The sequence below is a fragment of the Heloderma suspectum genome, chromosome 1, assembly GCF_057233095.1.
Source record: "Heloderma suspectum isolate Gila_16-S chromosome 1, 16-S_ref, whole genome shotgun sequence".
Lineage (NCBI taxonomy): Eukaryota > Metazoa > Chordata > Lepidosauria > Squamata > Helodermatidae > Heloderma > Heloderma suspectum.
In genome coordinates this window covers 392276428-392348516 of record NC_139458.1, presented here as the reverse complement: position 1 = coordinate 392348516, position 72089 = coordinate 392276428, and the positions used below count along the sequence as shown (strand labels likewise).

At 44.6% G+C, this 72089-nt stretch overlaps 1 long non-coding RNA gene across 1 annotated transcript; it reads right to left on the bottom strand.

Annotated features, from left to right (window-relative positions):
- Window positions 1-36068: 36068 nt before the first annotated feature.
- Window positions 36069-62604, bottom strand: LOC146360015 (uncharacterized). The gene is made up of 4 exons (XR_014787453.1): window positions 62460-62604; window positions 46118-46228; window positions 43360-43874; window positions 36069-36962 (listed from the first exon to the last, which is right to left on the bottom strand). It is a non-coding gene; the product is annotated as an uncharacterized LOC146360015 (long non-coding RNA).
- Between the last annotated feature and the right edge of the window lie 9485 nt (window positions 62605-72089).

Here is a 72089-nt window from a genome sequence, read left to right as displayed (position 1 = left end):
CAGTCTAAACCAAGGGACTAAAGCAGCCTTCCCCAACCTGATGCCCTCCTGACATTTCAGACTACAATTCCCATCATCCCTGAGCATTGGCCATGCTGAATAGGGCTGATGGGAGTTGGAGTCCAAAGCATTTGGAAGCCACCAGGTTGAGGAAGGCTGGGCTAAAATCACTGCATCCTCATGAGTCCATAGCTATTCTATGGGGAGGGGCAGTGGTAGAGCATATGCGTGTTATACAGAAAGTCCCACATTCACTACCGTGCATCTCCAGTAGCCAGGGATGTGAAAGACCTCTGCTGGAGACCTTGGCGAGCCATTGCCAGGCAGAGAAGACCCTCCTGAGCTAGACTGACAAATAGCATGATCCAGTGGAGGCTGGTGGGTCCAATTTCGATGAGGCTGTGAATCCATTCTGGGTTTTAGTCAGAATGAGCCACAACCCTAAAGCAGCTGAGCCAATTTTGGGGATAGGATTCAGCACTTTGGACAGCTCCTTTTGAGTTCTGGCTGGTTCTGACTAAAGCCCAGAATGGATTCACAGCCCCACCGAAAACAGAGCCACCAGCCTCCACCAGCCTGATCTGGTTTGAAACAGCTTCCTATGCTCCTATTATGGAGTAATCATCTGCCGCTCACCATAAAGGGGGGGGGGGTTTACTGTGACCAGTTGATCTGGTGTGCTTACTCAGTCTGCTATCCAGGTGTGGATGATGGGCAACTTCAAGGCCCCTCCTGCTATCCCTTCTTGTGGCTCTTCCTCTTTACACTGGTCTTGGACTGGTCAGCCCCTCAAATAGAGGACCATCCGCTTTAAAGCAGGACACATGGCCACCCTAGTTCTGAAGCAAGAAACAGTGCAATAGATTAAACCGATGCTCACCCAGGGATGGTAGGATGGGTCTCCCTGGGATACAGGGCTGGCTTAAGACATTTTGCTGCCTGAGGCAAAGGACAAGGCATCCTACCATTCCATGTCCATAAGCAGGCCAAACTGACTGGTGGTTGAAACTTACTTCAACAATCGTGGCGGGTCAGGACAGCATCCTCCACTGCACCTAAGGGCAGCAGACTAGCTTAGGGGGCCCAGGGCAGCCTGAGTGGCACACACAGCTCTGTCCTCTCCACTGCTCTGTGCCATCCCCTCAGCAGCTACCGCCTGAGGTGGCTGCTTCACTCTGCCTCATTATAGGTCTGGCCCTGAAGAGATACTCTTTAAAACAGGGATGGTGAATGTGTAGCCCTCCAGATGTTGTTGGACTGTAATTCCCGTCATCCCTCACCATTGGCTATGCCGGCTAGGGCTGATGGGAGCTGCAGTCCAACAACATCTGGAGGACCACATGTTCCCCACCACTGCTTAAAACATGGGGCACTTGGAAATTCTATCCCTACTGCCCCTTAATCTCCTGCACATTCCTTTGCTGTGAGCTTTTATTATTTATAAACAGTATTTATATGCTTCCCCCCCCAATATCCATGTTCTCCAGGTGGTTTATAATATCAAATAAAAAACACATTAAAATACAGTTATAAGAACCTGAAGAACAAGACTATATCAGGCAAAATCCCTCGAGTCTTGAAAGTGAGGCAGAGCCTCCCCTTAGGAACAGCTAATGCCATCAGCACAGGCCGCTTTCCTGTGATATACTGTCTTCCACAACCAGATGCTCGGTGCTTGCTTGGTGACTCATGTGGGGCCTGGCAAGCCCGCCAGCACCATCAGGAACCTGAGCGGCTTGCTGAGCCCTGGAGGATCATGCATAGCGCGTGGGGCAGTGTGCTTGGCAGCTCTTCAGAGGCCCCTGTGCTTCTCCTCCCATTGTTTTCCCCAGCATGTTCTGTCCACTGGAGCTTCCAGGATAGCACTGTCTGCTACACACTATGAGTACTAATGCTCCAGGGCAGGGGCAGCCAGCTGGAAGCACATGGGCCAAGTCTGAGCCTCCCAGCAATTTGATCTGCTCCCCCCACCCCCATGTAGCCTAAATTTTACTGTAGCCAAAACGTTGCCCACGTTGCATAGGGAAAAGAAGATGTGTTTTCAGGCTGTAAGAGATGGAGAAAGTCCATGCTCGATGTGACGTTTCTCCTTGGATTTTTAAAAAGATGTAATGGCTGAGTGCATAGCTGGAATATACTTAGTGCTAGAAGGCACTACCTTAATTATAGAGGCTCAGAAAGGTCACAATTCTGTGGGATGTATCCTGAGTCCTCGTAAGCCCCTGAACTCGGGCTTATGAGTATCCTATGCAAAGAGGGAGGTGCCTCGTGCCTGCCTTTCTACATTTCAGCTAGACAGGTGATTTTGCCAGGCTTCGGGGAGAGGGAGGGAAGGAGGCTGAGGTGGCCATAGAAAAGATTGTAGGAATGCCGCCCCCGTCTCCTCCACTCCCTGCCCCCAAGAATGCTTCCTTCTCCCTGTCTCCGTGCTCCATTTACCAAGTGCAGAGAGGCAGCTGGTGCAGTTCGCCAGCTTGGAGCCCTGTCTTCAAGCACAGAACCAGGAAACTGAAAAATCCTTTGTCCCCCAGATGCTATCTAGGGGACATGGGATTGCTCCCAAAGTGAGTTTGTGGGCACTACATGAGGAGTATTTCCTTTCCTGCTTTTCTGCTACATAAACTGTAGGTGGCACTGTGGTATAGTGAAATACCACAAATACACAAGAGGGAAACATACTGTTTTTCACCACCAGAAATAATACCCCATTTTCCCTGCTCTAAAAAAACTTGCAGAAAGTGCTGTTTACAAACAGAAGCAAAACTGGAGCATCATGATGTTGTCTAAAGAACCTGTAAACAACTGTGAGTAGGGAATGATAAGTGTGCAAAAACGCCTCATGTAGAAAAGCTCTGTGTCCCTAAGTACATGCCTAGACCATCTTCTGGAGAATGGAGGATCTCAGCCATATTGCACCCTAAGACTAGAATACTGAAAATATTTAGTAGGAGGCAAGTCCTACAGTGTAATTTGGCAACTAAGGATGTCAAAAATAAATCCTCAAACATATCCATGTGTCGCTTTCACAAAGGGCATAACAAGGAGCTGCCTCCTTTGCTGAAGAGCATTTGTCTAAGATGAATTGCTGAGCTCCTCAAGAAGTAAGTTAATAGATGGAAGGATATTCAGAGAAGAAGGAAGCATGAAAGAACCATACCTTGCCTAACTACATCTGTTAGGTCTGATAATTCAGATTTATTTTTGGCAGATGCTGAGTGCACAATTAACACAGAGCTCCACACAGAGCCAAAACCCCAGCAGTGTCCTCTTCATTTATTGTTGAAAAGAAAACGAAAAAGTCATGCGCACTAAGGGCTCTTAATTATAATGACACAATGCAAGAACAAAAAGAGAAGTCCTGCTGTATTTGAATATTTTTCATGGACAACATAGGAACATTTTAATTTCTCTTGTGCCTGTGTATAAGATTATTGATAATTTAAGATAACAGGCAAAAGCCCATCCTTTGCTCACTGTGAAGCTTTATTGTGAGTGCATCCCCAAGTGTTCAGATTTATGGAGAACACGTGAGACCTGCAACAAAGTGTCTATCCTCACCTCCTAGCAGGAGTGCCTGTTTTCAGGGTTCCTGCCAGCCAGGATGTCCTCCTCTGGGATACTATAAACTGTGAAGAGGTTAAGCAGGGCATATCACTCTTCAACATCTCCCCCCCCCCGCCCGCTGCCCCAGTTTTCAGTTTTTCCTTTCCAGCTGATACTCAACAGAGTGTGGATACTGAGCATGGTCAGTTCTAACTGGGCTGGTGTGTGTGTGTGTGTCCTCCTTAGTTTTTCTAAATTGACTACTGCAAACCTACGAGGTTCCCCTGAGCATTCTGATACCTTTATTTTGTTTCTCGATGGCTTGGTTTTGGCTTCATTTCTGTTGGCACTCATCACCTGAGTCCGTTATGAGAGGGAGTGATGAATCGCACTCCATAGAATGACCACACAGATGTATGAACACACAAGCTTTACCATGGGAAAACACATGGCAATTTATTCTGCCATAAATGACTGCCTATTGTTTTATTTCCTGTTTTCCAGGTTACCATTGGCATAATTCAGTGTATGTTGGTGATGTAACATTGTCTCTCCACAAAGGGGGATATTTGTTCTGTCAGTGAAGTAATACATTTCCATGGGCATGGAATTCTTTTTGTGGCTGCCCCATATTGACATGGCACAGAGCAGATTTTTTAGTGTTGTTGTTTTTAATGAAGATATGCATGTTGTGTTTTGCTGTTTCTTGGACAAATCTACCAGGTATTTAGCACAAAAGGTCCTGCAGGTTTAGGAAGAACCTTGTGTGAATGGGAAACTTGCCCACAGAATGAAAAACACTCTTTTCTCACACAATCTTTTTCACAGAAGATGCCACGCTTTTTGAGCATTTCTACACCAGCCTAAAATCATGCATTTAAAACGGGGCTTTCTGCTTCCGTTTTAAATGCAGGATCACGATGGACTCTTTTACACACGCTTCTTTCCCCCCTCCCCTTTCCCCCTCCTTTCCCCCCTTATCTAAATCTCCCATGTGTTTCATTATACAGTGGCTAGACGGTGCTGTGGTCTAGCGCCTCTTAATGTGAGTTTTCCTCTTTTCACAAGGGAACTCAAGCACTGTAATTTGATAGCTCATTATCTCTGCCCTTTTAAAAATGGCATAAAGGTCATTTAGTGCTGGAAACACCCTGGAGGTTGACGACGTCATCTAAAGGACCCAAAAACTTCTGTGAGAAACCAGTCTCAATAGCAGGATAAAAGCTCCATGTGGAGAAGCCCTTTATCTCCTTCTTTGGGTCATATCAGCAATAATTATGTTTCAAGATCTCAGGTTTGCCTTTTCTCACCAGCCCATCAGCCAGCCTTTCTCCATCCCTCCTTTACTTATTATGAATATTGAAGCGTATCTAAAAGGACTGACAAGTCAGCACTCTCATGTCATCAGAAGTGAACTAGTAGCTGCATGCAAGCTGGTATTACAAACTAGATTGGGTTGTAACTTCCTAATCAGGAAAAAATGTAGCCAGCATTTGCTCCACGCTAAACTGAAACAAGTTCTCTTTAAATAAAAAATAATTCCCACAGAGCATCTGGCTAGATTAGGACTTTGTGAGTTCATCATTATTGATTTTTCTCATTTAGCAAGAATGTATTGCAGCTCAAAGCTGAACACTTTACAAAAATCCCCATTTTAAATCCTGCTCTAAATGGGATTTTAACAATGCCTCCCTCATGAACTAGCCCTTTTCATAGGGGTATGCATCATGTAACTAGCATGAATGCTTAATTAGGCATGTTGTAAAATGCTTAATTAGGCATAGAGTAAAATTTCCTTAGCAAAATAGTGTTTCCACTTTCACTAGTAGGTTGCCAACTTTTTTGCCAGCCCTTGCTCAGCGTGCCTTTAATAGCAACTTAGTTTGCATACATGACTAGGAACAAGGGATAATGTGTATATCCATGCGATAAAAAACTTCACTGAATGGGTTGCATCCAGTGTTAGTCTCTTGTTAAGCTCCATTAATTTCAATGGGTCTACTCTAAGTCGGACTAATATTGGATATAACCTATTATTTCTGCGCACCGGCTGTTTTTAATTTTTGTGAACTGCCCAGAGAGCTTCGGCTATTGGGCAGCATAGAAATGAAATAAATAAATAAATAAATAAATTTTAAAGGCGCAGGAGCATGCCAAACCATTGTTTTTTCAGTCAGTTGGAAACCCTTTTCACTGTTGATGGACCTGAACCAAAGAACTGCCTCTGAAAATTCTCCACCAACCACACGCCATAAGAAGCTATGGAACCTCTGAACAAACTTCGCAACGTGTGCCTGACTCCTCAAGATACTTTTTCATCAGTCCTCTTCTTGCTGGGTTTGAAGCTAGAGGATTGCCCCAAAGCTGCCGCTAAAATGGTTTTATATTTCATCAGGAGTCCTTGTGTGAATATTTAAGCATTTCTCACCCTTCAGTAGGAGGATGCAGCAAACAAACAAACAAACAAACCAAACAGACTTTGACTTATTCACCAAGGCTGCAATATTATGTCTGGGAGGAAGCTCCATTTAAACCAGGAATGGGGGAAGATGTGGCCCTCCAGGTGTTGGTGGACTGCAACTCCCATCATCCCTCACCATTGACTATGCTGGATAGGGTTGATGGGAGTTGAGTCCACTAACATGTGGAGGGCCACACGTTGCCCACTGCTAATTTAAATCAATGGGATTATTTTTATTTTTTAATCAAAAGATGATATCTATCCTCTTGTATAGATTGTATATAATATAATCACACACACACACACACACACGCTGTTAAACAGACACCAGAACACCTCAGTTTTTAGTTCTACATTGTACTAGTGTGATGTCTTGCGCTGGGCTGCATAAGAGTTGCATAAGAGTTAGATAGTGGGGGCTGGTGGCTCCAATTTTGGTAGGGCTGTGAATCCATTCTGGTTTTCGCTAAGAACCAGCTGAACTCTAATGGAGCAATTCAAGGCACTAAACCTTTTTTGAGGATAGAGTTCAGCACTGCTGGTAGCCCCAGTAGAGTTCTGGTTGGTTCTGACTGAAACCTGGAATGGAATCACAGCCCTGCCGGAATTGGAGTCACCAGCCTCCACTGTGGTTAGATTGTCAGGTTCCTCATCTCCTCCCTCAAGTTCACAGGGCTTGAAGTTCACATTAACCTATGGACCTGCTTTACACAAGGTGAGACCATTGGTCTGCCTAGGGTAGCCATGTGCCCCACTTTACAGATGACAGTCCTCTGTTTGAAGGGCTGCCCAGCCCAAGTGAGGTTTAAAGAGAAGGAACCCTAAGGGGGAAGAGCAGCAGGGCCCTCAGCAGTTAACCCCTGGACAGCAGACTGAGTGGTACAAAGGCCACCTGGCCATATTAACAGCCCCACCATGGTGAGATGAACTGACCTTCTATTTAAATTAGAGAACAATTCTACGGTCCCTGGCAAAGCATCCCAGAGACCATAGGATTGTTGCGGTTCCCCCTTCTGAGGGTGGAGATGGCACTCCAACCTTGGAAGGAGGAGTCAAAAATCCTCTCCCCCTCTCCTGTCCCCTCACAGCCAGTGCGGAAAGAACCGTGCCGGCTGCCCTGAGGTTGGAAAAGTGACCTTGGAGGAAGAAGAAAGGGGGCGTTCCTATGGGCAGGGGGAGGAGGAGACCTGAGGGGCCAGGATACGAGTTATCTTGAGCCTCTTCCAGCCTCCTTCCCTCCCACTCCAAAAGTGCCCTCGCTAGATGGGCTAAAAAGCCCATCTAGCAAAAATCTGCAGGGTAAGAGGATGGGGAGGTGAAGATTGCCTCTTCTGCACTGGATAATCGGAACCCTCCAAGTTCGGGGGCTTACGATCACTGACGGCGCAATCAATAGGATTGCACCCTTGTAGTCATTATTTCTAAATGTGAAACTATGCATATAAATTAGCATATGCACATGTTATGCAAATCCATAGCCTCTTTCATTGTTTTTTTTTTGGTAGTGCATATCCTACTTTTTGGTGATGTGTAAGGAGTCACCCTAACCTAGCCTATATTTACTGATTTCTCTGGCAACAGCTCTCCAAGATCTCAGGCAAAGGCCTTTTCCATCTCTTGCTACCCGATCCTTTCTTAACTGGGGATACCAGGGATTGAACCTGGGACCTTCGGCATGAAAAACGTGCTCTCCCACGGAACCATGATCCCTCAGTCTGAGGAATAACCATATGTGGTCTGATACACTGGGGACAATTTCTCCTGTCCTCCGTAAACCAGGGGTGTGGGCCCCCAGATGTTGCTGGACTGCAACTCCCATCAGCCCTACCAAGAATAACCAGCGGTGAGGGATGATGGGACTTGCAGCCCAGCAACATCTGGGGGGCCACCAATTCCCCCATCCCTGCCCTAAAAGGTACCCCTGCCAAATATAGAGTAGTGCAGCCTTCCCAAACCTGGTGCTTTCCAGATGTTTTGGGCTAGAAATCCTGAGATTCCTGACCATTGCCCATGCTGGCTAGGGCTGTTGGGAATTGTAGTCCAAAACATCTAGAGGGCACCAGGTTTGGGAAGGCTGACCTAGTGATTTAAAGACTTAACTTCAGAGACCAACATTCAAGTGTCTGCTGAGCCATGGCCTCGTTGAACGGCCCCTTGGGCCATCCCCATAGGACAGGAATCATCAGATGCCTCCCAAAATGTCTGCAAGGATGTATGAATAACATACCCCTCTGTGTCAAAAGTGGACAGGTACAGAATACCAGCAAAGTATTTTCAGCAAACCATTTCACCCTCGTTCATCACTGAGCTGATAGTTCGGCATTAATATTGGGGCAGTACTGGAAAAACGGGTTGGCCTTTTTTAATTCTTGACAGTACTTTGCAGTTGGGAAAACCTATATAAAAATGAATAACTTTAAAGTTATTATAAAGTACTCCAGAGCTAAAGTTATCAGGATTTTAGGAAGGGAGCATCCTGCTTATAGCTGAAAGCTTTATTAGACTTTATTACAGCTAAGGAGCGTGTGCAGCCTAACACTGGAGTTGTCGGGATTAAATTAAATATGGAGGGAAAGCAGCAGCAGCAATAAAACAGGAGAAGGCCCTTTGCATTTTGTTTTTAAACTGAACAGTAGAATGTCTGGCAGAAAATCAATTGTGCCCTCGGCATTCTGTTACCTGGGTGGCTTTTCTGTCATGCTGCATTGACAGGCAACATAGCTTATGTCCCATTTTGACATAAAAAAGAACAGTGTGCTGCCTCACTACTGCTAGTAATTATGAGGCTCACGGGGGGAGGGGGAGACAAATAATACTTGTGACATAAATCAAAGCAAATAAAATAATTTGCAAGGCCATTTTGTTGTCACTGTTGCGAGAAAGAGGACAAGCCTTTTTGCTAGAGCTGTGTGCAAATGGCCTCTTGAAATTCTCCACCCTATTTGTGGGTAGAGAAATGGGGGGGGGGCAATTTCACCACATTTCTCCAGCTGGAGGAACAATTCTCAACCGTTTCTCACAGGTAGGGGTCACGGTTAGCAGGGGTTGTAGCACAGCTTCTTTCTTTTTTCCTAAGGGCATTGGGAGTTTGGTGTGTGCTGCCAAAGCAAGTGGCAACAGCATCAAAGGTGTCGTCAGGCTGGCCCTCATTTTGCATCCACCACAATGCAGGCGTATGGGAGGGCAGTGTTGTGTTGAGCTCTAGGGAAGAGATGGCACTAGTGTTGAGCAAAAATCTGTCCACCAATTTCCTGAAAGTTTTCTTGCCCCATGAAAGAGGCTTCCATTATTCTGCCTCATTTTCAGGGTGTTCTATAATTTATTTTTGTGGTGCTGTTGAGCTTACTGCATCACTGGGAGGTAGCTGAGAGTGCTGTGTGCATTTTCTTTCTATTATATCTCTCTCCATTGCTCTGTGGCCTCTCAGGCTGCCTGCTTCCTTTAAAAAGTAAAAGTAAAAGCTTTGAAATAAAATATGCTGGTATATTCAGCCCTGCCCACCAGCAGAATGCAGCTCAGGTTCAACATGCCTGTGTTAGAGACAAGATGAGCCTCCTGTCTCAAGGCAAGTATCACCTTCCTTTGGTCTTCAGTGATCCGTGGGTTCCACAGACAGAACTGTGTTGTTGTTTTAATACCACACTTGAAGCAATAGTAATGTTTTCAAGTGTCCACCACGCTAAACCTTGCTTTGGGCCAACTTGCCTGGTTTTTCTTCTAACCAGAGAACTCATTCTCCTTCAGGCTCTCAGCACTCAGTTTTTGTTTACTTTCAAAGCTAAACCTTAGGCATGCCTCTTAAAAATAATTCAGGGTCCATGAGCTCAGTTTTCTATTAAATCCTTGAGATTTGCAGCCCAGTAGAGTTTTGAATTTAAACTCTTTGACTTGTTGTAATAGCATGGGGGAGGGATGCTGCAGGCCCTTTCCTGACCCCCCTGGTGCTACCACCTGCACCCATCACCTAGTCCAGTTGTGGGGAACATATGACCCTCCAGTTGCTTTTGGATTGCAACTCCCTCACCCCTCACTATTGGCTATACTGGGTAGGGCTGATGGGTATTGCTGTCCATCCCTGAAATGTACTTTTCTACAAACATTTGCAAAAACAGATTCACCCCATTTTATTTAGACATGCTGTCTTTCCCAGACTCAGCTCTGAGACAACCGGTGCTCTGTATTTATAAGCAGAAGTTGGCTGTTCACAGCACTGATTGGCTGGAAACTGTCAATGTCACTAACTCCCTCTTCCCCCAAAACAGTATTTAATATTATAACACTGGATTCTGCTTACAGGGGTGAGGCATGTAGAATCATAGAACACCAGGGTTGGAAGGGGCCTATAAGACCATCGAGTCCAACTCCCTGCTCAGTTCAGGAATCTATGTCAAAGAATCCCTGACAGATGGCTGTCCAGCTTCATCAATGTACATTTTATTCAATTAAGTATCATGCAGTGGCTTGTAATTCTTCTAAAAGATAAACAGTTTGTCCAGGGCTGGCATCAACAGTAGGCATGGTCAGGCACCTGTCAAGGACCCACACCCCAGCAGGGGCCCACTGGCAAGAGACCCCTGGACTTGCTCCTCACCACTGCAAGCTGTTTGTTCACCTGCCTCTCACTCTGGGCCAGACAATGGTACTGGCCAGGAGTACACGGCCTCCTTGCTCACTGGCTCTCTGCCTGTCAAGCAAGCAAGGGGTAGCAATGATGACAAGGAGAAGGAGGAGTAATAGTAGCTGCTGACAATGGCAGTGAGAAAGTAGACCCACTGAAAGACGGGCCCATTGAGGGGGTCTTGCCCAAGGGCCTTCAAAAACCAGGAGCCAGCACAGTTCACTTATGCAAGAGGGACAAGACAAAAGCATTGAGCATTCAATTTCCTGGGCAGTCTGTCTGTCAAGTATATATGCGGGAAAGCTGGGCTCAGGCTATGGGAGAAAAAATGGCAACATGTATGTTTGTGTGCACACTGGCTGTGTCATAGTAGCAATGGGGAACAAAGAAGGCAGAAATGTGCATATATGGAAACTGGTGTTTTATTACAGGAATGTTTCTCTCAGTCATTTTCACCATGCCTTTTATTTTATTGCTTTTACTTTCATAAAGATAAATCATAACTAAAGTCAAACACATTCAGACAATATAAGGGCTGGGTTGCAATGGATCAAAGAAATAACATTCATATTATTATAATACATCATGTCACAGCAAATAAATGCAAAGCAATACACAAGATCATGACTCATACTCCAGTCAATTACAATAAAATAAAATTAAGGATAATGGAATGAACACACTTTTAACATTTAGGTTTATTTTAACATGTATTCCTATAATGTTAAGGGCTTTAGGGAGCAATCCTATGGCCGCTAGACAGTGACTAGATGGCCATAGGATATGTTATTTTCCGGGAACCGACCTCGGAGCCCACGCTCCAAGGTCGGTTCCCAGAGAACCGACCTCCCCCGACTTCCACGCTGCCTTGGAGGCAGCGTGGAACAGCCCCTTCCTCCACGCTTGCAAGAGGAGCACGGAGCAGCTGGAAAGGGGCATGGCTGGGGGTGTTCCAGGGTGGGGAGAGCGTAACTGCCTGTACGACACATCCTATGTCATACAGCAGCCTCCTTCCCCACTCCCTCCTCCCGCGGCTAGACAGCTGCAATAGGCTGTCTAGCCATAAAAGCAGGGCAGGAAAAATGCAGAGGGAATGGTCCCCTCCATGCTTCTCCTGCCCTGCTTTGGATAGGTGGTTGCCTCCGAGTTCGGAAGCAGCCACCTATCTAGATAGGATTGCTCCCTTAGTTAAAGACGACATCACCTGGGATGCTGTGTTTTTGATCTCACTATAAAAATGAAAAGGAAAAAAATGTAATGACAGGAAATGAGTAATTAAAACCATTTCCCACCTGTAGGAACAGAAATTGACAGTGGGGCAGTTTCTTCAATAGGCAATTATTAATAGGCTATTCATCACTACTCCCCCACCCCATAATAAAACAGTCTGAACCAGTGGAAGCTGGTGGCTCTGATGTCAGTGGGGGTGTGTGTGTGAATCCACTCCAAGTATCAGTCAGAGCCAGTCAGAACTCTAAAGAAGCTATCCAAAGCACTTTGCTTTGCACGTTGGAGAGCTCCTTTAGAGTTCTGACTGAAACCCAGAGTGGATTCACTGCCCCACTGACATTTGAGCCACCAGCCTCCACTGGTCTGAACTTACAAATAGGAAGTGGTTAATTAAAGGCATAAGTCTCAATAAAAGTCTCAATACAGTTTTACCTATCAACACTAGACAGGCTGGAGAGACAATTACATTTTATTATCAAAAAATCAGCACAAACAAGGTCTGAAAAAAATTGGAGGACAACACATAAATACTATAATTCAGTGGGCTAACAATGCCATTTGGATGCTCCCTGAAAAGTGAGTGAAAAAAAGATGGCAATTCAAGAGAAAAGGGCTAGCATAGATGCAACTTTAGGCTAAGTAACCTGTAGAGCTCTTTTAAGAGCTTTGGGTTGGATCTATTATTTGTTTGTTTGTTATCTCATGTTGATCTTCCATGCATATTGAGGAAATTACAAAAGCAATTAGGAATATGAATATTGGGAGATCACATAGTCTGGGTGGATTTCCAATTGGGAGGTATATAAAACAAAATTTTAACAGTAAAAATACAGCAATTAACAAAGTTCTAAATCGAGCCTAAAAGGATAAAACAAATGCCAGCACCAGTAAAGCTGATTAATCACATAAAAGAGCTAAAACCAACTCACTGAAAATAGAAACCAGCCAGTAATTATCATCAACAGAGACTGATAATAAAATGATATTACTGTGAAAGGCCTCAAAGAATAAAGGTGTCTTAGCCTGGCGCCAAAAGGAATTTACAGTGGCTGCTTTGTTGGGAGAGCATTCAAAATAGGGGTCACTACCAAAAAACATGCCAGCAAGGTTATGCTCAAAATCCTACAAGCTAGGCTTCAGCAGTATGTGAACCGAGAACTACAGGAAGTACAAGCTGGGTTTTGAAGAGGCAGAGAAACTAGAGATCAAATCGCCAACTTTCGCTGGATCATGGAGAAAGTAAGAGAATTCCAGAAAAGCGTCTATTTCTGCTTCATTGACTACGCTAAAGCCTTTGATTGTGTGAATCACAACAAACTGTGACAAATTCTTAAAGTGATGGGAGTACCAGACCACCTTACCTGTCTCCTGAGAAACCTGTACGAGGGCCAAGAAGCAACAGTAAGAACCAGACATGGAACAACCGAGTGGTTCAAAATTGGGAAAGGAGTACGACAAGGCTGCATATTGTCACCCTGCTTATTTAACTTATATGCAGAGTACATCATGAGAAACGCCGGGTTGGATGAATCACAGGTCGGAATTAAGATTGCTGGGAGAATTATCAACAACCTCAGATACGCAGACGATACCACCATAATGGCAGAAAGCAAAGAGGATCTAAAGAGCCTCTTGTTGAGGGTGAAAGTGGAGAGTGCAAAAGCTGGTCTGAAACTCAACATTAAAAAAACGAAGATCATGGCATCTGGCCCCATCACTTCCTGGCATATAGAAGGGGAAGAAATGGAAGCAGTGACAGATTTTACTTTCTTGGGCTCCAAGATCACCGCAGACGGTGACTGTAGCCATGAAATTAAAAGACGCTTGCTCCTTGGGAGGAAAGCTATGGCAAACCTAGACAGCATAGTAAGAAGCAGAGACATCACCTTGCCGACAAAGGTCCGTCTAATCAAAGCTATGGTTTTCCCAGTAGTAATGTATGGCTGTGAGAGCTGGACTATAAGGAAGGCTGAGCGCTGAAGAATCGATGGTTTTGAACTGTGGTGCTGGAGAAGACTCTTACGAGTCCCCTGGACCACAAGGAGGTCAAATCAGTCCATCCTAAAGGAAATCAACCCTGACTGCTCATTGGAAGGACAGATACTGAAACTGAAGCTCAAATATTTTGGCCACTTAATGCGAAGAGAAAAGTCACTGGAAAAGACCCTGATGCTGGGAAAGATTGAAGACAAAAGGAGAAGGATGGCAAAGGATGAGATGGCTAGATAGCATCACCGATGCAATGAATCTGAACCTGAGCACACTCCAGGAGAGAGCGGAGGACAGGAGGGCCTGGCGTGCTGTGGTCCATGGGATCACGAAGAGTCAGACATGACTGAATGACTGAACTACAGCAACAACAACCAAAAAGGCTCTCTTCCTCGTGGCCATCCTCCAGACTTTAGATTGAGGGAGCACTAAGAGAGGGCCTCTGCTGATGTTCTTAGGGCATGGGTAGGTATGTATGAGAAGAGGTGTTCCTTTCAGACAGGAATAGGGAACCTGGGGCTGTCCAGAAGTTGTTGGGACTCCAATTCCAACTCCCATAAGCATGGCTGATAGTCTGGGATGATGGGAATTTCAGCCCAACACCATCTAGAGGGCCATAGGTTCCCCATCCCTACTTCATATACTGAAGTCCCAAGTCATGTAGGGCTTCCTAGGTGAAAACTAGCTCTTTCAGCTGGGCCCAGAAACAAATCAGGCAAGCAAGAAAGAGCAGCATAATATGTTAATAATACCTGGTCCCAGTTTACAATCTTGCTGATGTATTCTGCACCACTTGCAGTTTCTGGACCATCTTTGGAGGCAGCCCCACATACAATGCATTACAGTAATCCAGATAGGTGATTACCAGAGCATAGACCACTGAAGTCAGGTGATCCATGTCCAGATAGGGTCATGGCTGGGATGCCAACCTAAGCCTGTAAAAAGCACTCCATGCCACCAAAGCCATCTTGGCCTCTTATGATAGGAGTAGATCCAAGATTATCCCCAAGCTACGAACCAGCTCCTTTAGAGGGAGTGCAACCCCCTCCAAAGTAGGTTGAACACCACTAATCTGGACAGAGGAGCAGACTGTCTTGTCTGGATTGAACTTCAGTTTGTTAGACCTCATGCAGTCCATTACTGCATGAGAAACAGAATTGTGTGTCATCCACATAAGAACAACAACACTCTCCAAATCCCCAGTTGACCTCACTCAGCTGTTTCATGAGATATGGAAGAGCATGGGACTTTGCAGAACCTTTGCAGAAAATGGAACCTTACAGAACCCTGAAATGTAGATGCCACAGAGTTGAGCAGAAATCCCCCAGGACCACCTTCTGGAAACGGCCATTCAGGTATAAATGGAACCAGTGCAATGCTGTGCTGCTCACACCCAACTCAGCCTGCTGCTCTAGAAGGGTACCATGGTTGATGGTATCAAAAGCTCTCTTTTGCTCTTTATATTAACATGGATATTTCATGGAGGATAAGGCTGCTAGTCATGATGGCTATATCTCACATCCAGTATCAGAGGCAATATGCCTGTCTCAATACCAGTTGCTGGGGAACAGGAGTGGGAGGGTCCTATTGCATATGTCCTACTTGTGGACTTCCCATGGGCATTTGGTTGGCCACTCTGGGGACAGAATGCTGCATTAGATAGGCCTTTGGTCTGATCCAGCACAGCTGTTCTTATGGGCTTAGGTTAGCATCTGATTATTGTTCATATGGAACAGAAAGCAGAAGAGAACCATTTGTAACGCAAATGAGCATTTTGGCTAGTGAGTTTTACATTTATATTACAAGTGAATTCAAGCAAACACTGCTTCAAGCTTCATGTGTGAAAACTACATCGGACACCTGATTAAAGAAATCTTACTTAATTATATGAGCTTAAAAGGTGGAATTCAATGTCACATGAGTGGAAGTTTGCTCACACAACTGGACTTTCTTCCTTTCTCTTCTCCTGCAGCCCCCTGCATCTCCCCCAGAAACCTGCTCTGGGGTGTGTGTCTCTCAACCGCCTATAGCAGATTTTGAAGGCGGGGAGGGGCTGCAGGGGTTCCGGCTCCACTGATGGAAGCCATCCTGCCAGCAAAAGAGCATCATTGGATTCCACCCAAATCGACTAAGCAATTAAAACGGCATCAATTTGGAAACAAATCGTTTGTGACAATAACTTTGAAGGGGACCCCCCTTTTCTATATTTTTAAGAGATTCACACATTTGTCATTGCTGGAACCATCTTGCAAAGATGCATTCCCTCCTGTGTTAGAAGTAAGGGGGAACGACTCTGCAAAGATGGCACTAGCTGCCTGAATTTTTAGTATGTGCATGTATTAAAAAAATAATTGTAAATGTTTTTAAAATGTGCTGCCCAATGAAATAGAGCAGCTTTTTAATTGATCAAAAGGTTTTGAATGAATGAATCTGATTAATCAACTATATGTGGCCACCCTAATGAGAACTAGGGTACTCATGTTTCCTCTTTTACACAGGACAGTCCTCTATTTGAAGGGCTGCCAGAGGACTATCGTCTATTTTGAAAGTGTCCTCTATCTGAAGGGCTGGCCTGTCCAGATCCAGTATAAAGATAAAGAATCATCCGAAGGAAGAGCTGGGCCTTGAAGTTGCCCATCAACAGCAGACTGAGCAAGACACACAGGTCACCTGGTCACAGTCTTCCACACCATGGTGAGATATACTACTTCAGTTAGAATAATTATTTCTAAATTTGCATATACACATATACATCACCATATGCAAATTTTATGCAGATATGCACCATCTTTTTTGGTGATGCATGCTCTCTTTTTTGTTGATTGACAAGTGGCCACCCTAATGAGAACAGCCATTGATGTAACCAGCTCCATCAGCCTCCCATTCAGCAGTCACACCACTCTTCATTGCCACTGAACCTTCTGCTTCTCTTCCACTCCTCATTCTAAAGGGAGGAACATGACAAGAGAAAGTGGCAAACAGATGCTGAAATGCCACAAGACAAGGCAAGGATCACTCTTTGTTCTACTCAGCCTACAACTTTACAGTTCCATTTGGTCCAACAATCTAGAGGGGAAAGGTTGTACCACCGCGATTTCCAGAGGAAAGATGAGTTTGGAAGAGAACTAGTCAGGCGGACCGCAGAACACAGCTCTGCATCCTAATAACAAGGCACAAATAATTATCTCAGTTTCTCAGTGTCACCCCACCCCCGGCCATCCCTGAAAGAAAAGGTCGCATAGCTAGGACATAGAATTAACAGGGAGCATATTCACTTTAGGGTCACCCAATTATCCTTGCAACAAGTAATTGCCTATAAGGGTGACCACCGTTGTGTTATTTGTGCACAGCTTTGTTTGCTTCAGCTACAGTTTTATTCTTTTGAGACAGCACCTTGTCATTATTGCAATTAAATTGTTCGCACACTGGTAATGTATGGGTGGTTGCTGAAGATCGTGGTGGTAAAAGTTCTATAGGGACACTCAATGTAACAAGAGTACTTTTAGTTAATAACTATGCCTTTCCAGGAGAGGGTTGTTTTTTTAGAAATCTCCAGGAACTCATTTTACACAGTGTGTTTCCAACGCAGCTCATTTTTATCAAGTAGTTGCTAGGAGGAAGGGGGAGAAAGGGCAGTGGATATGTTAAAAATATACCCAAATGGTAACTGTGATTCTCTGCAGCATCCTTGCTGTAGGTTTTGTGTGATGCATTGGCCAAAAGCTTTATTTCTAGAATTATGGATATAAATTTCCACATTTTGGGGGGTGGGGGGAAGGCAAATCTCTCAGGAATAGCTGTGGGCATACGTAGGTAACTACTTACCTTCTCATGGTGGTGGTGCATGTGGGTTCTATAATGCAAAGTGTGAATGAGTTCTCTTCTCTCTCTCATGGATGGTGAAACCTGCTACCTAATGGATACAATGCAAGCTGATTCATAATGAATACAGTGTAATCTGATTAATGGACATTTAGCCACAACAAGTCCCTTTGTCTCAGTCTTCCTGGATTGTACTTCACCGCTGCCTGAAATGTTATCCACTTTTTTTTCCTAGCAGAGTTTCCATCTATTTAACAGCTATGCAGCAGCTATCAACAACTGATCCTTTTCTCAGCACGACTGTGCAATAATGGGAAAAGCATTTACTGCTGACTTTTTGCTTATTATGTAAGCAAAAAGGTCTAAGGCACCCTTCCCCAACCTGGTGCCCTCCAGATGTGTTGGGACTGCAACTCCCATAATTCCCAGCCAGCACTGGAATTGGCCTTGTGATTCAGGTTATTTGATAGTTCCTGCAGAATGGTGAGTATCTGTTGCTTAGTTTTGCCTTCTGACAAATGTGGGAGAATGCAATCTCATGCCAAATGCAAGGTGGCATTTCTAGCAACTGTGCCCAGTCCCTGGAGCATAAGCACATGGTCAAGACTCTGAAGAGGCTGGCTGGCACAAGCAACAAGCCGTCAGGTGAAGAAGAGGGAGAAGGCAATTCACTGAGAGTTATAAAGCAGTTTTCAGGAAAGCAGGAGAGAGCTCTGAGGACAAAAGGCTGAGCCGAGCCCTTCCAGGCTATTTCTGGGAGAGGGCTGTGGTGTGTAGTATATGGTAGCATTACCTTAAGGTCAACTTCCAGAGGACCTCAAGCAAAGGAAGCCAGTCATACAGCAAGAAACTGGGGGAGAGCTTGGGGAGCAGCATGGCTGAGGCCTGTTTACCAGTTGTTATATCTCAGGCGATAAATAGTGATTTATCAGTCATCTTGCCTCAACTGCTGTTCCCTGACATAGCTGTTTCCACACAGGTGGCTCTTGTCATGTCCAGCTCAGTTCAAGGCACCCAGAGGTGCCAAAAACAGCAAGGCAGGGTATGTGCAAGAAAGCAGAGTCAAGGCAGGTCTGTCACATCAGGTCAGGTCCAGTCACGTCAAATCAGGTCAGGTCTGCTGAATAACAAGGCAAAGTTAGACTGGGCAGGGTCATTCAGTACCTTGGACAGCTCCAAATTAGCTGCGACTCAGTCAAGAACTGTTGACTCAACAACAGTCACAGGCTTTCTGAAGACTCATAAAGGGCAGCGCTAGACCTGCAGTTAGCCCCACCCTCTCAGAGAAGCCATTTGTTTCTTAAATGGCCATTGCCTGATGTTGTAGGCACTGGTTCCTACAGTGTGGGAGTCGTGAAGGATGTAATGGGGGAGTCCCCTGCATCCAAGGAGTCATGAAGAGCCATGTCTTCCAGTCTGGAAGGCCCTGGCATAGCAGGGGTTGGGTTAACGGAGGGAGTCTCCTCTGCCCCTGAGTCCTCTTTTAAGCCAGAGGGGGGATTGAGGCTGGAGCATATGACAGCTCCTAGCGCTATCCAATAATTGCTAATCCATTGTAAGCTACGAGCAGAATTGCAATTGACTTTCCACTCTTTTAAGAGTAGGTCACTTTTTCTATGTGTACATCTCCACACCCATGGGAAGGACATAGCTGCTGTAGGTGGGGCCATTTGAAGCTCAGCACACATTCACTATAACCCTTATGGTGGCTACCATTTTATTATTTATTTATTTAGGACATACACACACCCATTTATTGTTATCAGATTATACATTATACTTAAGCATTAACTTCATCAGCAATTATATACTCCAGCTTTACAAAACCACAATTCAAAAGTGCAAGAAATATTCTTAAGATCACATTGTCGAAAAATCTATTGGTGCTAAGCCAGAAGGCCTATACCTCTTCCAGAATTGAATAAAGAGGGCCTTTTCTGTTGTGGAACCCTACTCATGGAATGAGCTTCCCAGAGAGGCTTGCCTGATGCCTAAGTTGTGCTCTTTTTGGCATCAGGAGAAGACCTTATTTTCCTAGGCATTTTAGTATTTCAGTTTCTGTTGTTTTAAATCTGTTGTTGTTGTTCAGTCGTTAAATCATGTCCGACTCTTCATGACCCCATGGACCATAGCATGCCAGGCCTTCCTGTCCTCCACTCTCTCCCATCTCTTTAAGAATTTGTAGACAGGTAAGGTGGTCTGGTACTCCCATCTCTTTCAGAATTTGCCACAGTTTGTTGTGATCTACACAATCAAAGGCTTTAGCATAGTCAATGAAGCAGAAATAGATGCTTTTCTGGAATTCTCTTGCTTTCTCCATGATCCAGTGAATGTTGGCGATTTGATCTCTAGTTCCTCTGCCTCTTCGAAACCCAGCTTGTACTTCTGGTAGTTCTTGGTTCACATGCTGCTGAAGCCTAGCTTGTAGGATTTTGAGCATCACCTTGCTGGCATGTGAAATGAGCGCAATTGTGCGGTAGTTTGAACACTCTTTGGCGTTGCCCTTCTTTGGAATTGGAATGTAAACTGACCTTTTCCAGTCTTGTGGCCACTGTTGAGTATTCCAAATGTGTTGGCATATTGAGTGCAGCACTTTAACAGCATCATCTTTTAGGATCTTAAATAGCTCAGCTGGAATACTGTCATCTCCACTAGCTTTGTTGTTAGTAATGCTTCCTAAGGCCCACTTGACTTCACTCTCCAGGATGTCCGGCTCAAGTTCAGTGAGCACACTATCATGGCTATCAGGGACATTAAGATCTTTCCTCTATAGTTCTTCTGTGTATTCTTTCCACCTCTCCTTAATCTCATCTGCTTCTGTTAGGTCCCTGCCTTCTTTGTCCTTTATCATGCCCATCTTTGCACAAAATGTTCCCTTGAGATCTCCGATTTTCACGAAAAGATCTCTAGTCTTTCCCATTCTATTGTTTTCCTCAATTTCTTTGCATTGTTCATTTAAGAAGGCCTTTTTGTCTCTCCTTGCTATTCTCTGGAACTCTGCATTCAGTTGGATATATCTTCCCCTTCCTCCCTTGCTTTTCGCTTCCCTTCTTTCCTCAGCTACTTGAAAAGCCTCCTCAGACAGCCACTTTGCTTTCTTGCATTTCTTTTTCTTTGGGATGGATTGAGTTGCTGCCTCCTGAACAATGTTATGGACCTCTATCCATAGTTCCTCAGGCAGTCTGTCTATCAGGTCTAATCCCTGAAATCTATTCCTCACCTCCACTGCATATTCATGAGGGATATGATTGAGGTCATACCTGAATGGTTTAGTGGTTTTCCCTATGTTCTTCATTTTGCAAGAAGCAGCTCATGATCTGAGCCACAGTCAGCTCCAGCTCTTGTTTTTACTGACTGTATAGAGCTTCTCCATCTTTGGCTGCAAAGGACATAATCAATCTGATTTCAATATTGACCATCTGGTGATGTCATGTGTAGAGTCACCTCTTGTGCTGTTGGAAAAGAGTGTTTGCTATGATCAGCGTGTTCTCTTGGCAAAACTCTATTAGCCTTTGTCCTGCTTCATTTTGTACACCATGGCCATGCTTGCCTGTTATCCCGGTGATTTCTTGACTTCCCGCTTTGGCATTCCAATCCCCTATGATGAAGAGGACATCTTTTTTGGGTGTTAGTTCTAGAAGTTGTTGTAGGTCTTCATAGAACCGATCAACCTCAGCTTCTTCGGCCTCAGTGGTTGGGGCATAGACTTGAATTACTGTAATGTTGAATGGTTTGCCTTGGATTCGTACTGAGATCATTCTGTTGTTTTTGAGATTGTACCCCAGTACTGCTTTTCCCACCCTTTTGTTGACTATGAGTGCTACTCCATTTCTTCTAAGGGATTCCTTCCCACAGTAGTAGATATAATGGTCACCTGAATTAAATTCGCCCATGCTTGTCCATTTTAGTTCACTGATTCCCAAGATGTCGATGTTCAATCTTGCTATCTCATGTTTGACCACCTCCAGCTTACCTTGATTCATTGATCTTACATTCCAGGTTCCTAAACAATATTGTTCTTTACAGCATCGGACTTTCTTTTCACCATCAGACACATCCACAGCTGAGTGTCCTTTCGGCTTTGGCCCAGCCACTTCACTCTTTCTGGCGTTACTTGGAAATTCCCTCTGCTCTTCCCCAGTAGTATATTGGACACCTTCTGACCTGAAGGGCTCATCTTCCAGCATCATCTCTTTTAGCCTTGTGATACGTTCCATGGGGTTTTCTTGGCAAGAATACTGGAGCGGGTTGCCATTTCCTTTTCCAGTGGACCACATTTTGCCAGAACTCTCTGCCATGACCTGTCCATCTTGGGTGGCCCTGCACGGCATAGCTTATGGCTTCACTAAGTTACGCAAGCCCCTTTGCCACAACAAGGCAGTGATCCATGAAGGAGTTTATATCTGTTACTGTATTTTAAATCTTTGCATTGCTGCTAGGTTTTATTTTTATTTTATACTGTAGTTTTAAACTTTTAATATTTTATATTGTATTTTAGCATGCTGTATTTTATAGTTTGAATTGTTGTGAACTGCCCAGAGAGCTTTGGCTATTGGGGATATAGAAATATAATAAAGAAATAAAGAAATTTCTCTTGAAATGTCTCCATTGTATTGTTCCTTCCTTCCCATAAATGTTTATGGTGGTTACCATTTTATGACCCCGTTGTTTTTTTTAAATGATATTTTAATTAGCACTAAATATATTTTTGGCTAGAGAAAGACAGGTATAGCACTATAACACCATAATGGTATAATGTTAATTTTTGTATTAGTGCTATAACACTATAATACAATAATGCTAGTTTTAAAAAATGTTTTTAAGAAATCTTTCAGGTTACCACCATTTTAGCAACATTGTTAATGGTGGTGACCTGAAAGGTTTTTTTTTTTTTTAATCTTTCTTAAAAAGTTAACACTATAGCATTATGGTGTTTTAGCACTATGCCTGTCTCGTTCATTAATGTGTGTGATACACACACACACACACACAGTAGTGTTTTCACAATAATTTAAAGAGGTCATAAAAGGGCACCCACTATAAGATTAGAATGAATGTGTGCTGAGCTGTGATAGGCTCTGTTTCCCTGATACAACACTGCCCACATCAAAACTCCATCCTTTTAAAAAGAAGGATGACCAGTGCTAAAGGAGATTGTGCTACCCTTTGGTTCTTCTGAAAAAAGTTGAACGGGCACGGTACTTCCAGATGAGGCTTTTATTGTGTAATGGCCATACCCCATTCACAGAATTCTATGGGGGGTCCAGATGTCATTGTCTTCCACCTGTACCCCTTTTGTGGATTTCTCTACCTCCCCCCAACAAAAAAATCTGTTAAAAAGGGAAAGACAGAATAGCTACAAAATGTGTTTTGACTAGTGGTGCTGAGTCCATCTGGAAGCACCCCTGCAGTCTGAGAAAAGACAGAAAAACCACAGGGAAAAGACAGGATGACAATGATTGGATATGATGGCATCATGTGGATGCCCCATAAATGGTGAGTGAATGAAACATAGCAATTGCACACTAAATGCCTATTGTGGATGCACCAAAAGAGAATGCAAGTGTTACCATATACCTGTCTCTGAGTCCAAAGTTCCACATGTCAGTAAATACATCAGGGAGAGATGCACTTTTGTCACTAATGTGCTAGTTTACAGGGAGTGGGGCCAGCCCAAGACATTTTGCTGCCTGAGGCGGAATAGCAAATGTGGCTTGGTACACATCCAAGTGAAGGTGCATAGTTCCCAGGGTTATTTTGGCACCTGAGGCAGAAAATCCCACAAGCACCTCTCCCCCTCCTAGCAGTAAAAATACGACAACAATAACAAATTAAATAACTAATGATTTCCTGCCCTTTCATGACACCCCAAATCAGCTGCCTCATTCTGCCTAAGGCTAGCCCCAATCAGGGAGTTTCTGTTGTTGCTGTTGTTGTTAATGTGGGAAGAGGAATTTTAAAAATATGCCTCCTTTCCTGCAGTCTGGAAAGTGCTACAGTCCAGAATTCCACCGCCTCACACTGAGCAATGTGTTGAACAGCTCACAGGCCCCTTTATTTGATACGGTGCCTCTTCTATTTCTTCACATTACTTTTTAAAAGAGTTTTTGCATTTCCTACTTGTCAACCAGTAAAACGTAATTGAGCTAGAAATATTCCCTTGTTAGTGCATCAGCCCAGAAAACTGTTAGCATTTGCTTTGTAAGAATCTATGCAAGCCAATCTGAGACCCATCATTGTCTATTTCTTCTGTGCTTTGATGAGATGTATTACATATTTTCCTGTTCACCACATTTATAATTTATTTTTTAATTTGAATGTAGAGTGCCATCTTGTCTGGGGAGTGTTGTATGGCTGTTCCAGCAACTGTAACACAATATTTCAACTGGATTAACATAAAGCAAGGGTTCAGAGGACATGGGTGATGGCTTTGTTACTTCTTTATTTTTCAAGCGAAATCATTTCGGAGCTCCAAAATCTATATAATAGGTTGGGTTGATTTCTTTCTTTCTTTCTTTCTTTCTTTCTTTCTTTCTTTCTTTCTTATCTCCTGACCTATGGTGGGGAGGGTGTACACTTGTGATCTGGATTTATATAGCTATTTAGCTTGCTGTAGTTAAGGGCTTTAATCACAGTGGGGAGGTAGGAAAAGTTCTTGTTTAATGGCTGTGATGTGGAAAAAATAGCACTGCTTATTTAACACAATTTTCTTAAAAAGCTTCAAAGTGCCACTGAAATGAAGTGTTGGGAAGCTGGCTGGGTTGCATTTTGAAAGCTGTGAGGGGCACAGAAAATGCAGCCTTGTTCTTTATATATGGTAGGTCGCTTTCTTGCTCTGGTTTTTGTTATGTATGCCAGGGAAACCCTGTGGTTCAATTGCTTTTGGACCTCTTGAGGTCCTGTACTTTGTTGCCATAGCTTATATCCAGAATTTATTCCAGACATGTTATGTTGCAGTGAAGGACAGTTGTGTCTGAAATAGGATGGCCACTTACACATCAGCAAAAAAGAGAAAATTAATCATCCTCAAAAAAGAGGACAAAAGAAGACAAAGATTTGCACAATATTTGAATATGCATCTCTCTCTCTCTCTGTGTGTGTGTGTGTGTGTGTGTATAAAATACACAATTTAGAAATAATGATTATAATGTAAATAGAAATACAGCGCATCACACCATAATGGAGAAGATGTGTGCCTGCTCTGTTAGCTGTCCACAGGCTAACTGTGGATGGGCAGTTTCAAGGCCCCTGCTGTTCTCCTTTCTTAGGGTTCTTTATGTAAGCAGGACTTGGACTGGACAGCCTTTCTAAGAGAGCACACCTCCAAATAGAGGATTCTCCTGTGTAAAGTAGGACACCAGGACACCCTCTTTTCTTGCTGCCCAGAGTTAGCCTAAGACATTTTGCTGTCTGAAGCAGACAAGAAAATAGCTCTCCTGCTCCCCGTGTCAAGGTGTGTAGTACCAAAGCCATCCAGTTATTTTGGCACAGGATACAAACAATCCCAAAAGCATCTCTCCCAAGCCCTGGTAGTAACCCTGCCCCCCATAACATCAAATTAAATAACTAACAATTTGCTGCCCTTTCACAACACCCCAAATCTGCTGTCTGAGGAGGCCACTTCACTCTGCCTGATGGGAGGGCTGGTACTGCTGCTCCCCCAACACACCAGTTTTATCTTGCTGTGCTGCATTAGCATTATATGTGTGTTACTGACATCTTGTTTCCGCTACTGCTTTTCAATTGCTCACCATAGGTTTGCGATGTCTTGTGCATTCATCTGGTTCAAGGGGAACATGTCAACTGCCAACAAGGGTACAGAATAGATATGGGATACATGGAATACATAGGAGGGCATAAGAAAGAGAAGAGCCTGCTGGATCAGACCAAAGACCTACCTAGTCCAGCATCGTGTTTCTCACAGTGGCCAACCAGATGCCTAGGGTAAGAGAACAATCCTCTATTTTGGAGAGCTGGCAGAGGACTGTCCCATATTTGTCAGGGTTGATTGTTTTCCCCCCCTTGCAGTCCATATAATGGAGACTCAAAGCTTCAAGCTATTATGGCTTTATTTATTATTAAGGACTAGCTTTCGACAATGCAGATTCAAGCAAGCTCTCAGGCATCCCCAGGCTCTGAACGACTAATCTGAAATCTCTATTAGGGAAGATGATCCAGAGGTTAGTGAAGTTGCCGACAGTTTGCCTGCGAACACTCACGGTGAAACTTGCCTCGCAGTGACACCCATCCCTTTGGGCAGTTCCCTTCTACATTGACTTCTAAGAGTGGCTATCCTGGTGGAGTATCTGAGCCCCTTCCCTAACTCCTCCCACTTTGAGTTGTGACACTCTCTAGCATCTCTCAAGTCATGCCCCTCTTCTTCATCTTCCTCAGAAACTTGAGTTCTCACAGTGGAGGCAGGAGGCAGCAATTCAGCCTGGGCCATCTGTTTGTCAATGTCAAGGGCTCCTTGGAGGTCTCTCTCTGTCTAAACCAGTAGCCAAGTCCAGACACAGACAAAGGAATTCCTTTCAAACCTTTATTCTTCTTTTATAACTTAACAACTATACCAATTGCAACTAGATCTGAGCAGCACAGTACCTATGCCCTAAGTTGGAACAGTTGGTCCCCGTTTGAAAGGGAATTACTGGCAGACCCCTGAACGTAAGGACTAGGGAGAGTCCCTCCCCTTTTCCCTTGGAGCCTCTGGGCGCAGCCGTTGTTTGCGCGCCAACCTGGCACTTCGCCTCCTTTCCGCGCCCTCCATCTGGCGCTGCTCTCTGTGTCTGCGTCGCGCATCCACCAAGTCTGCTATCTGTGCTTGGTCATTCCCTGGACTGCTAACTAAACTAGGAATGCTGGTGGGAGGAATCTCTGTCAGCTGTTGGTCCTGGGAAAGAGGAGCACGCTCCTCTCCCAGGAGCGACTGCTCTTCCTCAGAATCAGAACTACTCTGGGATTCTATGGGCTCAGTGTCCACCCTGACAGTCAAGGCCTTGGGAAGAATCTCTCCCAGTGCTTTGGAGCTCTAGGGAAACTTCGTCCCCCAGGTTCTGATCTAGCTGTTCCAACTGTGATTCAGAATCAGAGTCGACAGAAATCTCAAGGGGCTTCGGCTCATCCCTGACAGTGTTGTCTATTTGATAGGTTCTCCAGTCCAAATCTGGTTTAAAGTCAAAGAACTATAAGGAAGGAGAGCAGCAGGGGGCATCAAGAGTTAGCACTTGGGCAGGTCACCTGGGCAGTCTTTTCCACTATGGTGATTTAGGGTGCAATCCTAACTAGATAGGCAGGTGCCTCTGACCTTGGAGGCAACCACCTATCCAAAGCAAGGCAGGAGAGGCATGGGGGGCTCTTCCCTCTGAGCCTCTCCTGCCTTGCTATTTTTCACTAGATTCACTTGCTATTTTTCACTTTTTCACTAGCGGCAGGGGGGCTGACCAGGAGAGGAAGCTGCCGTATGACACATTGGATGTGTCGTGTGTGCAGCTCCGCTCTCCCCGCCCCGGAACTCCCCCTGGAATGCCCCTTTGCAGTTGCTCCATGCTCCTCTTCTGAGCGCGGAGGATGGGGCTTCTCCTTGGAGGCAGCATGGATGAGGGGGGCAGTCAGTTTTCCAGGAACTGACCTCGGAGCACAGGCTCTGAGGTCGGTTCCCGGAAAAGAGCATATCCTATGGCCCACTAGACAGTGTCTAGTGGCCATAGGATTGCTCCCTTAAATTATAATTATTATGTCTAAATTTGCACCTATACATCTAAATGTGTATATGCAAATGTTATGCAAATCAGTGTCCTCTTTCATCCTCTTTTTTGGTGGTGCATAAGTGGCCCACTACAGATGTCTCTGGGAATCTGGACATGAGGATAGAAAATGAAGGCAATTGCCCTCTCTAGCTGTGGTTCCCCAGGTATGATACTAAGGCATCTGCTGTCAGGGTGGAAACTGAGCCGATAGAACCCCAGAGAAGTTCTGATTCTGAGGAGGATCAGCAATCCATGGGAGAGGAGCCAGCTCATCCCTCATAGGCACAGGAGCTGGCAGAGATTCCTCCTGCCGGCATTCCTGAGATAGACAGTGACCCTGGCAGTGAGAAAGTGCGGGAGGGGGGCTTGCTAGACGCTCAACACAGATGCAGGGAGCGATGAGCGATGGAGGGCGCAAAAAGGAGGCATAATGCCCATTTGGCGTGCAAGCAACGGCCGCATCCCGTGGACCCAAGGGAAAGAGGGAGGATCTCTCCCTAGCCCATAAGTTCAGGGTCTTCAAGTGATTGCCCTTCAAATGGGGACCAATTGCCTACCCAGAGCATAGGCTACTCTGCTGTTCATTGCTTAGTCGCTGGTGATTAGCATCTGAAAGAGTCATTAAGTTGTAAAAGATTAAAGCCTTGAAAAGAATCCTTTCGTCTGTGTCTTGAGTTGGCTATTGGAGTGTACTGAAAGGGGCCGCTAGGGCGCTCCTGACAGCTGCCTCTGATGCTGAAAGTAGCACTTAGCCATCCTGACTAGTAGCCATTTATAGCCTGACCCTCCACAAATGTCACCAGACTGTTTGTGTAATAAGTTCTGGCACGCTACTGAATAAAGTTTTGTGGTTAAAGCTGAGCTGGGGGCAGCCAGTTGTTTGCACGCAGGCCTGCTGTGTCTCCGGAAACATAACACTCTGCATGCAGCTTCAGATGAGACCCAACTTTTGAGTCTGCTTAAAAATAGACTTGGAAATACACACACATTTTTCTGCTAGACCCTGCCAGCCTCTTCCCCCCCTGCTGTCTTCATTATAATAAAGAAATAACTCATAAACATTAAAACAGCAAACAAAATAGCTCTGCCTCTCTAGCCCCTGAGATCTCACCAGATCAAAAATGCCCTTTTATTCCCATTGCTGCAACTATTTTAAAACATATTTTAAAAGTTATGTTTAAAATGATGATATTGAAGAGGAGGGGCAGGGAGATGGCAGCAGAACCAGCACAGCCTCAAGGGGATCTGAGAAGACAGCAGAGACCCTAGGCTATGCAGAGGCATTTAGTTGGGGGCACTGGGCATGATTTCGAAGCTGCAACCACTTTCCCTGCCTCATTCATTCATTTTATTTTGATACCACCAAATAGCCAAAGCTCTCCAGGTGGTTCACAAAAATTTCAATCCAAAATACAACACAATATAAAATCTTTAAGATACAAAATGTCAAAAGAATAAAAAACAGCAACAAGCAGTTATAATAAAATCCCAGGACCTGATATAACAACTGACATTAAAAGCCCCATCATATGTTGTCAAATGCCTGGGAGTAGAGGAAAGTCTTAACCTGGTGCCAAAAAGATTACAATGTTGGTGCTAGGTGGACCTCAATGGGGAGAGCATTCCACAATCAGGGGGCTACCACTGAGAAGGCCCTCTCCCTTGTTGCCATCCTCCAAGCCTCCCTCAGAGAAGACGCTCAGAGGGGGGACCTCAGATGTTCATCGTAGTATATGGGTAGGTTCATATCAGGAGAGGTGCTCCATCAAGTATTGCAGTCCCAAGCAGTATCCCCCAAACATTAATTTCTCAGTCCCAAATCTGGCTCCTGCACCCCAATGCACTGTCTACTGCAGATAGCTTTATTTCAGAATAGCCTACTCATTTGCAAGGATTGACTTACAGTGATGTAGTGGAGCCAGGGCTCACAAGGATGCAACGCTGGCACTTTTTCATTAGCAGGGGCGCTGATGTCATATGCCATCCCCCTTCAGACTTCTCTGTTCCCTCTAAAGTTAGCTGTAATTGTCACAATAGCTGGGGAGAAATTCATTTTCCCAGCAACAATACACTGTTCCCTGTTCTGATGCAAGGTATTTTGGGGTGGTCTGGTCTTGAATGGGTCCATTCGCGTTACATAAGACCTGATCCTGGTGGAGATGAAAACCACTAGAACTGGTTTGTTGATACGGATCAAGACAGCTGCCCAAATTGGGGTGTGACTATGGGCACTGTCATGATGAGCTCCTGTACTTCAAAATTTACCACTACACCACTGCTGACTTCACAAACAAAAGGTCAAAGTGTAGTAACTATAGTCTCTGCAGACAGTCAAAAATGGGTACAAATGTACTCATAGAACAGAGAGCTGAGATTGTGCCAAGTGAATCCACTCTGACCTCTGTGCATTGATCAGAACTTATGCACAAGGGATCATGTACATACAGCATATATAAGCACTGCACACAATAGGTACCCTGCATTTTTGCAAGGTGCTAATCACACACTGAGAGCCAATGCATATTGGGGTATATACACATACTGCCTATGCAGATTCAGGTATATAGACATAGACCCTATGCATATTCGAGTATATGGATATATACCCTAATATTGCCCCTGCAATTTTGTTGTTCAGTCATGTCCGACTCTTCGTGACCCCATGGACCATAGCACGCCAGGCCTTCCTGTCCTCTGCTCTCTCCCGGAGACTGCTCAAGTCCATATTCATTGCATCGCTGATGCTATCTAGCCATCTCATCCTCTGCCCTCCCCTTCTCCTTTTGCCTTCAATCTTTCCCAGCATCACGGTCTTTTCCAGGGAGTTTTCTCTTTGCATTAGGTGGCCAAAATATTTGAGCTTCAGCTTCAGTATCTGTCCTTCCAATGAGCACTCAGGGTTGATTTCCTTTAGGATGGACTGATTGGACCTCCTTGCAGTCCAGGGGACTCGTAAGAGTCTTCTCCAGCACCACAGTTCGAAAGCATCGATTCTTCGGCGCTCAGCCTTCCTTATAGTCCAGCTCTCACAGCCATACGTTGCTACTGGGAAAAGTTGCCCCTGAAATATTGCCCCCTAATATTGCCCCTGCAGTATTGCCCCTGCAGTAGGCCTCTTAATTTAGAGGTGCCAAGATAGTGATAAATCAGATCCAGGTATACTTACTAGAAGTACTTTATTGAGTACCATCAGCACACAGGCATACCCAATGGTTGGATCAGACAGCTTTTGTGAACCCAGAGCCATGGGGTAAAATGGCTTTTACACCATACATGTTAGCAGTGAGGCAGTATGACAGAAGCAAGCGTTAATTAGCGTTCATTCCCAGCATAGACTAATGGTACTTGTTCAGAAGGAAAACAATCAGAACTTTCCCAGTACAGCCACCTGTAACTAGGCATAAACATAGCCTCACTTCTCAGGCACAACCTTGGCCCTGATAAGATACTAGCCTTGGTTAGCATGGAATGTGCTGAGGTTGCGCTATTGACCTTTGACTCATCTCACATGCTCAGAGGCCCACTAGCAAGGAAATTGCACTTATAATGAACCTAAGCCAAGCATTATGGATCTCTCAGCACCTCTAAAATGGCAGGTGACTTAGTTACAGGCCTGGGGCCAATATAGGTATATATTGGGGTATATGTACCTTTGCATATTGGGCTATATATACATAGACCTTGTCCATATTGGGTTATATGCATATTGGGGTATATGTACATAGACCCTTTGCAGAAATCCTGACCAGTTTGTGGAGGTTGGAGACATGGCCAGGAGCCATCACCCCAGTTTCCTACTCCACATATACATTTGTACCTGGTTTGACCATCTTCTCAGGCTATATTATTTCATAGTTTTTCTTCCCCAAGAGATTAGACATTCAGGCAGGTTCTTACCATTTCTTTTTTATAGATATGCATAAAGTAGTGTATACCTAAAAGTGAAATGCGTGCACACAGTCACATTTTAAATTGATATATACTTCACAGATACATGCTGCAGGGAACAGGGATTGGCCATAGCTCTCTGCTTTGTATACATGTATGACAAATGTGACCACAAGGCATCAAGAAAGGACTGGGTATGATTCTTGATACCTAAGGAGAAAGGAAAAGAAACATTTTTGACAGCCAAAGGACAGCTATCTGATTTGAAATTCATCATGCAGTTCCTCTAATATATTGTTGTGAGTTTGGCCATCTGATTACTGAGGATAGGTCTATGTTCACTATGGTTTCGCTTAGAAGTGTTGCCTGATTAGACACCATTAGAGTCCAAGATTTGACAAAAGAATGTTAATGTTCCTCTACTGCTGTGGAAGCTATAGATATTTCCTGAATGGGCAATTCACCTCTAAGAGTGAGGGTCTGAGAGTCGTGTGTGAAAAACAGCAATTGGCAGTGAGAATAGACTGAAAGTAAAGACATTACATCAGAGCAAAAGAGCTGAGAGTTTTTATATAGAATCAGCTAAGGCTGGGGTTCATGCAGTCAGTGCAGTGCAGTTAGGGCTGGATCTTGGGGCCAAAGCCCAGGGCCCACAGCTCAGGCGGGCCACAAATGAGCATCCTGGGAGCCACAGGTGATGGAGGCAGTGGGAACAGACCAGCATCTGAGGTGGCATATTCATGCCAGGGCCCAATGGGGGTAACGCTGCTCATAAGAACATAAGAAGAGCCCTGCTGGATCAGACCAAGGGTCCATCCAGGCCAGCATTTCCCTCACACAGGGGCCAACCAGCTGCCCATGGGAAACCCACAAGCAGGACATGAGTTCAACAGCACTTTCCCACCCATGTTCCCCAGCAACTGGTGTAGATAAGCATACTGCCTCTGATACAGGAGGTAGCATAAAGCCATCAGGACCAGTAGCCAGGGACAGCCTTCCCCTCCAGGAATTTATTTAACCCCCTTTTAAAGCCATCCAAATTGGTGGCCATCACTACATCTTGTGGGAGTGAATTCCATAGTTTTAACTATGCACTGTGTAAAACTACTTCCTTTTATCTGTCCTGAACGCATCCTTTCTTCTTACTTTTAAAAACATTTCATAGTCAGGGGTGGCCTGCCAGGCATGAACATTGTTAGAGAGGGTCATTTTATTATTTTTATTTTTAAAATATATTATTCCTTTCTCTGACAAAAGGGTGCTTATTCCCAAGGAAATGTGTTTGGCATCAGGGCAGCAGAAGCTAACTCCATTTTATTCCTGAAGTCATGATGATGCTGTGTTTTAAGGATGCAGTCCTATGGATTTTTAGACAGAAAAAGGTCCTACAACTCCCAGCATTCCTCAGCTAGCATGGCTGGCTGGGGAATACTGGGAGTAGCAGGACTTTTTTCTGTCTAAACATGCATAGGATTGCTCCCTAAGTGAATTTTAATGGTGAAATTGTGCATGCTCAAGAGTGTTTCTTTCTTTCTTTTTTAAATCGGGGTGGGCAAACCGTTTTTGCTTGTTTGGGTTTTTTGCTCCAACATACCAGGAATGTAGAAGCAACTGTAAATCATGGAATGGTGGTGGTGGAGGGGAGAAATGTTAGTTGTTTGCTTCTTACATGGCTGCCTAAAGGAGACCATTAAGTCCAAGGTCTAAAGTTACCTACCTGTACCACTTTATGCAGTCTTAGAAGGGCTAGAGATCTGCTGTCTGGGAATCCACTGCCTTCTGTAAAAATACCTCTTTGCTTACAAAAAGTCATTTGGGCTAGGATCCTGAGTATGTTCCCACTGGTGGGAACATCCCCCAAGTGGAGTGGAGCATCACTCACTGGATGCTTCTGCAGAAGGAGGTAGGGATGGCGGAGAATTCCACCACGGATTTCAGTGAGGCCGAATGCACTGGCATTCAGCCCCCCAAAACCTGTGGCGGAACAGCCTCCCCCCCGCCCCCCTGCGGAATCCCTCCCCGGGACGAAGCTTACCTTGGGCGGATGTTCCGGTGGCGGAAGTTCCGGCGGTGGCTCCGGCGACGGTAGCTGGTCTCTCGGCTAGCTGCTGCAGACTCAAATGGCGGCCGCCATAGCAGCCGCCATTTGCGTCTAGCCAGGCTGCTGTGATAGCCATTTGCATAATGGCTACGTAAATACTTACGTAAATACTTACGTAAATACTTACGTAGCCTATCACGGCAAAGGCAGCCACGCAAATGGCGGCCACCACGCCATTTGCGTAGCTGCCTTTGCCATTATAGGCTGCGTAAATACTTACGTAGCCTATCACAGCAAGCTAAAAAAAAAAAATGCATACACAAATGGTGGCGGCTACGGCGGCCGCCATTTGCATTCCCTTTTTTTTGGTGTTTTAGCCTACGTAAATATTTACATAAGCAATTACGGCAAAAAAAGGGGGAACGCAAATAGCATAGTGGGCGCTATTTGCATTCCTTTTTTTCCCCGCCGTAATAGCTTACGTAAATATTTACGTAGGCTAAAACACCGAAAAAAAGGGAACGCAAATGGCGGCCGCAGTAGCCGCCATCATTTGCCTATGCGGTTGTTGTTTTTTCCGGAAGGCTGCCCAGCGGCCGGATGTCCGGCTGCGGGCGACCCCGGCCAGCGGCTCCGCAGAATCTCCACAGAGTGGAGCCAGCCGGATTAGGATTTCGGGGGGAGGTGCGGAGCGCCTCCCCCCCACTGCAAATCACCCCGTCGAAAAGGTAAGTGACTTTCGTACATCCCTAGAAGGAGGGGACAGGGCCTGCACCAAGGGTCAGCATGGCTGGGCACCTGCCAAGGGCACATACCATGGCAGAGGGTCTGCTGACAAAAGCCCTGAACCTGCTCCTCCTCTTCACTGTGGCATCCTCCTTCTTCACTCTCCTCTCACTCTGGCCCAGACAACAGTAGTGGTGTGAAGGAGAAGCAGTAGATGCCACTGCCTGTATGCTCATTGCCTCTCTGCCCCAAATAGGAACTTTTACTGATTTCCCCCCTTCCCCCTGCAGCCCCTTGTCTCCCCTTAAAATTTGCTTTGGAGGGCTGGTGGGCCCTCCAGAACAGAGTGCGGGAAGCTACAGAGGGAGGGGGAATTGGCAACGATTGCTTCCCTCCCTTTCCCCTGGTGGAATCCTCTGCTGGACCTTGGTCCTGTCTGTGAATGGAAAGAGCCTTTCCATTCACAGAAGTCTAGTTAGGATCTGGTTACTAACGGACTGGCCAATTCGACCATGTGATGCGAGTGCTTCATCAATTGCACTGGCTTCCACTCCATTTCTGAGCCCAATTTAAAGTGTTAAAACCCTGAACAGCTTGGGACCAGAGTATGTAAAGGCAGGTCTCCTCCTGCATGTACCTGCTCAGAATCTTAGATCATTTTCAGAGGCCCTCTTCTGTGTGCTCCCACCAAAGGAAGCTTTGGCTCTGTGTCTCCACCAAAGAGTTGCTACAAGACAGAGGGCCTTCTCAGTGGTGACACCACCTTTATGGAATAAACTCCCCAAAGAGGTTCGCTTGGCACCTACGTTGTTACCTTTTCGACACCAAGCAATTACCTTTCTTTTCTCCCACGCATTTTAGAGGCCCAGTTCTAGGTTATTTTGGCTGTTTTATCGATTCTTGTGCTGTTTATTGTTCTGCGTTATATTGTATTTCGTTCTTTTAGGGTACAATTCTAACTAGATAGGTGGCCGCCTCTGAACTCGGAGGCGACCGCCTACCCAAAGCAAGGCAGGAAAGGCACGGGGAGGATTGTTCCCTCCGCTCCTCTCCTGCCTTGCTGTTTTTCGCTAGACAGCTGTTTTTGGCTGTCTAGCAGCAGGTGGACCGACTGGGAAAGGAAGCTGCCCTATGACACATTGGATGTGTCGTACGTGCAGCTCCGCTCTCCCTGCCCCAGAACGCCCCCCAGCTCTGCCCCTTTTCAGTTGCTCCATGCTCCTCTTGCGAGCGCAGAGGACAGGGCTTCTCTGCGCTGCCTCCAAGGCAGCGTGGACGAGAGGGGCAGTTGGCATCCATTTGCAGGCACCATTGGAGGTTCCTGTGGCTGCCATGGCATCTATGGGTGTTGCGTTGGGAACCCCAGCTTTAAACCAACAGTGGGACATAAACGTAGAATGGTCACAGGAAATAAGAACGTTAAACACCAGCCTTCCTCAACCTAGCCCCTTCCAGATGTGCTAGATTACAACTACCAGGTTATGGCAGGTATTATTCAACACATCTGGAGAGTGCCAGATTGAGGAAGGCCGGTCTAAACTACGGATGTATGAGAATTTCATTTTCAGTTCAAAAATCATCAGAAATTAACCTGTTTGCAACCCTGAATGTGAATACAAACAGGAGCACTTCTTAAAAAATTGCTTGCACATTCCTGAACTTTCAACTGCATTTGAAAAATTTGTATTTTTAAAATATGCACACTTTAAAATGCACATTTTCCAAAAGAAACACATTTTCATGGTTTAGTCAATGGGGGGAAAGTGTGTCTTTTTTTTTAAGTGCACAGCAATGTACACTTTTCCTATTTGAAATGTGCACTTTTCTTGTTCAGATTAAAAGAAAGATAGAATTTCAGTGAGCTCGAGCATCCCTGGTTCTCCCATTTCTAGTTTAAACTAAGCTGAATAAATAGTGTTACATATTTGTTTCTCATTACCCTGAACATCAAGAAGTTCCAATACAAGATTTAGCTTTGGTCTGATGAGAGAGAGCTAGAAACTTAAGGGCTTGGATACTGTTTTATTTATTTATTTATTTATTTAGTACATTTTAAATCCTCCCAATAACTAATGTACTCTGGGCAGATTACAACCAGTTAAAAAACTAAAATGCCATTTTAAAACAGTTAAAATATATAATACAATACAAGTAATTAAGAGAGCAATCCTGTAGCTGCTAGTCACTGTCCCTAGACAGATAGGATATGCTCATTTCTGGGACCTCACAGCCTGGGCTCCGAGGTCAATTCTCAGAAAACCGACCACCCTTCTCATCCGCGCTGCCTCATGCTACAGGGGCCCAATTTTTTTCCAAAAAATTTAAGATTATTTTTTTCCATTTTTTAGATATACATACATGGATTTGTATGAAATGCATGCAACTGTCTAGCAATTATACATGGGTTTCAACAAAAGTGGCTTGGTGGTTAAGACGCTGAACTGCAGACTGGAAGGTCGGCAGGTCAGCAGTTCGAGACCCGAGTGCTGCGTGACGGAGTGAGCTCCCGTCTTCAGTCCCAGCTTCTGCCAACCTAGCAGTTCGAAAGCAAGAAATTGCAAGTAGATAAATAGGTACCGCCTCAGCGGGAAAGGTAACAGCGTTCCGTGCGCCTCGGTGTTCAGTCATGCCGGCCACATGACCACGGAAGCGTCTTCGGACAGCGCTGGCTCTTCGGCTTAGAAACGGCGATGAGCACCGCACCCTAGAGTCGGACACGACTGGTTGCGTACACCTTTTTTTCAACAAAAGTGGACCAAATATCAAAATAAGTATCCATTTGAGGGTGGCATCTATATGCCACCCATTCAAACATTGAAAGCGTTGTAAGGTCCTCAATCCACTGCATTATAAGAGGTGAGTATTTATCATTCCAGCGCTGGAATCTCAGTCTTTTAGCTGTCAAAAGGGTGCAGAGAATCAATGTAAGCTGACTATTTGTTAATTTAGATGGAGCAGGTAAATAATTTAAAAGTGTGAGTACATTAGTGAATATTAAAGACTGTTCCAGTACAAAATTTATCTGTGTAATAACCTCTTCTCCAAAAGAAGCAACTACTGGACATTGCCAAAACATATGTTTAAAAGACGCATTAGCTGTATTGCACCACCAGCAATGAGCCGAATTAGACAATTAAAGAGACATTACAGTTTTCAATAGTCACAAAACAAAAGTTTTTGCTGAATTCGACACAGCCTAAGATCCATGGATGTGACAGATAGACACCAAAGTGGTGATCCACTGATTAGACATTTTGTGGTGGTGCCCAGAGCATGGTCTCAAATTCCCAAATGTGCCCATGGATCCAAAAAGGTTGGTCACACCTGGTTTAAAGCCTTTTGATTTCTCAATTTAGGAGATCTTAACTGACAGTTTGTATTACATTAGTTCATCTCAAATTAAAACAAGAGAGTCAAATGTAGTTAACACCACCAGGAGATTTTCTACACAAGGCTGTTACTCGCTATATCTACTTTGGGTTTCATAGCAGAATTGAGATCAGAGCTCTACAGAAAGAGTTTTTCCTTTTCTGTTTTCTGCTACATAACCTCTAGGTGGTGCTGAGCTATAGCAGAATAGTGCAATTACACATGTAGGAAAATACCTTTTCTTTCACTTTCAGAAATAATACCACATTTTCCCTGCTCTAACCCCCCTGCACCCACCCCCCCGGAAAGTGATCTTAAAAAATAGAAGGGAAGATCATGTCATCATCTAAAGAACCCATAAACAACCATGAGTAAGGAATCATGAGTGCACAATAAATGACTCGTGAAGAAAAGCTGTAGGGCTTTGGCAGTCAATGCTTCATGGATTTGTCAACTTTCATAGCCAAGTTGTTTCTAAAACTCTTCATCGTTTCTATGGAAACTGCAAAATGACTGTTAGCTGTACACCACACCATGCACTCTCTCGTTGGGCCTGTTATTTTATGCCTGCCCTGGCCTCCCCGTGCATATTCTTCATGTGGGCTTGTCCTCAAAATTAGAGATGCTCACCATTCTTGGGACCCATATGACATGGAGCCAAAGCTTTGGTTCTTTGGGGAAATGACTCTCCCTCCCTCCTTAACAATCTGCACCAACAAAGTTCAGAGCCCCAGCATGAATATAAAGAAGATGATAAAAATCAGCATCCACACCCCAGCCCTGTTCTCACAGGCTTCTGAAGGTTCTGAATCTCAAACATGATCCTCCTAGCTGGTATCATCTTCCAGGAAAAATGAATTTGGAAGACTTTCCAAACATCCTGCTTCTCATTATATGGCAATATGATTTAACTCATATTGATTTTAAGGGGACTAACAGAGCAATCCTATGGTTCCTGGGAGAGCAACCCCAGGGACCCTAGAACATAGCGGACTTCCCCTCCAGAGGCTGTAGACATTGCTATGACCTCGGGAGGGGAAGTCCTAGGGCAGGTTTTCCCACCCACTCACCCACTTCTCCCTCCCAGAAAGTAAGAAAGTACCATGTTTGTTTCTCTTCGGGGAGCGTGAAAAGGTGTCATGCCCCAACTGGAGGAGTCCTCCTCAGAGGAAGAGCTAGAGGCCACGGAAGCCCAAGGCACCCCAGACCAGGGACTGCCACCAGACCCACAAAAGCCTGACCCCCAGGGGAGGTGGTTATGTAGTAGCAATGTAGAGGGTCAGACTAAGTAGCCTCATGCCTCATGTCCTTGCTAGCTCTTTCTCTCTTGAATATGTTTTTGTAAGCTGACAAGACGCGCAGGAATTTCTTATCTTGTCAACAAGGCTAAGGTCAGAGTGGTTTATCATGTTCTCTGCTTATCATGCCCTATAACCCATTTCCTGTGCTATAAACAATTGTGCTAGAAGAGGAAATGCTGAATACTGCAAACCCACACGGAAGGGGGCGGAGGAGCTTTTCCTATGTGTCACAATGTCTATAAAAATAATTTGCTGATGTACTTCAGGGCTTTTTGGCACTTTGGAAGTTATTCCAGCCATAAAGCCCGCGCGTTAATAAAGAAGAACTCTTTTTTCCTTCACTCCGTGGTCTCTCTGACTCTGATTTCTGCAACAGTTACAGAGCGATCCCTTCCAGAAGAAAAGGACTCTGACTCTGAGACAGAGGCTGAGCAACCCCCTGATCCCCAGGAGTATCATCACCTCAAGTGACAGGCTAGTAGGGCTCCTGTGCGAAGAAGTGCTTGGCTCCAGAAAAGGTCTCCTCAGGAGCAAGTGACTTCTCAAGAGTAGGACTCTGGACCTGGTGAGTACTGGGTGGGATCCAGCTAGCTTTGGGCTTAAAAGCCTTCACTAGAAGCCCAGCCAGTAGTAGAACAATTTGGTCTATCCTGCCTCTGCTGTGCTTTCTGAATTGTGCCCTGTGATTGATGCTCTTTTTTCTGACCTTTTGGACTGCCCAATGACCCTGCTTCTGGGTTGTGTAAAGTACCTAACTGGTTTATGGTGTTTGACCTCTTGCTTGTTATTGTGACTGCTCCTGCTATTGCCTGATCCTCTTGCCTGGCTGCCTGCTTGTGTTCTGACTTCTGCCTGGATTTAGACCACCTCTGTTGTAGCCTGAACCCCATTTGATTGCCAGCTGTAGGCTTGAAGGTTTCTTGACTTCATTGCAGTTAGAATTTGCTACAGTCAAAGCAGGACAAAATGGGGTATTCTGGTGGGTGAGGAGAGAAGGGAGACAGAGAGATGTAGATCTACTTGATTCAGAAGGCTCTCCATCTTCTGTCCCTGGGTGAGTCAGTGAGCTGGATAGGCTCAGAGGCCTTTTAGCTCTAAATAAGAAAATGGAGAATGGGAGGCTATGGAAGCCTCTGCTGCTCCCCCCACTCTGGCTGGCACAGCATAGGACAGAATGTCTGTCTGTCTGTCTGTATTTATTATTTATTTAATACATTTCTATACCACCCAAGAGTGGAAGCTCTCTTAGCAGTTCGCAACAATTAGTGTGCCAATCCCTTAGCATTGCTCTCTAAGCCACTCTCTCTGTATTGGAGTCACAATGTTTAAGGGTGCAATCCTATGCATGTTTAGACAGAGAAAAGGCCTGCAACTGGCTGGGACAGGCTGGGAGTTGTAGGCCTTTTCTCTGTGCAAATATGCGTAGGATTGCGCCTTAAGTTGCCATAGTACATACAAAAAATATTTAATATCGTTACAACAAAAAATACATCATAAAACATTAGAGCAGTGCATAAGCAGCATAAACAGCAATATAAAGCCATGAAACTTGGGTAAGGGCATGCCAGATAGAGTAGCCCAATGCAAAAGGGGACAGTGCTCCGTGCGCCTTTAATAGGTACATAGAAGAAGCCATTTCAGCCAGTGTAGCTTGCCATACGCCAAGAGCAGTTGTGTGGTGGTGAAGTTGCCTGTTAGATTTAAAGGCCACATCAACCTTTCCCAATTTGCCTGGAGGGTTAGCAGTGGAGGTGAATGAAAAGCCTCAATGAAAAGCCAAGTGCTGGTAACTTCTAACTCCATAGTTCCATGATGTTCCAAGCTGTTACTGTTGTTATTAAGCTTTTGATACTGTTAAGTCAGGGCAGGACCACCTCTGGCTTGCGGCAAAGCCCAATCAAGCCTGTGGAGGGTTGAGCACCTTCTACAGGCCCTGCCCCTGGGAGAGAGAAAGCCCCATGTTATCTCCAATTGGAGATAAAAAGAGATTTTTCCTTTGCACTGCTCACCATCCCAATCAGAGTTTGAGTAGTGCAAAGGGGGGATCCCTTTACTACCTCTGACCAGAGATAAAAGATGGGGCTATTCACAAAACATGGTAACCCATATTTAGTGGTTGAGCATGGGATGTTGTTGAACTGTGGGCTAGCATGTTGTCTGAATGCAGGAGATTTTCCACTGGATCAGGGCCTAAGCCCACTGTGTTCTGTTTTTAAGCACTGCTTGGATTTGCACAACACGCTAACGTACACCTAGTCATTGAGTGTGGGTGGTTGTTGAACTACGTGTTGTCTGAACCCCAGGAAATTTTCTGCAGGGTGCCTTGTGCAGTGTGGCTTGTTAACCACCCTGAACAACCGAACAACAAACCTTGGATTCTCAAGGTGGCTTGTTTGAGAAAAATAACCCACCCTGCAGAAAATGTCCTGGGTTCAGACAACATGCTAACCCACGGGTCAATAAACAACCCACAGTTCAACAACAACCCATGCTCAACCACTGAGTGTGGGTTAGCATGCTGTGTGAACTCAGTTGATAACATGGGGATTTCCCTGCAAGCCCTGACCAAGTCCCTTCCGGCACCACTTGTGTCCCAATGGACATGGGAATGAGAAGCCCAATTTGGCCAGGACTTGCAAGAGCCAGCTGTGCATGCAGAGTGGGGCACAGTGCTCTGTGCCTCTCTCTATATGGAGATTTAACAAACAAATAAAAAATAAAAATGGGAAAGTGGGCAGGGCAGGGCAAATGACATGATGGGAGGGGAGGGCTTTGGGGTGGGGCCCTGTTCCCTGGATGTCTTCGTGCCCACTTGCTTGGTCTGGGAAGGAGGTAATCTGGCCCTGAGACCAAACATGGTTGCCCTTCCTGTGTTAAGTGGACACATGAGAGTAAAGAAGGGGAATGTGGTATACTGAATGTACCTGTAAGGGGCCTGTAGTGGGAGAATCTATTTCCTCCTCTGACTCTGGCCTGTTGTGGTTTAGTCCCACTGGATGTGCATCTTTTTTGTTCTATCTCTGCATGTTTATGCTGAAGTATGTAGAAGTCTGTGTAAGCTACTCTGTTATCAGAAATGAATGTTTCCATTGGGTTGTTCCTAATAAAAAGGAGGCTACCTCTGTCTGCTGTGTTATGACCTGAAAGTAGAATCCATTGGGGCATAAGTACTCCACCCCTGGGATCCATAGGCAAAAAGGAAATAATATAAAAGGAGAGTCTACAGGCTCCTTCACACTGAGCTTTTATCCTGTGATTGAGATTGCTCCTTCACGGAAGTTTGCGGGCTCTTTACATGACGCTGTGATCATTCAAGGCGTCTCCTGTACTAAATGCCCTTTGTTCCGTTTTTAAATAGATCGCAGATAATGAGCTATCAAATTACCCCATTGTGTTCCACTTCAGTTTCCTCCATGAAAAGAGTAAAAGCGGGAAGAAGAGGAGCGAGATCAATGAAAGATAAAGGATGACTCAGATACAGGGAGAAGGAGGGGGAAGGGGGTGAAGGAAAAGGAAGCACATGAAAAAGGGTTTTGTTGTGATCCTGCATTTAAAACAAAAGCAGAAAGCCCCATTTTAAATGCATGATTTTAGGCTGGTGTAGAGATGCCCTACGTTCTGTGGAGTGAGAGCAGTGACCTTAATTTGGCCCAGTCAGTTGCTATAATATATATACTTCAAACTTGACAGGCACCTTTGTAAAGATTGTTTAACTGTGAATATCCATATGGCAATTTTCATAGGATATAAAGCAGGGGTGTTGAACCTCAGGCCCTTGGGTCAAATCTGATCCTCTGTGGTTCCCCACATGGCCATGTCCCCTTCCTCTTTCCACCAACTGCCAGTCATGTGGGGATTTCCCAGCTTTTGCACATTTTTCTCCATTCCAAAAGGCTGAGTGCCTTTCCTAAGTTCCTGGCAGCAAGGGCTTTAATGTGCAACCCTATGCATGTTTATAGAGAAAAAAGTCCTACAACTCTCAGCATGTCCCAGCCAGCCATACTGAGAGTTGTAGGACCTATTTTTTGCCTAAACATGCATAGGATTGCATCCTTAAGCTAACATATGCTGGGGTGTGTGTGAATTGTTGGCACCACTCCTTTTGCTGAGACATGCTGGGACCTTTTTTTGCTTAAACATGCATAGGATTGCGTCCTTAAGTTAAAATAGGCTGTTTTTAAATTGCTGGCCCCATCCCCTTTGCCCTCACCCCTTCTGTCCAATTCCCCCCCCCTCCCAAGCACATGCACACACACACACACATACTGGAATTAAGCCCCTGAGAGCTTCCCCGAAATGAAATTTCAGCCATCAATCTGAAAGGTATTCAACATTCCTGAAACAAAGGGAAACAGGAATCGATGAGAGAATAAAGCTATGTGTTACCTTGCTCTGTTATCACCTTTACATAAAGAACAGAAAATATCTGATTAAAATGACAATGCCTTCTAAAGCTGTAGTTCTATAAAGAAAGCAAATGACAGTGGATAATGTATCTCGTGCCCTGTTGTTAGGCGCTTTTGGCATAGAAGCTGCTATTTTGCTGTGCAGTTGTGCTTGCCAGACCTGAACAGTTTGTTCTCCTCTGAGCACAGAACATATGACAGGTGTAAGATGTGACTTACTTTTTGTAGATCCTACACCAAAGAATCCAGGGAAAAGGTAGGTAGGCCTGTTAGGAGGACACTGGTGTCTTCCTTTTTTGTTGTTGTTGTTCAGTTGTTAAGTCATGTCTGACTCTTTGTGACCCCATGGACCATAGCACGCCAGGCCTTCCTGTCCTCCACTCTCTCCCGGAGTGTGCTCAAGTCCATATTCATTGCATCGGTGATGCTATCTAGCCATCTCATCCTCTGCCGTCCCCTTCTCCTTTTGCCTTCAATCTTTCCCAGCATCAGGGTCTTTTCCAGGGAGTTTTCTCTTTAGGTGGCCAAAATATTTGAGCTTCAGCTTCAGTATCTGTCCTTCCAATGAGCAGTCAGGGTTGATTTCCTTTAGGATGGACTGATTTGACCTCCTTGCAGTCCAGGGGACTCGTAAGAGTCTTCTCCAGCACCACAGTTCGAAAGCATCAATTCTTCAGCGCTCAGCCTTCCTTGTAGTCCAGCTCTCACAGCCATCCGTTGCTACTGGGATCTTTCTTTTTAAGGTACATGAAATAAAGTCAAGGAAAAGGAGGCAGCAGCAGCAAGCAAACAAAAAACATAAAATTGCTTTTTAAAAAACCTCTGGCAGGTGAATCCTCTTGATTTGTCTGTCATTCCATTTCCATTCTATATGTAGAGTATATGTATGAATGTAAACACACTCATATTTGAAGCATAAAACTAGAATGTTGGCTATGGAGTAAAAATAAATAAAGGCCACTAGGAAGGTGTCAGAAGGGGCATCCCCTCTGTCAAGGGGAACACATAATTTCCCACTGCTTTCATCTGAAGAGAACAACTTGACAACATAAATATAGAAACTATAAACTTTATTGGTCCTTGTTACCTCACAGGATCAATATAGTCCATTATATACAAAATTTAAAGCAATGCTATTGTCACACATAGCAAAACACAAACCTAAAACAACAGAATCTTGTGGCACCTTACAGATCAACATTTGTTAGTCTTTACACCATGGGTGGATTCACATGTTACTTTAAGCCATAGTGGTTTATAAGCTACTGTATACCCCACATGATCAGACAAATAAGCTACTGTGCGTAGCCTATTTTCTCCATTCTCGCCCCTCCTTCCTCTACAGTCCTCCTGCTCGGCCACGATGGTATCCCAGCTTCCTTTGTGCTGGATGCTACTCCCCACCCTTGTTCCGCAGTTTCTTTCTGTGAGCTGCCAAAAGGAATGTAAACCCTATTTGCACCAAAAAGGCGGTGGTGTCTAAAAACCCTTAAAAGTTTGCAGGACAAAACTTCACACACAGCTTCCCCTAGTAGAGAGGCACCTGATGCTCCATCAAAACCCTGCATCCCCTTTCCTCCCCGCATCCCTTTTGTTTCCCCCATTGGCAGTAGCACACTTTTGACAGCTCCTTATTTTTACTTTGCGCTATGTCATGGTATCGTGGTAGAGAGGGTGACTGGCACTATATAAAGCAGCTCTCTTTTTAATTTGTGCTATGTTGCGTGATTGGAAGATAGGGCAATTGGAGCTATATAGAGCAGCTCTTTTTACTTCACACTATGTCGCATTAGTGCTGTTGCGCTATTTCAGTATTTCAGGGGCAGTTTAGAGCTTTTGTCATTGGCTATCTGTACCTGGCTGCTAGGCAGATCTCAAAAACAGATCTGCTGGCTGGAGCAGAGCAGTGGTAGTGGTTTTGAGTGCTCTTGTGTCAGGGTGGAAATTGAGCGCAGAGAGCCCCAGAGCAGTTCCGATTCTGAAGAGGAACAGCCATCCGTGGGAGTGGAGTCAGCTCATCCCTCACAGGTTCAGCACCTGGCAGAGATTCCTCCTGCTGGCATTCCAGAGATAGTTAGTGACCCGGGTAGTGAGGGAGTGTGGGAAGGGGGCTTCTTAGATGCTTGACGCAGACGCAAAGAGCAACGAGTGATGGACAGCGCGGAAAGGAGGCGTAGCGCCCGTTTGGCACGCAAGCAACGGCTGCCTCCCCTGGACCCAAGGGAAAGAGGGAGGATCTCTCCCTAGCCCATAAGTTCTGGATCTTCAAGTGTCTCTCTTTCAAACGGGGATCAACTGCCTGCCTGAAGCTTAGTCCACGCTGCTGTTCCTTGCTTTAGCTGCTGGTGATTAGCACCTGAAAGAGTCATTAAGCTGTAATGGGATTAAAGCTTTGAAAAGAATTCCCTTTCGTCTGTGTCTTGAGTTGGCTATTGGAATCTACTGAGAGAGGCCGCCAAGGCGTTCCTGACATCTTGTAAGCAACTCCGTAGGGGACCTTTAAACCACTCTTTAAGCCACTGTGGAGCACCAGACGACACGATAAGCCATGGTGGTTTAAATAAACCTCACTGCAGACCATGGCTTATCAAAGTGGCTTATTCTGGCTTAATAAGCCACCCTGGCAGGGGAAAATCACTCAGGGATGACATGATAAGCCATGGTGGTTTATAAGCTACTGTGAGTAGCTTATAAACCACCGTGGCTTATCATGACGTGCAACCCCAGTCTAGTTGTTAGACTAAGAACTAAAATTTGTTAGTCTTTAAAGTGCCATGAGACTCATTGCCATTTTAGGTTTGTGTCTTAATCTATGTGACACTGGCTCTGCTTTAAATTTTGTTATATGCCACTTTACTCTTTTAATTTTTTTTTACTGTTTGTTTTTATTATTTTAGATCTTTGAGAGAAAGCTGCTTTGAGAGCACTTGGGCTGAAGAGTGGGATACCAATAGTCAAAAGTAATGAATATACTCACTGCTTGCTGAATGCATGAACTGACTCCTTTTGAAAAGCACTATGTTGAAGTGAAGATCCATGGTGTTTGAAATGCAATGGTTCATTCAGACATGCAAGTCACCACTCAGTCCTGCAGTCATAAAATTATGAACATGAATGTGTGATGTACATCTGGGGCTTATTTTTAGGTAAATCTAGGCATCTTTCAGTGTTGCAGTTCTATCAGTGACACATATGGGCCTGGATTGTGTGTGTTAATCTCTTAATGTGGTGGGGGTTGATGACTGAATGAACCTGTTTTACACAGCAATCCTGTGTATGTTAAATCAGATGTAAGTCTCTCTCTGTTCATTGGAGTTTATTCCTAGGAATGTATATACTGGATTGTGGTTTTAGGCAAGGAATGGACTATTAGATGGTCTTCCGGCTACTTCCAATTTTATAGAGTCTTGGGGCCAAAACAGATGTGATGTTAAATTTGTGACTGCATTTAACATGTCTGGTTTTCCCCCTCTAACAACAGCGTCTTCAGGAAAAAGAGGTGAGAAGGATTGGGACTATGGTGCCCATGGAAACTACCCTTCCAGGGCTAATAGCAGCCTTGGGGGTGAGGTTGGGGAGGGGGAAGCATAATCTTCAGTAGACCACCGCAGGGATGGAGGGAGTTTAGCCCCTCCTTCCCTTGTTCCATAGCCTTAATCTTGCTCTTTCTTCCATGACTGCTATTATTAAAGAGGGGGAATAATTTATTATTTATAATAATAAAAAATAATGTATTCACACATTTAACATCACATGTTTTTTTCTCATTCAAAACCAAATAATGTCATTCAGTATGCTTATATTTTTCCGGATTCATTTAATAATATATCTTAACACTGCCAACCCATTAAACTTTTACGTTAATTGCATGTTTTGCTTTTAAGCAGTAAATCTGTTTATTTAACTAATTGCAGTAAATATTAGAGCCTCTTGGCGCTTATGATTTAAACATATTTAAAATACTTTACAATCTCTCTTGGTTGTATCAGCAGATTATATCACCTGCAAAACATGTGAGGCTTCTGAGCAAGATCATATGAAGGCTTGGTGTTCCTAGGAGTCATTATTTTGCTCATGAGGTACCATTCTACATCTCCGTTTTTATCCAACCCAGTTTCTAAAGTCTTTATGCTTACTCAGTTGTGTGGCTATATCATGATTGTGACCTGTAGGAATAAGTGATGCCTATTATAGATTATGCTCAGCCTTCATTGTTGTGTAGCTGTGAAGGTTTGAGGCCAACAGAGGGAAAGGGGGGGAAAGTCAGGCTTAGAGGACTGGGGGATGTTTCCACAACAATGGAAGGAGAAGGAAATAGAGGAGTACCGGATTTTTTAAACGGAATCAGGTTTGCTGCGCTTTGGTCCATGCAAGGCTCCATGAGCAGGTTCTCCACACCAGTAAAAATCACTTCACAGAACATACTTCCTGGTGGGGGTGGAGGGTGGGGTGAACGTCATCTGACTGGCGGGGGCTGCTCAACCAGTAGGAGAGGCTTTCCCACCTTCCCCCCCTTTCTCCTAGCCCTACTGAGCACAATGGGAGTTACTTCCAACTAGACACACATATGCTTGTGCTGGGAAAGGGGGGACACACACACATAGGGATGGGAAACCAGCCCGCTTTCTAACCCGATGCTGTGCAGGATCTCTATAATGAAGGTATGAAGTAGTTACTTCCTAAGGCAATAAACCAAACAACAGAGAATCAGAGCCTTGAGATCGCGCTTTAGAGCATTTAGGGAATTTGTGCTTTAAACAGTGCCATTTTAATTGAGGGGGATTTCTGTAAATTCTGATGTGGGCATTCAGGGGACAAGCCTCATTGAGCACAATGGGAGTTACTTCTGTGTAGACACTAATTGGTTTGTGCTGGGAAACACAGGGACAGGAAACACCCCTTGACTGGGATCACAGTGAAGGGCACACCCCTGGGCAGGGCTAGCATACCCGAGGTAAATGCAGGGGGTTGGGGCACAGAACAACTATACCACCAAGAACCCAACTTGAGGAAAAGACTTGGACTTTAAGCAGTCTCAGGAAATCCGTTTTTTCTGTGATACGCTCCGGGGTGGCTGCTGGATGACTACAATGTCATGTATCCCTAACAACCTCAACATATGCCCGCTTGGAGTAAATCACTGGTGGAGACACCCCCCTGGAGATCTGTTGGGAGGGGGTATCCCTCAAAGGAGTAGTTTCATTTCCCCAGTTAAGTTTTATATCTTCAGGTTTGAAACTGTACTTTCGGTTTTGAGGGAGGAGGGAATATAAAGAGTGTGAGACAGCCAATAAGAGCAGAGTTGGGGAGACTATCGCCTGAAGAGGGAGCAGGAAGAAGCAGCCTAGAGGAGTCTAAGTACAGCTAGGGTAAAGGAGCTTGTGTTTTCAACCTTTATTTTCTTTTAATGCCTTTTGTATCACTCAACTCTATTGTGTAAATACCTTTAGTGGTGATTTGCTTGCTTCAAATTTACCAGTAAACTGTTGTGGTTAAACCCCAACTGTCTGGTGTGTCAGTCACCCCACGTCTACACCCTAAACCCCAGATTATTGGGAAGGGGAAGTTTTAAAAAAGGAAAGTGGGACTCTTAAGGAGGCAAGAGATCTTGAAGGACTTGCTCAGGGGGTCCAGGTCATAAGGGGAACCTTGACAGTAGCCTTGGATTGTTTATTGATCACCACTGTGCCTGGAAGCTCAGGTTACAATGTTGATACTATTCGTTATAACTTGCACAGTATCTAAAATTTTCTAAGCGCTGTACACAGATGAAAAACAACACAGTTCCTGCCTGCAGGTTTACAATCTAAATAACACAATACAAAAGGAAAAAGAGACGTGGAGGGAAGAGGGAAACAAACATGGGTGCCAGTTCTCAAAGTTACATGGTTCTTAGAATGACCCTCTTGAATGGAAAAAGTTCAGGAATGGTAGGAGTCAAATAGTATCTGCTGTCATAGTCATGCCAATGGACTGGATCCTGTTGTCACACATCTCCCTCTGCTGCAGCCAGGAGTGCTGTACTGTACTGGGTGAGAAGGCTGTGACCATTTTGTTAAGGTCAGCCCTACTGACCATCATTCAGCCTTCATCACTTTAAAGCTAGATTATTGAAATATGCTCTGTGGGACTGCCATTGGTGATTGTGCTATAAAATGTGACTTCTGCTTCTAGACTGGAATCAGTTACCAAGAGCACATTATAAATTTTTATTTTTGCAAGCAAACTTGGGTTAGTAGAATGTGCTTACTTATTTCCCCAGATTCATTTAGGGCACAATCCTATGCATGCTTAGACAGAAAAAAATTCCTACAACTCCCAGCCCCCCTCAGCAAACAGATACCTGCTTGCTTTCTGTAGCATCGTTTTAGATATCTGAAAATTGCTGTCATGGCCTTGCCTAATCTAGGCTTTATTTTCTCTCTGCTGTACACACTTAATTGCAGCCTTTCTTTTCATGTATATCATGAGTTCAAATCTTTCATTCTCTTTGGAGTTTCAGTCTGAATTCTTTCAATGCATCTATATTGTTCTTAAAACATGATGATCAAAACTGGACACAGCTTTCCTGTAGAATGCTTTCTTCTGCTACCAATGCTCCGATTTCATGAAAGTTCTAAGGCCACATAAGATGCTCTAAAAAGGGGTAGGGGAGGAAATCCATTTTGTGAGAACTGAGAATCACGGGCTACTTCCATCCTTTAATCTTTTCAATGAAAGCAGATGATTCAGCTGAAAAACAGACAGGATGCAACTTGGCCCTGATAATGGAACCTGGGGGTACCATATGTGATCAAATGCCTACTAGCCCCATGGTGAGTGGCAGTGGCTGCTGCCATTTGGGAATTAAAAACTATCTATTTCAAAGGGTCGAAAACAGTGCTGCTGACACTGAAAGAATCAAAGCAAGAGAGAGAGGGAGAGAGAGAGATTTGCACTGATCAGTGAAAGGGGGAGATTGTTCAGCTAAAAGGGGAGCTGGTGTCACAGAGTGACATTCCTAGAAGAACATGATATTGTAGCAAATGAAGGATGAGGTCCTGGAATAACAATAGAAAAGGCGTAACAGTAAAAGTACTGCTTGCACTGGAAAGACTGCATTTGGTTCCTTAGAGCATTTCTACATGAGGCTTTTATTGTACGCTCATGATTAGTCACTCACAGAAGTTTGTGGGTCCTTTACATGACTTCATCAACCTCTAGGGCGTCTCCTACAGTTTCTGACCTTTATTCCACTTTTTAAAAGATTGGAGATAACCTGATAAGGAGTGTTAATCAGATATATCAGCAATGTGTAATGATGGAATTGTGCTATAACCACAGTGCCATCTAGGACTGTAAAATAAAACACATAGAACTTGCTGAGAAAGACAGCCCCCCCACTCTCCCAGCCCATGCCAGCTTGTGTAAGGAACCGATCTTAATCCTGCAAAGAATCCGGAAACAGAAGCCCTGGTAAGTTGTGGGATAAAAAGCCTGGTGTGGTGAAGCCCTTAGCAATATGCTTAACGTAATAGGGGACCAGTTGCTAGACTGGTTGGGGGATTCTGGGAGTTGTAGTTCAACACAACTGGAGGGCACGGGGTTGGGGGAAGGCAGCTTTAGCTTTAGAGGAAGCCTAGCAACTGGCCCAATAGAAACGTAGATTCTAATACCACAGGTGAAGATGTGTCTGCTGTAGCTGTATGAATAAATGGGATGACAAATGTCTCCTTTCTTTAAGGAACTGTTTTATAGTGTATAGATTCTGATGACCAGAAACCCCATAGGAGCAATTTAGAAAATTAGTGTGAGTCAGTCACCTAAAGGTAGAAGGGAGGCAGTCATCAGTAGTCTCTGACCACCCAGTTAAGTTCAGTATTACTCCCCTGTCATGGCCATTTGTAGTGGTCAGTTTACAGAAGGACCAGCCTCTTGACCCCTTGTGATGGCTCACAAAAGAGTCCTGCTGGATCAGACCAAAAGTCCATTTATTCCAGCGTTCGGTTCACACAGCGGCCAACCAGCTGCCTGTATGAAACCCACACATGTAGATTATGAGTGCAATGGTGCCCTCCCACTTGTGTTCTTCAGCAACTGATGTTGTAGGTTACATATAGCCATCAGGACTAGTAGCCATTGATAGCCTCATCCTCCATGAATTTATCCAGTCCCCTTTTAAAGCCATCCAAATTGGTGGCCATCACTATATCTTGTGGGAGTGAACTCCATAATTTAACTTAGAGCTGTGTGTAAGCGGCCTCTTGAAATTCTCTACCTTACTTGTGGGGAGAGAAATTTGGGAGATAATTTCAACAAATTTCTCCAGGGGGAGGAGAAATTCTCAACAGTTTCTCCCAGGTAGGGCTCCCCATTGGCAGGGCTTGTAGCACAGCTTCTTTCTCTTCTTTTGTAAGGGATTTGGGAGGTTTCGTGCTACAACAGCATCAACTGTCTTGGCAGGCCGGTCCCCAGTTTGCATCCACTGCAATGCTGGTGGGGACAGTGTTGTGTCTAGCTCCAGGGATGAGGCGGAGTGCTCTGCCAAAATCTGTCCTCCAGTTTCCTGAAAGTTTTCTCCCCGCCACAAAAGAGGCTTCCATTGTTCTGCCTCATTCAGGATGTTTTATAATGTATTTTTGTGGTGTTTTCAAGCTTACCTAATCACAGCTAGCCTCCCAGGCTGCCTGCACATCCTGATCTGAAAAATCCTGTGGGAGGAATTACCTCATAGTACCCTCCACTGGGCTTTAATTGAAGTGTAGTAGGAAGCTGAGGAGGCTACAGGCTGCCAGATGGATGATTGTACAATGAAACACAGGACACTTGGGCTCACTCTTCAGCCACCTCCTAAGTAAGGTAAGCCCAAGAAACCCAAACCCAGCCCATGAGAATTTCTCCAAAATTTCTTCACCGTTGAATTTCTTTTCAAAAGCAATTTATCTTCTATCAAATTGAATGAGAATGGTTGGAAAAAATGTGGGAGAAATTTTCAGCGCAGCACTAGTTTAACTATGCGCTGTGTGAAGAAGTGCTTCCTTTTATCTGTCCTGAAGCTCCCCCCAATCAGCTTCATGGGACGACCCTATTGGATTTTAGTATTATGAGAGAGGGAGAAAAATGTCTCCCTATCCACTTTCTCCACAACATGCATCATTTTGTACACCCAGCGGTGTAGTGGTGGCAGGTTGCGCCAGGGCTTCGCTCTGGCACTTTTTTTGAAGCCAGCCCCCAGCCGGGTCGCAGTCTGCTAGGGAAGGCGGAGGGAGCAGAGGGAGTGCAGGCGGCTGCCTCTTGTCTACTACACAGAGCTGGCCAGACACAGGGAGCGAGCCAGAGAGAGAGCCTGAGGGAGCTCTGCAGCCTCCTCTTGGCCCCCCTCACCATTCTCCTCCTCAGCTCTTGGCTTCTCTGCCCATCCCTGCTCCATGCCTGTGCATGGCAGCAGAGGCGGGGGGGCGCTCGCTGCCACCATTATTTACTTGTGTTAAAGATTAACACCCCTGCATTTTTTCTCAGACATCCAGTTGAAATACCACTGCCTTACTCTCAGCTGCACTGTTTTTGGGTCCCAGTTGAAGGCTGTATATCTTACAAGGTTGTACAATCTTAGAAGGGGTGTGACTGTGAGGGGACATGGCTGTGACTGTCACGAAGGGACCCTGCACTTCTGAATTTGCCACTACACTACTGTGTACACCCCTATCATGTTCCCCCTTATTCATCTTTTTTCTAAGCTGAACCGTCTCAGATACTGTAACCTTTCCTCATAGGGCAGTTGTTCCAGACCCTTGATCATTTTAGCTGCCCTTTTCTGCACTTTTTCCAACTCTACAATATCCTTTTTTAGGTGCAGTGACCAGAACACCAGAACTCCCTTAGTTTTTAGAGGTCTACAGGGGCGCCATGATTTGGCTAAATTGAGGGGAGTCAGGGGCTGGGGATTGTGGATTTCATTCAGGGCCCCCTTCCCTTTCCCCATAACTCAAGCACTGGGCATTTGGAAATCCAAGGAACTGGATGTCTGCCATAGTGAGAGGGGCTACATGCTGACTACTGTCTCCCCATGAGGAATGTCACAAGTAATTTTCTGCTCCCACAACAAATATTGTGTGTTCCAGATAAGCAGCAGGGTTGCAAACAGTATACTTCTTCTGAGGAGTGGGGACCAATGTATAAATAAAACAGGTCTTTATACTTACAGTTCTTGTGAATTGGCTAATAATTGTGGTAAAAAGGAAACTTTCTGTCTGTGTTTGACTAAAATAATAAACATTTTAGTCCAAGACCTCCTTCATGAGTTCAAGCTAGACTGGCCCAAACTTGTTTTGCTGCCTTCCCCACCAGTCAAGATGCATAGAACTCAAGGCTGATAAAGTTAGATTAGCATGTGAAGCAGAAAATTCAGCAATTCTCATCCCTCCCTGGTAGTAAAAAGACAACAGTAATAATTAACTAACAAACAACTTGCTTTCCTTTCATGACACCCAAAATCAGCTGCCTGAGGAGCTACTTCACTCTGCCTAGTGGTAAAGCCAGACCCTCCTACGGCCAAGATTTAAGCCTCCTACATCCAATTACTTGTGAGAGGTGGAACGTAACAGGCACTTTGGCATTTGGGGAGGGGGAGAGTTTAATTCCTCCCTCCCATTCACCCTCTAGTCCTGGAGAAACAACAGCAGCTGTGTAATCTCGGCCCCCAGAGCTAGTGAGCTGAAACCTTGTAAGGAGCATCTCACCCATTTCCCCCTACCTCCACACTGCTGTCCTGCATAATTTGCTTTCTCACAAGTTGCAGGGTTCCTTCATTTGTACTGCTTATTTATTTGAAAAATGTATAAACTGCACCTTCATGCTCCAAAAGATTTCAGAGTGATGTACATAAACTGGCCAAAAAACAATACTATACAATGTTTTTATTGTATTATAATCTAAAATCTAAACATCAACAAATAGAGGCATAAAAATATTTCCATCAGCTAAAAAGATTCAAACTTAAATCTACAGGTATCAAAATGTTTGAAAGTTTTTTTTAAATGATTGTGCAAATAAAAAAAAAAATGTTTTCACTTGGTGCCAAAAAGAGTACAGCATTGGTGCCAGGCAGATTCCCCGGGGGCGGCATTCCAAGGTGCCACCACAGAGAAGGCTGTCTCATTTGTAGATGTTAAATGAACTTCTCTTATGGAGGAAGTACAGAGAATGGCCTTTTCTGATGTTAATGCATGGGCAGGTTGATGTGGGAGGAGGTGCTCCCACAGATATTTGGGGTCAATTTCTGTCAAGACAGGATACTTGTATAATAATCTGGCACTTCTTGATGATGAATAGAGATATATTAATGTGCTTTAATATAATTTGCTAAACACTCAAGAAATATTTTCACCTGAATTGCTGTATGTTGATATGTTCATGTTACAATCCACATCTCAAAATCCATATTTTGAAACTTGCCCAAGTTTGGGTTTATGGAAAATCTTATTTTACATACCTCTATGCCTTAAAGTGTGCTTAGAATTTTGTTTTAATGGAAAGGAATCCCATTTCAGTGTTTTCATTCAGGTTACAATTGACATGTCACTACTTTTAAACAATAAGAGAGAATTGGTATCTGGGATGTGTTTTATTTTCTCTAGAAAATTAAATAGAATTTCTGTGTGACTTGAGAGGTTCTTTTTCTTTCTCATGTAAATGTGGCAGTGGAAGGGAGAAAGAGCTATACGAGTACTGAAGAAACAATACTTCCATACTGAAAACACTTTAATTTTTTTGTCAGCTAGGTTGCTGTGAAAATAGACTCCTCAGAAACTACAATAGTTCTCATGCTATCATCATTCATAATAATTTTTATAATGTGTTAACATAATGTCTTACCCAGTATAAAGAACCATCATAATTTCCAAAGAAAAACCAGAGTATATTATCTCAGCAGAAAAGTAAGAATTAAACTGAACTTTTGAATACATAGTTGTCACCAGAGAGCAATATTTCACTTCCATTTTGTGTGTCCCTTGGCTCACACAAAGCACGAGCTTTGGCTCACAGGCTCACAAAGCTCCACTTGTCTGAGAAAGGTAAGCTAGAAAGAGGGCAATTAAATGTGAAGTTCCTGCTGAAACCCTCTGTTGCAGGAGTACAGAACCTCAGACCCCGGGGGCTAAAGCTGGAGTCCCAATTCAATCCCCCAGAGTTCCCCAGATGGCCACACTCCTTTCCTGCAATTGTTCAGTGGTTCTAGAGCTGTGTGCAAATGGCCTCTCAAAATTCTCCAGAGTATTTGTGGGCAGAGAAATTGGGGGGGGGGGCAATTTCACCGAATTTCTCCAAGGGGAGGAGAAGTTCTCCAACAGTTTCTCATAGACTGGACTCACAATTGGCAGGGGTCGTGGTACAGCTTTTTTCTTTTTTCCTAAGGGCTCACGATGCTAAGCCAGCATTACACACTGCCAATATGGCGCCATTAACTGTTATTATTAGTTTATCGCCAATCTTTTTGAAAGCGCATTACAGGGGAAAATGAATGCGAGGTGTCCTGGAGGTTGACAGCATCATGTAAAGGACCTGCAAAATTCCATGAGTGACCAATCACAAACATGCAATAAATCACTTGTGTAGAGACACCCTCTGAAAGGGAAAGCTAGTAGCAGTGGGAAAAGAGCAATCTCAGAAGTGGGATCCCTTGGGGGTTGGGAGAGGCTTTTGCCTCTCCCATTCCCCAACAATCTCCACTGAGATTGTTGATTTGCTACAGCTAGTAGTGGCGGCAAATCATCAATCAGGTCCCAGGGGGTTGAGAGAGACATTCATCTCTCCCATCCCACAGCAATACCCAGCACGTTCTGGGGGATCCCCAACAACCCTCCCCAGAATATCTGTTTGCCCTCGTGCTGGCTGAGCTGCAGGGGAAATTGGGTGCGGTCTCACCACCTTCACAGGTCAGGCCATGGGTTGTACACCCCTGCCGTAATAGGACCTGTGCTCTTATCCCCTGACTGCAAGGTTTACTCAGGTTATGCATTCCTTCCTCCTTTCCTCACTGGAATTGTTGTCTAGGTCCCTCTGCTATGGGTGCTTCCAGAGAGAAGGTTCCAAGCACCACCAGCCCAAAGAAAATGTGTAGCTAACTTTTCCTCACTTAATGGATATTTTTGTGGAAAGAAAAAAGACAGAAGATGCAGTAGGAAAACACAGGAGGGTTACAAGTTGAAGACGAAGCCTGGGCGATCGCATGACAAAAGCCTCATCTGGAAGCACCCCACACAGTTCTTCTCTGACTAGATTTCACTTTGTTCTGTTGCTAAGCAGTAATGTACTGTCCTTCCAGACTCTTGCATGGAACTGCAAAATCAGTTCTCCGAACGGGTTGAAAAGGCAGTGACTGGTCTCTGATAATCAGTTCACTCCAGAGTGGATTTATTCCAATATATCTGGCCTATGCAAATTTGGCAGATCAATGAGTGTGTGTCTGTGTAAGAATCTTACACTGTCATTCTATCTGCTCCTCCTTTTCCAAGGGTAAACAATGTATAAGCCTATCAATGCTGTCAACCTGTCGGGTTTTTCCAGTTGTAACCTCAATTTTGTTTTTTACATATTTCATTGGCAGAAAATTCCATGCACGTATATGATGAGGGAAGCACAATTGTGTGTATGCGATTTCAGTTGAGCCAGTATTTATATGCACATTTGGCACCAATAAAACAAAACTAGCTGTTGTTGGTGGCTAAAGTATTTCTTAATGAGCTCTCCCTCTGCAAAAAGTCTAAGCAGAAATTGTTCAAGGGAAAAGAAGTGAATGTTTCCCATTTGGATTCATCCAGTAACGCATACACTCATGTTTAGACCAGTGAGCATACAAGCTTCTCCCCTTGCCCCCCGCCCCTCTAAAAAGCATTCCAGACTAAGCAGCTCTGCTGTTATTGATCATTGGCCTGTTTTAGTGACTAAAACAGTTCTGCTATTATTGAACATCAGCCTGAAGAGTCTTCTGAGCATCTCTCCTGGAATGCTTATGCTGGATTTAAGGATTTGTCTGTATCTGGATTGCTGAAATCTCTTTATTCTGATTACTTAATGAGGACTTTTTAACACCTCTTCTTAGCCAATACTCAAAGGATCCTGTCTGATGGATTTGGCAGCTGCTTGGGCCTAGAATGTGGTGCCAAACAGCTAGTTATGTGTTTTGTCCTATATGAACATCATCCACATATAGTATCAACAGTGCAATAGAAACTCAAAGACACATTAAGGCTACCCCCTTCCCCAACCTGCTGTCTTCCAGATGCTTTGGTCTACAACTCCCAGAATTCCTGACCGTTGGCCATGCTGGCTGGGGCTGATGGGACCTGACACCTAAAACATCTGGAGAGCATCAGGTTGGGAAAGGCTGCTATACAGACTTTCAAGTCAGCATCACTAAACGTAGTGGGACTTACTTCCAAGTAAAAATGCAAGGACTGTGATTATGCCTGCTGTGACTAACCAAATCTTTACCCCCACTTCCTTCTAGAAATATGTCTGAACAGCGAGCATGTCCAGATATGCACAGGCATCTTTGGGCACCAAAAATCTGCATTATTTAAGTCTTGACTCTCCCTGCCATGATTCAGAGCCAATCTACATGGCCAATTTAATGTGGAGGGAGAGCACATCAGGGCTGTTCATAACAGATGATGCTGTCACCAATCCGCAGCCACCCCACAGCTTCCCTCTGGAAAAGGTGCATTTTCAGAAAGTCGTTTTAGTGTGTTGTTTTTCTTAAATGTGGTTCTGGAGTGGTTCCACTGTAGTGTGCCCTGTCCCCCACACTAAATCCTGGGTGTGCCTATTTCTGTGACCTGGAGGTGACCTGGTCAAAGGGTGTGGCCACTCCCTCTTTTTGGACACTGGCACTACTTCCCATTCACAAGCATTTACCCACTGAGAATCTGTAGCGTCTTTTTCCCATTGTGAGAATCAGAGCTGTTTCAAGCCTTCAGAATAGCATACTTCCTGCTTTACCCCATTGAAAAAATCAGAGCTGCGCTATTTCAAGCCTTCACAGTAGTGCACTAGCTATGTAGCCTCTTTTTCCTATTCACAATAGGGCGGTTTCATTCACAGAAGGGAAGGAGAGGGGGTGGCCAGTAGAGGGAGCCTGCAGCAGCAGTATTTTGCAGTATCGTTACTGCAATACACTGAAAACTAAAGAATAACCAGAGGAGAGGGGGTGGCCAATAGTGGGAGCATGGACTTGGCGGAGAACAAGCCTCTCTCATTCATTGAGCAGCATCTCTGCAGTTGATGATGTTCACTTCAACTCGCAGGACTCCGCCCAACCTCAAAGTAATGAGGTTTAAAGTGCTCTTGTGTGACGTGTGAAAGTAGGTTTTTAGGTGGTGTATACTCCACTTTTCTTGCTTCATGTGCTGCTGACAGACCAAAGGTGGTTTCATAATAATCCGGATTAAAGCTGAAATGCTTCTGCATATGTTTCCACATAGATCTGGCCCTGGTCTTATGTTAAATAGGTACATGCAGGCATCACCTGGAGGACACATGATCAGATCATTTCTGGCTATAATTTGATCAGTTTGAATTTCCAATATGTCTCTGGGAGTTGCCCATTCCCCATAAAAATGCATTTTTGGTGAAATCTTCCTTTGTCTTCAATCAGGTAACAAAGAGTCAAGACTGCAAAGTCCAAGGTGTGTCTTCTCTTCATCCCCCCGTCCCTGCACAGACATCCCTGTAAGCTGCTTTGATGAGTAGTTCTTAGGATATATGTTCTTGATATTAAAGTGTTAGAACTAACTAGCTATGCTTAATTTTATTGTAAAAGCAGCTGACCTTTTCTGAACTTCTCTTTCCTTGGCTCTTGAATAAATATGCTCATTTGGAATAGGGATGTACGAAAGTCACTTACCTTTCACGGATTATGTTTATGGTGGGGGGGGGAGGTGTTCCGTCCCTCCCCCCGGAATCCTCGCTGGGGGGGAGGCGATCCGTTCCTCCCCCCTGGAATCCTCTGCGGCTGGCTGTGCTCCGCGGCAGCTCCGCGGAGCAGCCAGCCAGGCCAGAGCCGTCTGCAGCCAGATTTCTAGCCGTGGAGGGCTCTGGGAAGAAAAAAAAAACCACCGCGTACGCAAATGGTGGCGGCCAGGCCGCCGCCATTTGCGTTCCTTAGTTTGGGCCATCTTAGTCTATGTAAATATTTACGTAGACTAAGACGTAAACTAAGGAACGCAAATAGCGTAGCTGATGCTGTTTGTGTTCCCCTTATTTTCACCGTCTTTGTCTACGTAAATATTTACGTAGACTAAGATGGCCCAAACTAAGAAACGCAAATGGCAGTGGCCATAGCCGCCGCCATTTGCGTACGCCTTTTTTTTTTTTTTACATAGCCTAAAACGTCTGGGTAAAAAAAAAAAAAAGGCGTACGCAAATGGCGGCGGCTACAGCCGCCACCATTTGCGTACGCCTTTTTTTTTTTTAAACTGCAAATTTTTTTTTAAAAAAAACCAACTGCAAATGGCGGCGGTGGCAGCCGGTTGGAAGACCAGCTGCCGCCGCCAGAGCCACCACCCGGAAGATCCGCCCCAGGTAAGTCTCGTCCCGGGGGGGATCCGTGGGGGGGGCAGGGGGGCAGGCCATTCCGCCACAGATTTCAAGGGGCCAAATCCACTGGCATTCGGCCTCATCATGATCCATGGTGGAATTCTCTGCCATCCCTAATTTGGAAACTGGAGTTGATTTAGTTCTTTTGCCTAGCCTGAAGGTTGGTCTTACTAACACTTAGACTACTTGTTGTTGTTGTTCAGTCGTTCAGTCGTGTCCGACTCTTCGTGACCCCATGGACCATAGCACGCCAGGCCTTCCTGTCGTGCGCTCTCTCCCGGAGTGTGCTCAAGTTCATATTCATTGCATCGGTGATGCTATCTAGCCATCTCATCCTCTGCCGTCCCCTTCTCCTTTTGCCTTCAGTCTTTCCCAGCATCAGGGTCTTTTCCAGAGAGTTTTCTCTTCGCATTAGGTGGCCAAAATATTTGAGCTTCAGCTTCAGTATCTGTCCTTCCAATGAGTAGCCATGAAATTAGAAGACGCTTGCTCCTTGGGAGGAAAGCTATGGCCAACCTAGACAGCATAGTAAGAAGCAGAGACATCATCTTGCCGACAAAGGTCCGTCTAATCAAAGCTATGGTTTTCCCAGTAGTAATGTATGGCTGTGAGAGCTGGACTATAAGGAAGGCTGAGCGCCGAAGAATTGATGCTTTCGAACTGTGGTGCTGGAGAAGACTCTTACGAGTCCCCTGGACTGCAAGGAGGTCAAATCAGTCCATACTAAAAGACTACTTGGCATACATTCTAATCTGGTTTATAATGAGTGTAAAGGAAGCTCTGGAAAGGGGCCTATCCTTTTCCATAGGTACAATCTATAAGCCCAGATTCTCGCGTCAAGCAAGAGTTATTATTAATCATGTGAGTGGTGGCAGCTCTAGGACTCTAAGTTTTACTTGCTCCTCAGTAAATGTGTGTAGGATTATGGCCATAAACAAGTTAGTTTTCTAGGTATAGAAAGATCTGGTCTATGTAACTGACGGTGAACTTTATGCTTGCTTTTATAAATATTTGTCTTTTCTGTCTAGAAAACAGATATTGCTTCCCCCTGGAATCTCCCTGGACTGTAAGATTTTCACAAGTGATGCTAAGAATGTCTCTTCGTCTGGAATGCATCACTTGTGAATATTGTTAATATGGGACAGAAAGTGGAAGAAAGCCATTTCCTGCTGAGACAATTTCCAGAGGGGTTAGTCTGCTGCAGCAAAAACAAGTGTTTTGTGGCACCTTTAAAGGCTAACACATTTATTATGGCATAAGCTTTGGTGGACTAAAGACCACTTCATGGGATGCATGAAGTGCTAGTTATCCTGAGCTGCAGGAATATGCACTTGGTTGGGAAAAGTAAACAGAGAGGTCATATTAGTTAAAAACAGCAGCAACACAGAAAAAGCCTCGGATGACAACAGTGTGGGGCAATGGACAGAATGACAGTCATTTCAAAATGTCTCTTGAAATAATTATTCATAAAAAAAAGGGATTATGATTGCACTAAGTGTAGTACATTGTTTTGCCAAAGATTAAAGATGCTTCCCAATGATGCTTTTATTGTGCAATTGTTCTTCCTCAGGCACGATCCAGGTGTCGTTATGTGCAATTTGTAACCCTCTCGTGTTTTCCCATTGTTTCTTGCATCCTTCTAAAATATTTTAACAAGAAGGAAGATGGAACAGTTGCACAATGCCATTTGATTGATAGCACTAGGAGCCCTTCATCTTCTAGAAGCATCTTAAGGATGCACTCCTATGCATGTTAAGGCAGAAAAAAGTCCTACAACTCCCAGCATGCCCCACCCAGCCCCCATGCTGGCTGGGGGATGCTGGGAGTTGTAAGACTTTTTCCTGTCTTAACATGCATACAATTGTGCCCTAAGTGTAGCAGTCAATAATCTAGAAGTGAAACAAGACCATACCCTTCTTGTGAACAAGCATTGCTTGTGCTATTTACTGAGCCAATCTTATTTATTTATTTATTTATTTATTCCACTTATACCCCTCTCTTTCTCTAAAAGAGCTCAGAGTGTCTTAACATATTATTTCCAGAAAGTCTCTTAACCTAGCAATTTACACAGACCAAATTGATTAGCTTCAACAGTAGAACAATATTGGGTACCTTCAGACTGTTCTCTGCAGATATCAGTTGTGGGAACAACTACAATAAGAGCACAATCTTAAATGTGTGTTCCTAGAAATAATTCCCATTGAGGTCAATGGCATTTGCTCTCAGGTTAGTGTGTCTAGGATTGCAGCCTTAGTGTAGCAATTATTTTCAGGTAACTTTGAGCCAAACTATATGCTACATTAATCACAGAGTGTGTAGCTCAGGGTTTTATTTACTTTTTGTTTACTCTAGTGTACATGCATGTGTGGCCTCAATTCAGCTTTACTGCATTCCGGGAGAGTAGTATTAAACCTCCCCCCCCCCCATCCGCTTCCTGAAATCTCATTAACAAAAGAAAAGAAAAAATCTCCATTGGTGTCAACTGAGACTTTTCCTCCTTTTGTTAACCCCCAGGGGGGATTTAGGGATGCAAATGCGGGGTGGGGAGTTTAATCCTCCTCTCTTGGAGTGCGATGGCCCTGATCCAAATCACTACAGTAAATAAAAAGATAAACCTGAGCTACGTGCTGTGCAGTTAGCATTAATGTGTAGTTTGGCTCTAGGGGCCGATCTATATTTTGATCGCTAGCACAAAGAAGTCGGTAGAAATTCAATCGCATTAAAACGTGATTATTCACACTCACTCTGTTTCCCCGTTTCAGTACTTCCTTGAAACCGTAACCTTGATTCATACTGTTGTGGTAGAAGTGGGCAGATTGCGGATGGGGAGCTGTTTCTTTTTACTGTTTCTTTTTACTGGTTCTCCCAATTCCCAGCCCTCTCCCCCTCCTTCCTTGTTCTACAGACCTCAACATTAACTGTTTCAGCACCTGGCCCCATTGATTTTTTTCCCTTGCCAGCTTAACTCTCGGAAACTTCAATCCTTCGGAGGGACTGCTCCTTCCGTGTGCCGTATTTTTTGTTTTTGTTTTTTGCATGATATGAAGATCAGAATCCGTACATGGAGATCAGAATCCGTACATGGCTGGCTGTATTTTTAGCTGTCAGTCTTCCCAATTTTCTGTGTGTGTGCACGTCTTCCTGTGTGTGTGTGTGTGCGTGCGCACCTGTGCCTGTCCATGTGGGACCCAGTGAAGCCTCTCTGGAATGAAACTGGACAATATTGCTTCTGCTCTGGGTTTCCCTGGCAGAGGTGGCCGAGAAGGTGCAGTTCCTGGAATTTCATATCCTTTCATGGGCATTCCAGAAATGTTGTTTGCTGGGAGGTTGCCTGCAGAGAGGAAAAACACCCATTGACAGCATTCTTGCCTTCAATCTAATACACACTTACCCGAGAGTCACTCTCATTGAAATCAGTAGGACTTACTTTTGAGTAGATATGCACAGGCTTAAGCTGTAAATTTCACAAGGTTTCTCCGAGATCCCACTGAACTCAGCAGTGCTTAGTTCTGAGTAAACACATTGGCTGTAAGCACATTGAGTAAACACCGTGGGAAGAAAGTAAAACAAGGATCCATGCAATCAGAAAAGGATCCTCATTATTTCATATGATTTTTAAAGGGGAGACCCCACAAACCACCATGTGTGCAGCTACAGCCCCAAAGCAGGGATCTGAGGCAGGGATCCCCAGTGATCCTCATGATTTTAATGGGACACATACCCCCAAACACCATCCTATCACACAGCACACCTGCTTCCATGGGCTGGCAGTGAGTGGCTGGGTGACCAGCCAGATGGACGATTAATAAATTTAATAAATAAATAAAAATAATGGACTGAAGTTGAAAAATATGGCTCTTCCACCAGCCTAAAATCCTGCATTTAAAATGGGGTTTTCTGCTTCCGTTTTAAATGCAGGATCACAACTGACTCCCTTTACACACACTCCCTTCCCCCCCTTCTCTCAGTATCTTAACTTCTGCTGTACTGTTTTCTTGCAGTCCCAATCCTGGGCACTTACTTACTTGGGAGTAAGCCACATGGAACTCAATGGGACTTACTTCTGAGTAGACATAAGATCACCCTGTAACTCTGCATCCCGCCAGTAAGCCCCATTGAACCTAATAGGGCTCTCTGAAACAACAGAGGATGTTGCTTCTGCGCTTGGGGGGGTGGGGGATCAGATGTGTCTCCCTTCATTACAGGGATGCATTTTACCCTCTTCTCCCTCCGACTGAGAAATGCAGAAGCAGGAGACTCTCAGATTGGGGGGCGGGTCTTCGAAGCTTCGAAGAATGCCCTGTTTTTGTCCCCTGCTCATGAGATGACATTGAAATTGTCCAAGGACATTTTTATTGATGTTAGTCCGTGAATAGTGATGACTGTCTGCCTGGATGTGTGAGTGTGTCTGTCCTTCTGCAAGCATGGCGGGGGGGCTGCTATTGTGAAGAGAAATCGGGCTGGAAAAGCTATGCTTCTTCGAAGATTCGAAGTTAACCCCTTAATTTTTTTTTTTTTAAGCCAAAGCAGGGAAGGAGGTAAAAGTTAGTGTCATTTGAAGGGAGAGAACAACCTCCTGCTCAGTGCAGGAAGCCTGATTCCCAGGCAGTCTCCTGTCCAAGTTCTGGACGTCCAAGTTCTGACCAGGGCTAACCCTGCTGAGCTTCCCAGATCGGACACGAGCAGGCACCTCCAGCCCTTTCCTTGTTACTGAGAAAACTTCCAGTGCTGAGGAAGCTATAGCTGGAAGACCAGATGGGGGCATTGAGAGCTGTGATTGGAAAGGAGGGAAATACAAACACTGCCGTATATGGACAGGCGTGGGAGGGGACTACAACCGTATAAGGTAACGAACACGGAAGAGCAGAGCACATGAATGGGAAATACCGGGATATCAGGGTATTGAAAGTGGGAGCAGGGAGGCGGGAAATTGCAGCTCCAATACGAAGCAGGCATAGCGTGATGTGAAACATGGGGGATGAAACTTGATTGGAAGCATAAAAAAACGTAAGTGTAGATCGGCCCTAAGTGACACACTAGTTGGATAATAAAACTAATGATGAGAGCTCAGACTTTCAAGAATGAAATCTCAGTTTCTCTTGGTCTATGGGCAGAATTAGATGTTATGAGAAACAGAAGGCTGCTGCTGAAAATGGCAGCCCATGTCAAGTTGTCACCCTCCCTCTTTGTAATACTTACAGACATTTCCACCTGCATCATCCTGACATCTTCACATTGCGCATTTCTCCACCACCACTCTGCCTTAGTGATTGATAACAGCAGGGGTGGAGAAATGCACAATTCGTTTGTTACATTTATACTGTGCCAGTGTGGCGTAGTGGCTAGAGTGTTGGACTGGGAGCCAGGAGATCCGGGTTCTAGTCCCCACTCAGCCATGGAAGCTCACTGGGTGACTTTAGGTCAGTCGCAGACTCTCAGCCCAACCCACCTCACAGGGTGGTTGTCGGGAGGATAAAATTAAGAAGAGGAAGATTGTGTACATCACCTTGGGTTCCTTAGGAGAAAAAAAGGTGGGATATAAACGTAATAAATAAATAAAATATCCCACCTTTCCTTCAAGGAGGCACACATGATATTCCTCCTCCTCCTCCTCCCTGTTTTATCCTCACAGGATTGCTGAGAGTTAGGTATTCTGAGAGTCAGAGACTGGCCCAAAGTCACCCAGCTTCATGGCAGAGCGGGGACTAGAACCTGAGTCTACCCAATCCTAGTCCAACACTCTAACCACTACCGCACACTAGCTTTCAATATTATGATATTGGGACACAGGACAAGTTTCACTGTGAGGGGGAAAGCTCAACATATGAGGTGCCATTTTTGGTACAGCCTCTGTGTTTTTTTGTTACATTGCATCTTGCTATTCTAGGCATATATACATAACTACACTGCACCCAGACAACTTGATCCTATGCACGTAAGGATTACAGCGTCAGACCAGTATCTGTTCAGGTTACACCTATTATAGTGAAATTAGGTCAAGGAAGGAAGAAAAGGAATTGGTGATACCTCAGCATGTAAGAAGGGGAAGAAATCCTCCCAGGAAAGAGGAAAGCTACAGATATTTTCAAGGAGCAAGGATAGGGCCTGTAGAATAAATGAGGTCATTAAGAGCAGAATGAATGCATCTGAAGGGATGCAAGCCCATTCTCAGGCATAATCGAAATTTCATGAAAGCTAATTTTCCATACTCTCAAAGAAGCAGGCAAAAATCAGGCAGAATGAAATGCCCCTTGAAATAACAGGAGCTTTTAATCCTTGAGATGGAAGTGGATGAGTTGTGTCAGTAAAAATTATGGGACTCAAATTTGCAACAGAAAAACATTATTATTACTTCTGCATAAATAGCAGGTTCTGGGAGGGAAAGTCCTTGAGGACATTTGATAGAATTTGTTTCCTAGTTTCCTTTTTAATGTATTTTAAAAATCTAATTTCCAGAGTGAGATAATATATTGTTTAATATGAGTTTCATAATTTGAAACCTCATTATAGCCTGTCCCTTTTCATTCAGAGCAAAACAAAATAGAGGCATTGTACTTTGGGGTCTTTGTTGTGCGAAGGGGCTTGCATAACTCAGTGAAGCCATAAGCTATGCTGTGCAGGGCCACCCAAGACGGACAGGTCATGGTGGAGAGTTCTGACAACCCATTTTGAACCAATCGGTTGTTTCATGTCCGGTTCTTACCGTTGCTTCTTGACCCTCGTACAGATCAAGTCTTTCCCATTCTATTGTTTTCCTCGATTTCTTTGCATTGTTCATTTAGGAAGGCCTTCTTGTCTCTCCTTGCGATTCTCTGGAACTCTGCATTCAGTTGGATATCTCTTCCCCTTTCTCCCTTGCTTTTCGCTTCCCTTCTTTCCTCAGCTACTTGTAAAGCCTCCTCAGACAGCCACTTGGCTTTCTTGCATTTCTTTTTCTTTGGGATGGATTGAGTTGCTGCCTCCTGAACAATGTTACGGACCTCCGTCTTCGTGACTCTTCGTGACCCCATGGACCATAACATGCCAGGCCTTCCTGTCCTGCGCTCTCTCCCGGAGCATGCTCAAGTTCATATTCATCGCATCGGTGACGCTATCTAGCCATCTCATCCTCTGCCATCCCCTTCTCCTTTTGCCTTCAGTCTTTCCCAGCATCAGGGTCTTTTCCAGAGAGTTTTCTCTTCGCATTAGGTGGCCAAAATATTTGAGCTTCAGCTTCAGTATCTGTCCTTCCAATGAGCACTCAGGGTTGATTTCCTTTAGGATTGACTGATTTGACCTCCTTGCAGTCCAGGGGACTCGTAAGAGTCTTCTCCAGCACCACAGCTCGAAAGCATCGATTCTTCGGCGCTCAGCCTTCCTTATAGTCCAGCTCTCACAGCCATACATTACTACTGGGAAAACCATAGCTTTGATTAGACGGACCTTTGTCGGCAAGGTGATGTCTCTGCTTCTTACTATGCTGTCTAGGTTTGCCATAGCATTCCTCCCAAGGAGCAAGCATCTTTTAATTTCATGGCTACAGTCACTGTCTGCGGTGATCTTGGAGCCCAAGAAAGTAAAATCTGTCACAGCTTCCATTTCTTCCCCTTCTATATGCCAGGAAGTGATGGGGCCAGATGCCATGATCTTCGTGTTTTTAATGTTGAGTTTCAAACCAGCTTTTGCACTCTCCTCTTTCACTCTCAACAAGAGGCTCTTTAGAGCCTCTTCGCTTTCTGCCATTAGGGTGGTATCGTCTGCATATCAGAGGTTGTTGATAATTCTCCCGGCAATCTTAATTCCGATCTGTGATTCATCCAACTGGCGTTTCTCATGATGTACTCTGCATAGAAGTTAAATAAGCAGGGTGACAATATGCAGCCTTGTCGTACTCCTTTCCCAATTTTGAACCAATCGGTTGTTCCATGTCTGGTTCTTACTGTTGCTTCTTGACCCTCGTACAGGTTTCTCAGGAGACAGGTAAGGTGGTCTGGTACTCCCATCACTTTAAGAATTTGCCACAGTTTGTTGTGATCCACACAATCAAAGGCTTTAGTGCAGTCAATGAAGCAGAAATAGATGTTTTCCTGGAATTCTCTTGCTTTCTCCATGATCCAGCGAAAGTTGGCAATTTGATCTCTAGTTCCTCTGCCTCTTCGAAACCCAGCTTGTACTTCCGGTAGTTCTCGGTTCGCATACTGCTGAAGCCTAGCTTGTAGGATTTTGAGCATAACCTTGCTGGCATGTGAAATGAGCGCAATTGTGCGGTAGTTTGAACACTCTTTGGTGTTGCCCTTCTTTGGAATTGGAATGTAAACTGACCTTTTCCAGTCTTGGGGCCACTGTTGAGTGTTCCAAATTTGTTGGCATATTGCGTGCAGCACTTTAACAGCATCATCTTTTAGGATTTTAAATAGCTCAGCTGGAAGACTGTCATCTCCGCTAGCTTTGTTGTTACTAATGCTTCCTAAGGCCCACTTGACTTCACTCTCGAGGATGTCCGGCTTAAGTTCAGTGACCGCACTATCATGGCTATCAGGGACATTCAGATCTTTCCTGTATAGTTCTTCTGTGTATTCTTTCCACCTCTTCTTAATCTCATCTGCTTCTGTTAGGTCCCTGCCTTCTTTGTCCTTTATCATGCCCGTCTTTGCACCAAACGTTCCCTTGAGATCTCCAATTTTCTTGAAGAGATCTCTAGTCTTTCCCATTCTGTTGTTTTCCTCGATTTCTTTGCATTATTCATTTAAGAAGGCCTTCTTGTCTCTCCTTGCGATTCTCTGGAACTCTGCATTCAGTTGGATATATCTTCCCCTTTCTCCCTTGCTTTTCGCTTCCCTTCTTTCCTCAGCTACTTGTAAAGCCTCATCAGACAGCCACTTGGCTTTCTTGCATTTCTTTTTCTTTGGGATGGATTTTGTTGCTGCCTCCTGAACAATGTTACGGACCTCCGTCCATAGTTCCTCAGGCACTCTGTCTATCAGGTCTAATCCCTGAAATCTATTCCTCACCTCCACTGTATATTCATCAGGGATATGATTGAGGTCATACCTGAATGGTTTAGTGGTTTTCCCGACGTTCTTCAATTTCAGCCGAAATTTTGCAACAAGCAGCTCATGATCTGAGCCACAGTCAGCTCCAGCTCTTGTTTTTACTGACTGTATAGAGCTTCTCCATCTTTGGCTGCAAAGGACATAATCAATCTGATTTCGATATTGACCATCTGGTGATGTCCATGTGTAGAGTCGCCTGTTGTGTTGTTGGAAAAGAGTGTTTGCTATGATCAGCGTGTTCTCTTGACAAAACTCTATTAGCCTTTGTCCTGCTTCATTTTGTACACCAAGGCCATGCTTGCCTGTTATCCCGGTGATTTCTTGACTTCCTACTTTAGCATTCCAATCCCCTATGATGAAGAGGACATATTTTTTTGGTGTTAGTTCTAGAAGTTGTTGTAGATCTTCATAGAACCGATCAACCTCAGCTTCTTCGGCCTCAGTGGTTGGGGCATAGACTTGAATTACTGTGATGTTGAATGGTTTGCCTTGGATTCGTACTGAGATCATTCTATCATTTTTAAGATTGTACCCCAGTACTGCTTTTCCCACCCTTTTGTTGACTATGAGTGCTACTCCATTTCTTCTAAGGGATTCTTGTCCACAGTAGTAGATATGATGGTCACCTGAATTAAATTCGCCCATGCCTGTCTATTTTAGTTCGCTGATTCCCAAGATGTCGATGTTCAGTCTTGCCATCTCATGTTTGACTACCTCCAGCTTATCTTGATTCATTGATCTTACATTCCAGGTTCCTAGACAATATTGTTCTTTACAGCATCGGATTTTCTTTTCACCACCAGACACATCCACAGCTGAGTGTCCTTTTGGCTTTGGCCCAGCCGCTTCACTCTTTCTGGCACTACTTGGAAATACCCTCTGCTCTTCTTCAGTAGTATATTGGACACCTTCCGACCTGAGGGGCTCATCTTCCAGCGTCATCTCTTTTAGCCTTGTAATACATTCCATGGGGTTTTCTTGGCAAGAATACTGGAGTGGGTTGCCATTTCCTTCTCCAGTGGACCACATTTTGTCAGAACTCTCTGCCATGACCTGTCCATCTTGGGTGGCCCTGCATGGCATAGCTTATGGCTTCACTGAGTTACGCAAGCCCCTTCACCACAACAAGGCAGTGATCCATGAAGGGGGGCTTTTGTGCTAGCCACAGGTAAAATTTGCTTTTTTCAAGAAAATCTGTCCAAGCAAAGAGCTATTTTTTTTTGTTCTTCCACATAAATGCATGGAATTTGGGGACCTGGCAGCCCCTATGGAGCTGACTGAGCCTGCCAAAGTTCAGACAGTTAGGTCCAGTGGCTTTTGTGCTAGCCACAGGTAAAATTTGCTTTTTTCAAGAAAATCTCTCAAAGTAAAAAGCTATTTTTTAGTTTGTTTCCATACAAGTGCTTGGAATTTGGGGACCTGGGTGCCTCTCTGGAGGTGACTAAACCTGCCAGATTTCAGACAGTTAGGTCCAGTGGCTTTTGTGCTAGCCATGCATAAAGTTTCCATTTCTCAAAGACTAAAACAAAAAGTAAAAAACAAACAAACTGTCAAGCCACACAAGGGATTAGAGATCTTAATCAGAAGGTGTTTAAGGTGACCATTAGGAGGTCACTATCCCTAATCTCTGTTGTAGGGTTTGTTGTTGTTTCTGTTTTGAGGTGCAAAAAACCTGTCTCCCTTTATTTTCTGCTCTTACATGCCCAGTGTTGGGAGCTTGCTTGCAATTAAATTTTGAAGAGGGAGATGGAAGGGAAGAAAGAGTTCCATGTGAAATACTGGTATTTCACATAGCATCTGATTTCACACTGCCCCAAATTGGAAACTTTGGCTTCTGCAGAAGTTCAGTAGCTTCAGTACAGCAAGGATCCATTCAGCCTTCACAAACTTCTTTCTCTCCCTCCACTTTAATTTCTCCTAAATAGCTGTAGGACTCGAATTATTCCAAAAGGAGGGTTAGGACTATGTGGTGTCATGATCGAGGAACTGCTGAGGCTTTTAAATAGGTTCTAGAGGATTTTTTTTTAAAAAAAGCTAGAAAAAGCCCTCAGCCACCTCACCTCATAAAGTTAATGTAAGTACGTGCAATCCTTACAAACCCTCCACAGCCTCCTAAATTCCTCTGAAGTACTACCTCTCTGAAATGAGCCACTTGGCTTAGGGAATTCTCTCTATCCCCCACCCCCACACACATTTCCAATCACCATTCTTCTTTTCTTCTTCCCTCACCTACCTATTCTTTCTTTCTCTTCTTTATTCCACCCAGGGCATACCTTGGGGGATTCTTAAAGAGAATTATCTTCAGTGGGCAAGAGAAGTTCTGAACTGTATTTGACTTTATACAAACAGACAAGAGGGTTGGTTTTTCTCCTTCTCCTCACTCAAGCCTTCACATGGTTGCAGAGAAACAAATCTGGGGCTGTTTTGTCTGTCAGTTGCCATTACCCAGTAATAGGAAGGGCTGTAGCTCAGTGGCAGAGCACACGCTTGGCATGCAGAAGGTCCCAGGTTCAATCCCCAGCATCTCCAGGCAGGGCTAGGAAAGAATCCTGCCTGAAACCCTGGAGAGTCGCTGCTGCCAGTCAGCATCAACAATACTGCACTAGATGGACCCAGGGTCTGACTCAGCTTCCTATGTTCCTATGAACAGAAAGCTTTAATAAAAAATAGGAGTTTTGAACAACAACATGTATGCCTACTCAGAAGCCCCATTATGTTTAATGAGGCTTACCCTCAAGGAAGTGTGCATAGGTTTCCAGCACAAGTTACTTTTGCAGGGAGGTTTGCACCTTGATGTTCCGTCATGTTTACTCAAAAATAAGTCCTGAGTTGTGAGCATGGTACTGCAGGCTTAATGCCTACCCAGTTCTGGCTAAAGAATTGACTACCCTTTCAGCTCAGTCCTATGCATGTTTTTGTGGGTGGTGATGGTGGTTTTGCATGAACTCTAGCTTCAGTGGTGAGGGAAAGGCACTTAATACATGCTCAGAGTTTCTCCATAACTTAGCCCTAGGTTTGAAAACAGACTCATTGAGTTTTGGAAACAGACCCATTGGCTAAGTCCTGGTGAAGTCTTGGCACAAATGAAGTTATGGAGAGGAAGATACAATGAGAGCTTGTGGTAACAAGGAAGAGGTAGAGGAGAGTGCACAAAACAAAACATCTGTTTTTATGAAAAGTTGCTGGAGGATGGTAGGATGAGGAGGGGTGGTTGCATAGAGGGGAATAGAATTGGTAGGGCGATAATGTAAGTGCCCAGTGGTGAAAGAAAAGCATTCTGCATATGCTCAGAGGCACTCTCTATTTTAGAACATAAGAAGAGCTGTGCTGCATCAGACCAAG